At 38.6% G+C, this 72,089-nt stretch overlaps 4 protein-coding genes and 2 non-coding genes across 6 annotated transcripts in view; 4 read left to right on the forward strand and 2 right to left on the reverse strand.

Annotated features, from left to right (window-relative positions):
• The first annotated feature begins 429 nt into the window (after positions 1-429).
• LOC104418564 lies at positions 430-1,950 on the forward strand. Its single transcript, XR_005546461.1, has one exon. It is a non-coding gene; the product is annotated as a mitogen-activated protein kinase kinase kinase 18 (transcript).
• Positions 1,951-8,193: 6,243 nt separating this feature from the next.
• On the forward strand, positions 8,194-9,657 carry LOC104418565 (mitogen-activated protein kinase kinase kinase 18). Its single transcript, XM_010029944.3, has one exon. The coding sequence runs from the start codon at positions 8,303-8,305 to the stop codon at positions 9,428-9,430; it is 1,128 nt and encodes a 375-aa protein (XP_010028246.2). The 5' UTR covers positions 8,194-8,302; the 3' UTR covers positions 9,431-9,657.
• A 27,382-nt stretch (positions 9,658-37,039) lies between these two features.
• TRNAR-UCU lies at positions 37,040-37,112 on the reverse strand. The gene has a single exon. It is a non-coding gene; the product is annotated as a tRNA-Arg (tRNA).
• A 110-nt stretch (positions 37,113-37,222) lies between these two features.
• LOC104420429 (RNA-binding protein Musashi homolog 1) lies at positions 37,223-43,766 on the forward strand. Its single transcript, XM_039302139.1, is given in 14 exon segments — positions 37,223-37,701; positions 37,807-37,896; positions 40,249-40,314; positions 40,397-40,462; positions 40,549-40,634; positions 40,719-40,764; positions 40,971-41,025; positions 41,643-41,719; positions 41,862-42,021; positions 42,122-42,249; positions 42,328-42,432; positions 43,075-43,099; positions 43,102-43,214; positions 43,299-43,766. Coding segments are annotated over 14 exon segments (1,104 nt in total). The 5' UTR covers positions 37,223-37,683; the 3' UTR covers positions 43,368-43,766.
• Positions 43,767-46,387: 2,621 nt separating this feature from the next.
• LOC104418567 (hypothetical protein) lies at positions 46,388-48,915 on the reverse strand. Its single transcript, XM_010029945.3, has 4 exons — positions 48,212-48,915; positions 47,497-47,857; positions 47,245-47,326; positions 46,388-46,862 (listed from the first exon to the last, which is right to left on the reverse strand). The coding sequence occupies exons 1-4, from the start codon at positions 48,705-48,707 to the stop codon at positions 46,662-46,664; spliced, it is 1,140 nt and encodes a 379-aa protein (XP_010028247.2). The 5' UTR covers positions 48,708-48,915; the 3' UTR covers positions 46,388-46,661.
• Positions 48,916-71,268: 22,353 nt separating this feature from the next.
• Positions 71,269-72,089, forward strand: part of LOC104418568 (zeaxanthin epoxidase, chloroplastic) — a 6,219-nt gene continuing 5,398 nt past the window's right edge. Inside the window, exon 1 of the mRNA XM_010029946.3 lies at positions 71,269-72,021. Within this exon, the coding sequence (XP_010028248.2) occupies positions 71,507-72,021 (515 nt within the window). The 5' untranslated portion in view covers positions 71,269-71,506. The remainder of the gene's footprint in view (positions 72,022-72,089) is intronic.

A 72,089-nucleotide genomic window follows, 5' to 3' on the forward strand; every position in this document is an offset into this window, starting at 1 on the left:
TCCTCATAACAAAAAAAGGGTATTATATCCAGGTACTAAAAAATATGTTCGGTGCTTAATATTTACTTGGATTTGTCAAATGAGTTATCTTAAAATATTAATAGAGCTATTATATACTCTTAAGCTTCTTTTCGTGACGCGTGCAATTAAATTCAACGATCCAATTCACGTCCCCACTAGATCTGGTCGTTTACTAATTAACACTTAAAAATGAAGCAATTATGATCAAAAATTCGTTGGAGGCAATTGAATAAATATCTCCCGCGAGAATATCATCCTTGCGCGATTCGCACCAATCACGTGGCACTGAGGTAAGCTAAATTAGGAAACTCGCGCATATATATATATGTATTACTAATTAAATAAAAAAAAAAAAAATCTTCTCCTTTCCTCGTTAGTATATAAAAGCGTGCCCGCCGGTGTCTGCTCTGTTTCATTCTTCCTCGCCAAGCAAAGCAGAAACTTTCGCAGAACAGACAGAGCAAGAAAGCGCGCGCACTCTCTCCATCTCTTTCTCTCTCTAAAAACTTCTCTCAAAACCCTGCAAAATACTCAAGATTCGCGAAACCATGGATTGGGTCCGTGGCGAAGAGATTGGCCACGGCGGCTTCGCCACCATCCACCTCGCCACGCCCGCCGAAACCTGCTCCTCCGGCCGCCCTCCGGTGATGGCCGTCAAGTCCTGCGACGCGGCCCTGTCTTCCTCCCTCAGGCACGAGAGGCGGGTCCTGAGCGAACTCGGCGACTGCCCGCGGATCGTCCGCTGCTTCGGCCACTCGCTCACTTCTGAGCGCAGTGGCGAGGAACTCTACAACGTCCTCCTCGAGTACGCCGCCGGCGGCAGCCTCGCCGACAGCCTGAAGTCCAGAGGGAAGCCCCTCTCGGAGCCGGAGATCAGACGCCACGCGAGGTCGATCCTGGAGGGCCTGGAGTTCGTCCACTCCAAAGGGTTCGTCCACTGCGACGTCAAGCTCCAGAACATCCTCGTATTCCCCGGCAGTGGCGAAGAAGTCAAGATCGCCGATTTCGGCCTATCGAAGAGAGCGGGTGAGCGGTTGTTGAAGGGCGGGAAACAGGGCGGAGTCGAGTGGCGGGGGACGCCCATGTACATGGCACCGGAGTCCGTGAACCGCAACGAATATGAGCCGGCCTCGGACATCTGGGCGCTCGGTTGCGCGGTGGTGGAGATGGCGACGGGGAGGCCGGCGTGGGGGTCGCGGGCCGTGTCGAACGCGTACGCCCTTATGATCAGAATCGGGGTCGGAGACGAAATCCCGGAGATTCCAGAGGGATTGTCGGAGCAGGGGAAGGACTTCTTGATGAAGTGCTTCGCAAAGAACCCGAAGAAGAGGTGGACCGCCTGTATGCTCTTGAATCACCCTTCCTTGCCCTCGACCGCGGCATCAACGACGAGGAGTTTGTAAGAGATTGCGGAGTCGAATTCCCAGATGCCTCTCCGAGGTGCCACTTCGATTTCCAATCCTGGGTTTCGATGCAATGTTCAAGATCGAGTTGGGAATCAGGCTCACCTTCGCCCTCCTCGGAGATGGATTCTGATCCGTCAGTCGTTGGAGAGCTCTCGTCGGATTCTTCATCGGTGATCCATCGGATTGGCCAGTTGGCGAGCCCCGAGAGGCCTAATTGGATAGATTCGGAGGGTTGGGTAACCGTTCGATGATCGGAATTCGTGCCAATTCCGAAAGCAGAGTCAGCTGGGCTTAGAACAGAGCAGAGTTCTTGGATGATTATTTTTGGTTCACTCCGACGGCTCTGGTTCAAGTGATTCGTTTTCTGTTTCTACGACTGTGAATATTGATTCGGTTACTGCAGACAAGAGATGTACAGACAGATTTTTTCGGGATGCAATGAAAAGAAAAATCAGATCTTTTATGCGGCTGGAATTTTAGTTGTGCAAAGTTTGACTGAATGCTCTGCACTTTTTTAGTGGATTGGCGACTCATGTGGAGTGCTGAAAATTGAAGCATATTATAAAGCGACTAATTGAGTTTTAAATATTTTAATTTGACCAACATAATTCTAAACCGTTTAAGGAATTTTTGGTATAGTTCTATATAATAGTTGGCCCAATCTTAAATTTTTTAGCGAAGGTAGATTTAATTGAGTACGTTAAAGAGTTTAGATTTAAGCTTTCTCTTGGTAAGCTTCTTATGAGAATGTACTTAGTATCTATTATGGATCTCATTGTCAATACCGTTTCCCGTGGAAATGGCCATTATAGTTTATCTAAAAGGGGCAACTAGAGCAAAGCGACCTCGAGTTTGCCATGATGGTTGCTACAATACATAGCATACATAGCAACAATGTGGAACTTCGTGTTAAAATAAGATGGTGAAGAAATTAATATGGATTAGAGAAGCATGCTTAGGAGGCGATTGTTAAAGTGGTAGTGAGAAAAGTGTTGGAGAATTCCAACTTGATAAATTCAATGTGATATGGAGCAGCTTGTATATTTTAATCAGTTCATTAGCTTAAGATTTAAATTACAATAATTTCAACTGGATATCGCGGATGGGTTCATATTTGAACTCTCTTTTGGCGATCTCCTTCAACTGAGGACCATGCAATAACATCTCTTACTTTCTACTGCATACATATGTCAAGATTCACTAAAGTTTTATTTATAAAAAAAAAAAATAGGCACATGGAAGTTTCGATTCAACCAGCGCCAACTACACCTTGTTCCCCATACCTACTAGGACAAACTTGATTTGCAAATCAATTTCATGTGGTGCGCCTTGATAGATACAAATATAAGTCTAAGGCTACACATTAAGATGGTCGTGCGCAATCTCATCATTAGTATCTTTCCGAAGGATGGACACTAGCAAAGTCAGAAACAGGACCATCACAGAAGTCCTTATCAAATCTCATTCATCTCACGAATGGATCCGTATAGTCATTTCGTTTTATCTTTCGAGTGCATAATTATTTCTGACGTGGTGAATGAGCTAAATTAGTTAGGAAGAGTCGTACAAGATTCGAAAACCTAAAACGACAATCTTTATCGTTAACATGGGCGCCCCTTCAGGTCAACTACTTTTTTTGAGGAACGAGACATCTTTTCATTCTGTCGCGAACCCCAGATTTTATTTATTTATTTCGAACGGAACTAGTGCCGCGGACTCAAAATCGGTGCTGCTAGTAGGCCAAAATGAAACGAACCGGTCAATTTCCCAAAGAGCACCACCGAACGTGCAGCCGTCGATACGGACATGGCCACCAACCGGATGCGACCAGCTGCAAATGCATTGCATGCAGCCGTGCGATTCGGCGCAGGACGTGCAATCCGGATTCGTCCCTTCTCGATTTCGCGTGACGAGGTGGCGTGAATCTTTTCGCCCGCGGTGCTCTGCTCTGCTTTCCATTGGTCGCGGGAGTTCGACTACTGTCGGGGGTCGCGACCAGAGATCGCGTGGTTTGCGAAGGGTCTGTTTCTTTCGCTTCTCTTCTGATCTTTCTCTGTGTCAGTGGGTTTTGATGACGGGGACGAGGGCGATGATGATGCAGGGGCCCCCCCCTCTGCTCTGGCCGTCGGTGTCGCTTTTGGCCTTTCGGTTCTACGTAAAAATGGTGAAAAAAAGGGAAAGAAAAGGAGATTCTCCATTCGTTGACCCAATTTCTCTGTTCACCAACCGGTGCCTGCCGCCGAAGGATATGCTTTCGTTGTTCCTTTTGAGTTCCTTCGTTCTAATTTAGATTAAATTGGGTGATCTATACTGCTTGTATTGATTCCACTGGTACGGATCAACTCCATCCAGTTGACCCACATGAACACTCGTTTTCGGCTTTTCCTAGGACCGGGAGCCTTGAACATAGGAGGAATTTGTTGACATGCCACGTGGTCATTTTCATTTGGACAAGAAATTGAAATTAAGGGCAGTTCAAGTTTATATATCATGTTCAAACAAAAATTAGATTGAGTTTTTTTAGGTCATCCCATTTCGATGTGAAGGACAACAAAAATACCAAATTTAGTTTTGTATTGGTTTTACCAAATGTTTAGGTCAAGTTGAAACAAACCAAACCAATGAGCTCATTATTTTTATGATATTATCTGTATCCCCTTGCTCTTTAGAATACGGATAATATTTTTCCAGGAAATGGTTCTTTTTCTCTCCAGATTTAATAATAACAGGCCAAAGGGGAGAGCCAATGAATTAAACATCAAATTTTCTTTTTTATTTTCTAAATAAAATATTCAAGTCAAAAGCATGCTAATATGTGAAATTGGTTCGAGTTAGAAACTTTATTGGGTTTATTTTCTTTTTATTTAGTGAAAATGTTTTTACAAATCCAGAAATATTGGGGGTGGTTGCTCGGCTTTCAATTAATTAATTCTATTGAACCGAGCCATGAGGATTCCTCGCTAGCCGACACCAACCATTAGAAAAATGGATTAAGCCATTCTTTTCCCCATGTTATTTAGTTGAATAATTTATCCAACCAATAATTAGAATGTAGTTCAGATGTGACAGATAATAGTGGTGAGAATGGTTTGTCAACAATATAATAATAATGTGTGTGTGAATGCACTAACCAACCCCCCCCCCCCAACTGACCGTGCCTTTTATCCAGAAGATCACATTTAAATATATAAAATAAAGTAATCGATTGGAAAATAAGGAAAATGAAATCGGTCAACAGTTTCATCACGTTTTCATCACGTTTTCATCAATCGCTCGAGCAAGCTGTTCTAATCCTTTTGAGTTTGGCGTCTTTGGCATTTTCCACGAGCATATGCTCTGAATTGTCTTTTTTATTTTCCAAGAAGGGGAAATATTCATGTTTTGACTTGACATATTCATCTCTGTCGGTTGAAATTGACGCTTAGGAAAACGAGAATAATTCCAAGGAATTGGTTGAGCACCTCTCTGTGTCTCTTCTGATTGGTTGAGGAAGGTACATCAGCCATTTATTCCCTCCTAAGATAAAGAAGTTTCATCAAACTCACTGGTCACTCACTATTCCTACTTTTTTGGGACAAGAGCATCGGAATGTTCAGATGCACATGCCCATTCTATATAGAATGTAAATTAAAAAAAAAGGGACAAAAGATGCAAATTAATATATCTTAGTTTGGAGCATCAATTGAAGATCGTAATTCATTTTAAAAAAGAGTTCCGTATTCTACGTGAGTACAATTTCTATCAAACCAAATGTTAAATCTCGTGATGTTTGGTATGATCAATGATGTACTCCCGACGTTGAAACTTCGTGTTGCAGATTTATAGTTGACATGTAGCAAAACCAACTTGACTCATGGCAAAATTTTAACAGGATAAGAGTTTAAGGGGTGAGGCCCGTGCGCACCGGAGTTTTTCACTGGCCGTAATTTTAAGAACCCGGATATGACATCTTGGATCTAACTTTCACGTGCCGAATAAAAGTCTACTTCTTTTACATAACCGCGATTAGGTGAATTTCTATCCGGGACTAATTGACGCGGGCGACTCGGTTAGGTCACAGTGACATTGGATCATGGTCACCGCAAGGGAAAATGAGAAGGGTCAACGAAGAGCAACACATGTCTCGTGCCGGTGGGTGTGAACAGAGCGGACGGTCAACACAAGGAAGAGAAATGTCAATACCAAACGTAGAGGGCCCAACCAGCGGCGGCAATTCTTAGGGATTTAGCAGCCTGGTGTATTTCTTTTCCTGCTGATGTTTATTGATTTGTTGCAAGGGTAAAGCCATTCTAGAACTTTGGAATGATTGGAACCTCTTGAAAGTCAGAACTCGTTACGCTCGGAACCGGCTCGGAACCGGCTCGAAACTGAAATGGCCAGTTCAAGGTCCGTTTCCGGTCGGAGTGGTGTGAGTTTGGCTCTCGTGTACCAAGCATAGAATCACTTTGATTTTACTCCAACTTGCATCCGGTTTGGCTTAAAATAAAACTGAATATTCTGGGCTGCGAGTGTCGCATGTTATTACCCAAAGAGGGTTGTTGGTGCTGGTCAATTTTACCAAGCAAGAGGTCATACATACACTATAATTCCTTGTCAGTTAAATGGCTCAAATCAACCTTCTACTAAAGGGAACATCTTCCAATCCTCTCAATCGCAACTTATTATTCCTTTCGTGATTTTTCTAAATGGTTGCTCATGGGGCACTCTCGAAGTACACTTTATTTGGAATGATTCTATTTTCAAGACACTAATATTAGAAAATTTAACCCAAAATCTTAAACTATTAAAGAGAGGAAGGCTACATGAACATAAATAGGATATAAGATTTATTGTCAAGCAATGTGAGATTATATTCAATAGATTGTACATAAGATGAGAATAATTAGTAGTTAGAACCTTAAAATTTCCTTAATTGTACAAAATTCATTTTTGTTCTTTAAATTAAGATATAAAACTTGCATCCTCGCAAGATCTGCGTCCTTCTTTAGCTGTCGATAGTCATAGAAAACTCACTTCTCCTTAAACTTCCCCTTGGGATAAAGAAATGAAAAAAAGAAATTCAATCTTGCTAATATGCAAAGTGTTAATTAATCCAGGGTACTGAGCCAATAAGTCAGTTAATTGACACCATGAAAAGCACAAGTCAACCCAATAAGTACTCTTGTGAGTTCCACTATCTCACTTCATATGCCACTGATTGCTACTATACAACCCTACCCAACGATAGTCAACAAGTCCATCCCCACCCCCCGTCCCTCAAAATAGCCTCCTAAGTTCCTAAGAGTTATTATACCATTGAAGTTTTACATTTTAGAGTTCAGACAAAATAATTTAAAGACATACTTAGGTCAAAAAAAGCCAGCTTCATCACGTACTAGGTTGCAATATGCATGTTGCGATAGTGATGCGAAGGCGGGCCAGTTAAATTAGACCGTGGGTTTACGCAGGCCTTCAATTTTTTTCATTCTTTTCCTCCCCTTGTCCATCTAACCCTTAGGGGCCCCCCCAGATCTTCTCAAATCACACAAGTATAGTGTCAAGTGGAGGGACAAAATGACAAATCATGTGTATTTATCTGGATTGATATTTTTGTGCGACAAAGTATCATGAAACACGATCGGTTTTTTATTTTATTTTTAGATTTCTTTATTTATATGATAATTTAATTTAATAAATGTGATAGTGCAAAGTGGGATGGGCGGGGTGCGGAGTAAGTCACTGAATTTGAGGCGCACTCGTGCTGCTACGGGTCATGTCCCCAGTAGAGGGTTGCCAACTTGAGAAACGTGATTCTTAGGTCACTTCCATCGATACAAAAGTTGGCAGTCACGTTTCTTGCTCAGTGAATTCTGGTTTTATGTTTCGTGCGTGCAATGAATAGAGCTGATAGTATATCATCCAAGTATTTTCTTAAACTGTAATTGATCCGATCTGGTACATGTTATGAATTTATGTGATAATTGCTTAATCTTGATAAGATTGGGTTCACTAGAAATTGAGATGTTCAATAAAATGCTTTACTTACATAAAACTTGAGGTGCATTACTAAGTAAATCTACTCAAGCACCCAATAAGAATTTATAGTAAAATCCATCCGGTGTATCGATATAAAAGTTATCATTGACAAGTTGATGAGTAATATTAGAGATACTAAGATTAATATACAAAATTGGTAAACTATAGATTGTAAGGAAAATTCCTTACGGATAAAGAAATGAGCCAACTCATATAAATAAACATAGGCAATTTGCCACACCCAAAAAAAAAAACAGTAAAATTCGCCTCGTTAACAAAAAAGAAAATACCATATTCATGCATTGAAAACGTGTTTGTATTCGAATGGTACTTAATATTTTTATGGATTTTGCTAATAAGTAATTTTCCCATATTAATAGAGTTATTATAGGCGGGAGCTCTTTTTCAAGACACGTGCAATTAAATTTGACGATTCAATTCGCTGCTCAACTAAATTTGATCGCTCACTAATTAACATTTAAGATAAAGCAATTATAAGCGAAAAAAAAATCCTTACAGGCAAGTGAATAAATATCTCCCGCGAGAATATAATCCTTTCGCGATGCGCACCAATCACGTGGCACTGAGGTTCGCTAAATTAGGAAACTCGTCTGTATATATATTTATATATAAGTAGTATTAATAATAAAATAAAAAAATAAAAAAATAAAAAAAAGATCCTCTACTTTCCTCGTTAGGATATAAACGCGTGCCTGCCGGTGTCTCCTCTGTTTCATTCCTCCTCCCCAAGCAAAGCAAGAACCCACGCAGAACAGAGACAGACAGAGCAAAAGATCCCGTCCACTCTCTCTCTAAAAACTTCTCTCTAAACCCTGAAAATCCTCAAGATTCGCGAAGCCATGGATTGGGTCCGTGGCAAAGAGATTGGCCACGGCGGCTTCGCCACCATCCACCTCGCCACGCCCGCCGAAACCTGCCCCTCCGGCCTCCCTCCGTTGATGGCCGTCAAGTCCTGCGACGCGGCCCTGTCTTCCTCCCTCAGGCACGAGAGGCGGGTCCTGAGCGAACTCGGCGACTGCCCGCGGATCGTCCGCTGCTTCGGCCACTCGCTCACTTCTGAGCGCAGCGGCGAGGAGCTCTACAACGTCCTCCTCGAGTACGCCGCCGGCGGCAGCCTCGCCGACAGCATGAAGTCGAGGGGGAAGCTCCTCTCGGAGCCCGAGATCAGACGCCACACGAGGTCGATCCTGGAGGGCCTGGAGTTCGTCCACTCCAAAGGGTTCGTCCACTGCGACGTCAAGCTCCAGAACATCCTCGTTTTCCCCAGCGGCGGCGAAGAAGTCAAGATCGCCGATTTCGGCCTCGCGAAGAGAGCGGGCGAGCGGTTGTCGAAGGGCGGGAAACAGGGCGGGGTCGAGTGGCGGGGGACGCCCATGTACATGGCGCCTGAGTCGGTGAAGCGCAACGAGTACGAGCCGCCCGCGGACGTCTGGGCGCTCGGGTGCGCGGTGGTGGAGATGGCGACGGGGAGGCCGCCATGGGGGTCGCGGGCCGAGTCGAACGCGTACGCCCTTATGATCAGAATCGGAGTCGGAGACGAAATCCCGGAGATCCCCGAGGGGTTGTCGGAGCAGGGGAAGGACTTCTTGATGAAGTGCTTCGCAAAGAACCCGAAGAAGAGGTGGACAGCCCGTATGCTCTTGAAGCACCCCTTCCTCGCCGTCGACTGCCTCAACAGCGACGAGGAGGTCGTAAGAGACTGCGGAGTGGTCGAATTCGCGGATTCCTCTCCGAGGTGCCACTTCGATTTCCAAGACTGGGTCTCGACGCAATGTTCAAGAACGAGTTGGGAATCCGGCTCAGTTTCTCCCTCCTCGGAGATGGATTCTGATCCGTTATTCGCTACAGAGCACGCCGCGTTGGAGATCTCGTCGGATTCTTCATGGGCAATGGATCGGATTGGCCAGTTGGCGAGCCACGAGAGGCCCAATTGGGAACATTCCGAGGGTTGGCTGACCGTGAGATGATCGGAATCGTTGAAAGCAGAGTCAAGCTTAGCTAGAACAGAGCACAGACATAGCAGAGAGTCTAGGATGATGTTTTTTTTGGGGGTTCTGATTCAATCGATTCATTTTTTTTCTTTTTTCTTTTCGGCGACTGTGAATATCGATTCGGTCATTACAGAGGAGAGAGATGTAGAGAGAGACAGAGAGAGAGAGATGCTTTCTTTAATGCAATGAAAAAGGAAATAAAATCACATCTTTTTTGCGGCCGCAATTCAGTTGTGCAAGTTGGGCAGAATAATGCTCTGTAACTTTTGTGTTGATTGGCGTCTGGGTCATGTGGGATTTGCTGTTTTGCTTCGGAAACAGTTCATCGATTGCAGTGATGCAGTCGAGACTTTATGAAGGCGACTTCGTTCTTAATTTATCGACAAATCCTTGACAGAAATAATGATGATTTGCCCAATTAAGAATAACTCACTAATGGAATTTTTAATTACGCGTTCATCTATGTTCAAAACCAAAAAGGAAACAAATGAGAGTTGTGCTTCCGCCCTTGCATTATTTATCGTCTTGAAAAGGAAATATCGCCCTTCTATTGACTTAGCAATTCCATTCAGAGAACCCTCGGCATTTCATTTCCATAATGACAAGTCATAGATGAACGTACAATTAGTGCTGGAAAAAGTCAAATTTTGAAACTCTAATATGAAGTGGAGCAGTTAATATATCACAATTGGTAATAACCAGTTATTTAATACTTTTAAGTGAAGGCAAACTTATAGAAGAGTTTGGTTTCGAGGGCTGTGTCTACAGGTAACAACCTATCAAGTTTCCACTATACATTTCACGATCGACGCAGTTTCAAGTGAAAATTGCCATCATGATTGATCTTAAGAGATAGCTACAACAAAGTGGTCTGGAGCTTGCCATGATGATTGTTGCAATGCGTAGCAACAATGTGGACCTTCATGTTAAGATATGTTGGCGTGGAGGAAACAAGGTTTAGAGGAGCATGCCTAGGAGAAGATTGATAATGAGCTCACTAGAAGAGTGTTGGAGGAATGCCATTGAAATCTGGTATAGCATGGAGCAATTATATATTTTAATTGACTCAATAACTTGAGTTTTTGAAGGGAAATGCGATCTCCCCTAGTGAAGCACCGTGTAGTAGCATCTCTTCCCTTATATCACAAAGATAATTGAAGATTCACTGAAGTTTTGTTTATCGGTATAGGTTCAATTGAGAAATAGATGTATGAACTACACCTTATTTCCCTTAACCATTAGAATGAAGTAGATTTGGGAATCAATTCCATACAATACGCATCATTTCAAAGAATGTACACTAACAAACAAAGTCGGAACATGACATTCGTCGAGGTCCTTGTCAATCTCCTTCATCTCACCAATAAAAATCCCTGCTTTTCCTTATATTTTTCGAGTGCATATAATTATCTTTTTTTGACGTCATGAATGAGCTAACCAGTTTTAAAGAGACGTACCGCTGTCAAATACAAAAACCTAAGACGACAATCTCGACTTGGTCTTTTCCGAGTTCTACGTGACGGAGGAAAGGTATCCCCTTTGACGTCTCTCCGTTGAAACGAAAATTTAATCCAGTAACGGTCAATCTTTTTTTTTGTATATTTTTATTTCATTTTATGTTTCAATATGCGTGGGGAAGCAAGAAGAAATGGTGGGATTCGACTTGACATGCGGCACGTAGAAGCCCACGCGATTTTTATAGTCAACGATCTTGAGAAATTTCGGTTGATTTAGGTTTCAGCAATAGTCAAAAGTTATCGCGTTTTCTCAAAACAAAAACTACCTCGACATCACGCGTTAGCGAATCTTTTCAATGACCATTTGCGATACTTGACATTTCGAAACTTCGGTTGATTTAAGTTCCAGCAATAGTCAAAAGTTATCGCGTTTTCTCAAAAACTACCTCGATATCACGCGTTAGCAAGTTTTTTCAATGACCATTTGCGGTACTTGACATTTCGATTTTTCCAGAAACATTTGCAATTCATAGTTTAAAAAGCCCAGGTAATATTTTTACTTTGGTTATCACAGCACTTTTCAGGTGGACTACCTTTCGAGGAATGAGACACTTTTTTATTCGTCGCGAACCCGAGATTTTTTATTTTATTTTATTAAAAAATGATGGGGTGGACTCGAGATCGGTTGTTATAATATATTGGGCAAACGAACGAACCGGTCAATTTCTAAAAGGCAACGAGATTGAGATACCACCGCCGAACGTGCAGCCAGTCGATATAGGGACGGCCACCAGAGCAAGGTCCGAACGTACGGACACCGATTCCTGCTTCGGAGCGGTGGCCCACCCGCCGGAGGAGTTATTGAGTGCAGCTGCGCCATTTTGCCGGCCGTCGCGGGCCGAGATCGGTTGGCTCCGCCGTGGAGGGTGGTGGCGCCCACTTCCGGCCGTCATCGAGCTGGCGTTCGTCGATGTTGCCAAGTGGGTCCCGCGTTCCGCGAGGATCTTTTTCTCCTTCGGATCTTCTTGTCAGCGACGGTCGACGGTGACTTTCGATGATGGAGGGATGTTGATGCATCGCCTGCCCTGTGGCCGTCGGTTTTTTTTTTTTTTTTTTTTTTTTTGGCTAAATGGCAAAAAAGGAAAAAAGGGGCTGCTCGAGGCTGGACCGAGGCGGCGGAGCCACTTCGGTTTGACGGTGACATCGCCAAGTTGCGGGGAAGAAAAAGATTCTCTATTCGTCAATCTCTTGGCGTCCTGAAACTCTGTCCCGACTCGATTGACATCAAAGGAGTGCATGCTTCAGTTGGGTCTTTGAATCGGTGTACATCTTCCTTTGAATTTGTAATACGTGCGATCGAGGCTTTGAACATGTGAAGATATTGCTCATTTGCGCACACCGATGTGACATCTTTATCAACACTCATTGAAATTATTGTATCGGAACAACCCGTGTTGAAAGATCAAAAAACCATCTTGAAATTTGCTTGATTGAACCCAATGATATCATTTGCATAGTCATGAATTGATTGTTTAAGACCACATCATTATTATTCATTTTCCAGATCATTCTTTTGGTTGGCATTACTAGCTTCAACTTGATTGAAATTAGCTATGGAGAGAATCAATTGGAAAATTTCTAGTCGAAGGTTTTGATTGCATGAGTTACAAATTTGACGATTACATTGGTGCGAATTGTGTTTGTTCAAATACCAAATTGAACCATTTACACTGATTGATTACCCTAACCAATGTCGTAGATTGAACGGCTGAAATGTGGAAGTATGAAAAAAGGCTTGTCTATTTTGAGTTCAATACGGTGCGAATGTGGAATACATGTAAAATAATTGTCTCGTATCACTTACCTTGAGAATTTTCTAAGCTTGCATCTCCGATAAAAATCAAGCTTGTGAGCAAAAACAACGGTAATATTTTTTAGTCTTTTTCATATTCTTATATTTTTATAATATTCCTATTACTATCACTCTTAATATTTTTATCAGGTTTTTATCACAAATGCATTGCCAAACAAATGAGAAATATATATAGTGAAAATACATAAGTGGGGCAGAGTCGGGAGACAGGATTGAACCGCCCCGTACCCGCCTAATGACCCGGGATTTTTCTCTTGGAATTACGCTCTCTTTGGGGCGTTGCCTTGAGAAAAGGGATGTATTGCAAATGCCGTATGCCTTGTGCCCATCCCCATCGGCGACTCAACAAGCTTCTTCACAATTTGGGTCATAAAATGGGGCGTATTTCGGTTCATCTTTAGGTTGGAGCTGCACCAACAATGAATCTGGCGAATAATATGTTCAGGGAAATTAGAATTCGTTCGGATGAAGCCTTCGAACATGCTGTAAAATTTCATCTGAGTTCATCCATGCTCACTACGAATCAACTTGGGCTCTTTTAACTCCTGGGCTAAAGTGAACGGCATTTGACTTGTCTGCTTCCTCCATATTATTGGTTTTCATGGGCCTGTAGGCCCTATTGGCGTTTCAAAATTGGAGGCTTCTACATGGGCCTGTAGGCCGTATTGGCGTTTCAAAATTGGAGGCTTCTACTCCGTTGACTAAGCCTATATGTTTGGGTGACCATGCATGCAAGGTGCTGTTCAGTTTACTTGTTTCTTTTGGTAAGGATACTTCCTCGGATTTCTGACATGCGCGTCAATCTTTTAGGATGTCAGGTCCATTGTTGAAAGGAACGACAAATATGCCATCTCGTTTTGTTTCTGAGATGAACCTTGCGTTGTGTTATGCTAGCCTATAGCATGTTACACGTTGTCCATTCTTATTGTCGGTTTTTCCAGGACAAAAAACAATGATGTTGGAAGTACTCCGGTTGTTATTCCTTCGCCATTAACTGCTGATTGCTCTGGTCAAAATGAGTTCTCAGAGAGTTAAAACTACGCCAGCGGGAAAATACTTGCCTGCGACATTGAATGACTTTGGTCCGGAACAGTGTGACAGTCTTGCTGCCATTTCTGATGTAGCAAACTAGTTTTTGATGTTGGTATGCTTACTTAATGATATTCCTGTCCTTTTGAAAAATAACGAGGAAATCGCGGGTTCATTAAGAGGAAAGGAAAACAATTTTTGATGAATTTTTCTTCACTAGTGTTAAGAGTAATTAAATATTAAATCACACATTCATCTATCAACTTAAATTTTTAAAGTAGTTACAATGATCTCACCAAATCTTATTTGGTATCAAAATTAGAAGTTTAGAATTTGAATCTTTCCAGATTTTATTTGCCTTTTCAATTAAATTTTCATACTTAGTACTAGGCAAAAAACCAGGCTCAAGAAGTTGCTGCACGCACCATTAGGTCTCCGACATCGTCACTTGTAAGTGATTTTTCGAAGTCATTTCTTGGCTGTTTCCCATCAAAACCACTAGAAGTCTAGAAGTAGGTTGCCCATTGTTCGACGAGTCCAAAATAGCAACCAATGTTGCCGGAAGGGAACTCACACGCCCTTATGCGCCATTGAGGTTCTCTGTGAGTGAGATCCATGCATTGCGTGCCTTAGCACATGATCCACCGCATTTGCTGAGCAAGTGATGTCATCCTCCATGTTAGCTTATCACTATTACTATTGACCAATGTTGACTAGACTGGTTTGACCTGTTTTCGATTGGTTCTTCATGTTTTCAAGCAAGTTCAACCCATTTTCAACCGGTTTTCGGTGTTTTTAGACTGGTTCAACTTGTCTCTCGTATGTTATCAGAGTAGAAGGTTCCGAGTTTAAATCCTTCCAGTTTCCTATTTGCCTCCTCAATTATATATTTCTACGCTTTAAGCTTAAGTTAAAGTTCAGTCTACGTGTAACAGGGAGTGTTAGAGTAATTAAAAATTAAATCAAACTTTTATTTATCAGTTTAAACTTTTAGAATAATTAGTATTGGTCCCATCAAATCTCACAATTGGTCTATCACTCAACATGTATGAAGTTTTATCTTTTTGTATGTAGTAGTTTCATGCCTAGATCATTGTTAGTTGGTGTGCTTTGTCTTTGGCAAAACTAGATTAGATATTAAAAAAGATCTCCAAGCATGGATTCACGACTTCACCACCCAGGTATGCCATAACCACCTCCTTCATCTTGAAAAGCCGCTGACGCCATCCTGCCTCAACTCCAGCCCATATCGTGTCATGGCCTTCTTTTATTCTTCACTGATCCCTTATCTTTGCCTCACACATCTCTCTACGTTGTTCTTCTCCATTATGCCCTCATTTGTCCCATTTGCCTTGTTGTCATCGTCAAGAGGGTGAGGAGGCAACGAGACAAGCCCATACCTTCATCTATCAGCTTAAGCTTATAAGACAGTTGGGAGTGCTCTCACCAAATCTTCTATGGCATCATAAAAGTCTTGAGATCGAATCTTTCCAAGCCCCATTTGCTTTCTTAATTAAATTTTCATGCTTAGTACTAGGCAAAAGACCATACTTATCACCAATAGGCTCGGGAAGTTGTCACATGCACCACCACGTCATGGGTCCTTTGACCCCGTCGCTTATAAGCGATTTTTTGAATTTATTACTTGGTTGTTTCTCATAAAAACCACTAGAAATAGGTTGCCCATTGTTCGACGAGTCCAAAACAGCAACAAATGTTGTTGAAATAAGGTCCTTTGCAAGTGAGATCCACGCACCATGTGCCTTGCACGTGATTCATCGCGCCCGCCGAGCAAGTGATGTCATCCATCACGTCATCAACTCATTAGCTTATCATTGTGACACATCCATCACGTCATAGATTCGTTAGCTTATCACTGTGACTATTGACCGATGTTGACCAAACTGGTTTTGACTATTTTCAAATCGGTTCGGTTTGTTTCTGACAAGTTCTTGGTGTTTTTACATTGGTTCGACTCATTTCTCACGTGTTACTAGATCATGAGGTCTCGAGTTCAAATTTTTTCAAGCCTTTATTTGCCTCCCCAATTATATATTTTCATACTTAATGTTTATGTTTGAAGTCCATCTTACGCGTAAGGAGGAATGTTAGAGTAATTAAATGTAAAATCACCAATTTATTTTTTAGCTTAAACTTTTAGAATAGTTGCCAGTGGTTCTACCAATTCTCACAATTGGTTTGTCATTCAACATGTATAAAGTTCTCTTTTTATATGTAGTAGTTTCATGCCTGAATCGTTATGAATTAATGTGCTTTGTCATTGGCAAAACTAGATTAGACATTAAAAAAGATCTCCAAGCATGGATTCATGACTTCATTGCCTAGGTTTGCCACAACCACCTCCACCATCTTGAAAAGTTGTTGACACCATCCTGCCTCTGCTCAAGCCCATATTGTGTCACGGCCTTCCGTTGTCCCTCGCCGGTCCCTCTTCTCTACTTCGCACCTCTCTCCACATTGTACTTCTCCATTACACCCTCATTTGTCCTGTTTGCCTTGTTGTCATCTCTGTCAAGAGGGTGAGGTGGCGACGAGGCAAGTCCTCGATTTGGGGCTTCGATCATGCTTGAACCTCACATTTCAACTCGTTTGTGCTCAATCTTTACCCTCGGGTCCACCTCAGCTTGTTAGTGCTGGAGGTCGATTGGGGATGAGGTTGGGGTTGGGCGTGACAAAGCTGGAAGCATCGAGTCTAAGGCAATTCTAGTAGAGAGGTCTACTAAGAAGAGCAAATTTGACGTCTCCATGTGAAGAGTCGACGGAGCGTGATCAAGGTCTCTCACAAATTCTAGAACTGCAGGAATGGAAATGAAGAACAAGAAGTCGAAGAAGAAGACGAGAGTAATAATGGGAAAAGAGTGAGACCATGGCCCAGAATTCTAAAACCTCCTAATTTTATTTTTTTCTCAGATTTTACATATACTATTTGAATCTATTCCACCCCTTAAGTGGGATTTTTTTATCCAGACTATATTAAGTTTTGTCTGGAATTTGCGGTACACCAAAATACTGGATGTGATAATTCTATCTGAAGTTTTATTCGGACCAAATGTAACCTAAAGGTTACTTGGTAGATGAGTTACCATTTGACTTTTGTGATTCTACCATTTAAGAGCAAAGCAACTATTAACCATAGAGATTTCAATTCCATTCATCAATAAATTCATTGCACTTTCGATTAACAAAATACAATTAATGACAGGAACCGTGCATTAATACTCTATATCTGTGACATCTCAAGTCTCATGTCTATTGGAAGAAACAACCATGTCCCCAATTTGATAAGGGTGAGGAGTGGTTACTTGGGTGAGAGGGTTCAACTCTGCTGGTTTCACATGAGTTAAGCTCCAAAAAGGAATACTCAAAGTTTTCTCATAAAATGGTCATTGTTTAGGAGTAAATATTATCAAGAAAAGTGTAAAAAAAGTCATAAACATTTTGTATTTGTACCAATTTAGTCTTAAACACTTTTAGTGCTAATTTAATCATAAACCTTTTGATTTGGTGTCAATTCAATCTTTCCGATTAATTTTGGCCGGATTTTGCTAATTGGACACCGATTGGCTAATGTGGCATGGTTGATGTTGATGTGGACGACTTTTAATAATATTTAATAATTTTTTGAATTTTTTATTTTATTTTTATTTTTTCTTCTCATCTTCCTTCCTCTAGTTGGTCATTAGACCTCGGCGACTGGCTAGAGGCGACGGCCGTTGAGCCTCATGGCCATTGGCGAGGCTTGAGCTCTTGCTAAAGGTCGCGAGGTTGTGCCTATGAGGGCTTGATCCCTCACTAGTGGCTAGGCGAGGCTCGATCTCGCTGGATTTGGTGAGGTTGAGGCCTCACCCATGGTTGATGAGGGCAAGCCTCCCCGGCCAAAGTGCAAGGCCACCCTCATAGCTTGGGTGGCCTCGAGCTAGTCTCGCCAATGGTTGGGCGAGGCTTGACCTGACCCTTGCCAGATCCAACAAGGGCAAGCCTTGTTTTCCAGCGTGAGCAGCCCTTATAGCCTCTGGCAATGGCTCGAGCCTTGTCGAGTGTTGACTTTGGTCTGGTTGCCAAGGTCTGACGACCGGCTAGAGGAAGAGGGAGGAGAAGGAAAAAAAAGAAAATCAAAAGGAAAAATAAATAAAATAAAAAATAGAAATAATAAAATATTATTAAAAGTTATCCATGTTAGGGCTAATCGTGCCATATTAGCTAATCAGTGCCCACTCAGCAAAATCAGATCAAAATTAGCTAGAAAGGACTGACATAGAATCAAATAAAAATATTTATGACCAAATTGACATCAAGTGAAAATGGTTAGGATTAAAATAACACTAATAAAAGGTTAATAATTAAATTGACACAAATACAAAAGGTTTAAGATTTTTTGACACTTTTCCCATATATTATCTTATAGCCTCTTATATCCAATACGGTGATTAAGATGTCGTAAACTCTCCTACTTAAAAGAGAAAATATTAGGTGCAGCTCTGACTCCAGTGTGGCATTGTCAGAGTCCATTCACTAGGCAACACATGTCGCCCGGCAGCCACACTAGAGTCAGAGCTCATTCCTTTTCTTTTTAAAAAGAAGTGCTGCAAAACTGGAGAAACCGGGTTCTCTCTCCTCTTGTAGGGGAGTGGTCTTGTCTTATCCCACTGTTCGGTCAATAAATTGACGGAACTCCCTCTGTAAGGAAATATTTGGTGGAGCCCACACCAAATATTTCCTTCACACAATTTCTCCTCTCTTTCCCACGAAAAATTTGAATGCCATAAGGAAACTCTCTCTCCCTCTCTCCATTGAGAAATTGTTCCAGTGCGGCACCATTGCCACTCTGCTCTTTGCTTTTCCTCCAACGGATGATGGAGGCCGTCGTTTGATGAACCACGCTGCCTTGAATCTCTGGCTTTTGTACTCGGCAGGTGCGGGTGGTGAGTGTGGTCTCGGCTATTTCAAGCTCGGTGGCGAGCTCGTCTAGATCCTCGGTGGAAAGGGTGTACAAAGTGGTGCTGAAGGCACCATTGCTGCTTTGCTCTTTGCTCTTCCTCCGACTGATGACAGAGGCCACTGTCCAACTGATGGATTTATGAGATGGGCTTAAGGCTCGTCCGCCCATGTTGGGCCTAAAAGCCCAACCCACGGGAATAAGGCCCGTGAATGGGGGAAGGTATAAAAGGGAGGAGAGAGAGAGAGAAGACACCTGTTGGAAAAATAGACGTACGTACGCTTTTCTCCCGTGCGCGTTCTCTCTCTCCAAAAGACAAAAAGAACAGTAAGGCAAACGGCACTGTTTTCCCTTCAATTGACATCATCAGATCAAAATTTCTTCCTTGATCTTCAGCATTGGTATCTAATCTGTGGCTAACAAGGTACGCTCGAATCCGTGGTGTGCTTTACGATCGATGATACGTGCTTTCCCGGCTTCGTCTTCCACATTGATTTAGGGGTTCGATTAAGTATCGAATCCGGTTTTTCGGGGATCAGTCATTCCCAACATTGGTATCAGAGCCCTAGTTCACGTTTTTCAAGACCGGTTTGACCGATCCGACCGGTCCGACGACCGACGACCGTTGACCACCGACGACCGTTGACCACCATTGACCGTTGACTTTGACCATTGACCCGAAAAAAAAAAAAGAAAAAAAAAAAAAAAAAGGAATTTGTTTCTTTTTTTTTTGGTCATGCCTATGTGGGTTATAAGTAATCCATTTTTTAATTCTGCATTTGTTGCATGAATTATGGAAAATTATGTATTTTCCCTTTTGTACATTATGGATTATAAGTAATTCATTTTTAGTTCTGCATTTGTTGCAGGAACTATGATACGTTATGTAAGAATACCTGCAATCCCGAGAACGGACGAGAGAATTGCAAGACTTAAAAGGCCGATGACAGAGTTAGCTGATTATCGGTGGCATGACGGTGATTTAGTATCACATGTGGTCAAGGTCAATCAGATGATACAAGAAATCATCTGTAATGGTTATCTTATGCCAGATTTTGAGAAGGTGCCGGCTTTAATGAATACTCTTCCACCTGAATGGTAAGCAGTGTTAGATCGGCTATGGGAGGTCAACGTGGTCCCGGGTTATAGGAGGCTGGTGGAAGCTTTTGTAAGAGAGCACTATAGGATTGAGTTAACCAAAACTTCAACCCTTAAGTTGAGCGCCACATGGCGCAGAGTGAATGCGCCTTGGTGGCGACATGAATGCTCTCCAAAAGTTTTTCCATGGTTGGCAAATGTGCCTTCAGTTTTCTCAGATGTTTTGACTGATAGATTAGAAGGGACATTCCCTATTTATTTCTTTGATTAATTATGTAATGCTTACTACCTGATTGTTGTTGATGTAGCAACCGATATGTTAGTTATATCATGTGAAAGCATTGTTATTTTATTAGATGTTAAGATTTTATTTGCTTTCTGCTATTGCTGGTTGCTGTGGGTAATTAGTGTGGGTAATAATAGAAGTTTTTGTAACTTCATAGAATTTATTTGCATAAGACAATTATATTAATAATAATTTTGAGTTAGGATTTTTGGAGGATGATTGGAAACATAGTGACCTTTTGATTCTGAAGCCTTACTTGAAATTATTCATTAATATGATGGGTCTATGCAAATAGGGATGCATAAATGATAGGCATTAATTATTCGTGCATATAAGTACGATGTGTTCGAGATCGATGTTTTCAAAGCAACTAAGAACGTAATTGCCGATGTAAACGGCAGCAATTGTGAAATATTGAATATGAAGATTTAATATGTGCTGAAAAAGCAAGAAGCACTAGAAGCTCTTGACCATGTTATGGAAGATCTTATAAATGATGTGCGCCACTTTGAGCTAGCTGAGGACCGATTAACAGCATTTGAGTAGAAAATAGATATTTGCAATGCTGGTTCTAGCTCAGAAAGGGCTTTGTGCTCTAAGCGCAAGTGTATTGATTCGTTCAATATGTGGGAATGCAAAGGATCAAGTCCTTATTGCAAGAAATCAAGAGTTAACCAACACAAGAGAGGAAAATGTCCTCAAGTAAAGAAAATGTCAAGGGTGAGATGTTACAACTGTGACAAGAAGGGTCACTATGCTCGCGACTGTCGTGAGCCAAAGTAGCTAAACACCTCTTGCACATTTGAGAACTTTGCTTATGTGTCGAGTTCTGCATCATTGGCTTAATCCAATCCTTTGTGGACTGTAGATTCAGGAACGACAGACCATATAGCGAAGGATAGAGGATCCTTCGTGGAATTCCGACGAGTATCAAATGGAACTAAGTGGATCTATGTGGGAAACAACTCCAGAGCTGAAGTTAAAGGGATTGGCACCTGCCAATTGAACATGCGTGGTGGACGCAACTTGTTCCTACATGATGCTCTATATGCTCCGGAGATTCGTCGAAATTTTGTGTCTGTTTTGGCGTTGGTTAAGCTTGGTTTTAGTATGAACTTCCATAATAGATGTGTAGATTTGTATTTGGATACAAACTACTATGATTTTGGTCACTTTCTGGATGGTTTTATTGTACTAAATGTTGACTGTGATGATGTCAATATGGTATTCCCTTGTTTCACGTCTTCTACTTTATATGATAATGATGTGAATACGGTGGCATGCTAGACTTGGTCATATGGGCCAACAACATATGAAAAGACTAGCCAAAGAGGGCTTGTTGGGCAATATTGAAAAAGTCTATTTGCTCATATGTAAGCATTGCCTAGAAGGGAAAACGACAAGGAAACCATTTGGAAAAGGTAAAAGAGCTGAATTTCCTCTGCATTTAATCCATTCTAACGTCTGTGGTTCAATGAACGTGAGAGGAAGGCATGGGGCTGTTTGTTTCATCACTTTTATAGATGATTCTACTTGATTCGGATATGTCTATTTGATTTCTCATAAATCTGAAGCATAAGTTGTTTCAAAAAGTTTATGAACCTGGTAGAGAATCAATTAGATAAGAAAATAAAAGTATTAAGATCCGATCGAGGTAAAAAATATTTATCTGATGAGTTCAGAAAATTATGTGATGAAAAAGGAATAAAAAGACAGTTGTCTATTCCATATACTCCTCAACGAAATGGTGTTGCGGAGAGAAGAAATAGAACCCTACTGGAAATGGTTAGGTCCATGATGGCGCATGCTAACTTACTTATCACTTTTTTGGAGTGATGCGTTGTTAACTGTTGCCTGCATACTTAACCGGGTGCCTTCTAAATCAGTTAGTTCCACTCCATATGAGTTATGGACAGGTAGAAAACCGGACTTAGGTTTTCTTAAGTCATGGGATTGTGCTGCCTATAATGAATCATCTCACAAATTTGGGAAATATGGTCCCAAATGAAAGAAGAGTATTTTCATGAGATACTCCGAACACTCGAAAGGGTATGTGTTCGTAGGTGAGCAGGAAAGTGGGAGTATAACTGAATTTGAATCACGGGATGTCACATTCTTAGTGGATGAATTTCTTAAGAAGGGCGAAATAAGGGAATATTACTCCCTATTTGAGACCTTGGATCAGGATAATGATGTTAGTGGAGTTCATCCAAGTGAGAGTAATATGAGAAGTGATGAATTGAATTCAACTCATTCTCAATTGCAATCACATGATGAGACGACATCATCATTACCTAATTCAAGTGGGAGCATAATGGGGAATGATGTGCTAGTGTACAATCTCCCATACGGTGAACAAGTCGCCAAAGTATTCCCCGTCGATGTTTTGACATTGAAAGGGAAACTTTTATTGTTGCTCCATAAGATGAGGATGAGCCAAGAAATATTAATGAGGCTCTTAAATGCCCTAGTAAGGAAAAATGGATTTATGCAATGAAAGAGGAGATGGAGTCAATGAAGTCAAACCAAGTCTGGGAACTGGTTGATCTTCCAAAAGGGACGCAAAGCTATTGGGAACAAGTGGGTTCTCAAAATAAAGCAAAAGGCTGATGGCTCGATAGAAAGGCATAAGGCTCGCATTGTGGCGAAGAGGTATAATCAACAGGAATGAATTGATTATTAAGATACATTTTCCCCTGTAGTAAGATTTACCTAGATTCGCATTATTCTGGCAATAATGGTTAGTATGGATCTTGAGTTACATCATATGGATGTAAAGACTGCTTTCCTCAATGGAGAATTAGATGAAGAAATATATATGGAACAACCTGCTGGTTTCATAGTGAAAGGCCAAGAAGAAAAGGTATGTCGACTTTGGGGGTCGATATATGGCCTTAAGCGATCGTCAAGACAATGGTATATACGTTTTCATAATGCCATAATGGCATATGACTTTACAATGATAGACAAATGATCATTGTGTATATATCAAAAGATCCAATGATCAATTTGTGATCATATCATTATATGTTGATGATATACTGATTGCTGGAAGCAATATGGAGTTTGTTAATACTGTGAAGAATTGGTTATCTTCCAACTTTGATATAAAAGACATGGATGATGTTGCATACATTCTTGGAGTTAAGATTTCAAGATTGCGAACCCATAGACACTCTTATTGCAAAATGTGAAGGATTGAGCCATAAACTGTGTCCAAGGACTCCACAAGAGAATGAACAAACGAAACATGTTCCTTATGCTAGTGCTGTTAGAAGCTTGATGTACGCTATGATGTGTACAAGACCTGACATATGTTATGAAGTTGGAATGGTGAGTAGATACCAATCCAATCAAGGTCAAGCACGTTGGAAAGCCGTTAAATGAATACTAAGGTATCTAAAGGGGACTGCTGATTATACGTTGAGTTATTATGGAAAGGATCTGCAACTCAAAGACTATTTCGACATCGATTGGAGAGGAGATTTAAATGAAAGAAAATCTACCTCTAGATTTGTTTTCTTACCGAATAATGGCACCATATGTTGGAGCAGTAAGAAACAAAAGTGTATAGCCTTGTCCACGATGGAAAATGAGTTCGTGGCATTATTAGCAGCAATAAAAGAAGATGTTTGGCTTAAGAGGTTATTGGATCATTTAGGTGTTATTTGAAGTGCTGCAGATTCATTGTTGGTTAACTGTGATAGCCAAGCAGTAAAAGCGTACACCAAAGATCCAAAATATCATGGCAAGACCAAACACATAGATACCAAGTATACTTTTGTCAAGGATATGATTGCACGAAAATATGTGAACTTAGAGTACATACTACGCATAGAATGGTAGCAGATCTTATGACAAAGCCAATACCTAGAGATGTGTTTTGTGGCCATATGAAATCTCTAGGATTGCGTAGAGGATGATGTACTGAGTATTGTAATTTCCCTAAGAGTTCACATTTGATGAATTTGTGTTTTCATCATTAATGCCTACGAATCTTAGTTTGATCTTTATGCATCTTACTGCTCAGTGCATTACTTTAAGTTAGGAAAGTATGTCGGACAGATATAAGATTAGCCCACTCACACGGGTAATCGCCTCATTTCTTGTGTGATAAATAGAGATGAGATTGTTTTTAAGCTTATTATCTAGGTGATAATCGAGAGCTCAAGCTTAAAACACGTATGTCGCCTTAACTGAGTGTTAAGATGAGGACATAATTCTTACGATGTCCGAAAGTAAAATACCCCACATATTTTACTTTATCTATCTAAGATGCCAGATGTGAGTTCTGATGAATTTTGTAAATGAGTAGATACGTGAACTCAAGTTAGACATTGGGTATGTCTGAACTATCATATGTACGGTATTGAAAGGTGTAGACATACGCTCCATGGGAAAGGAGTTAATACCGTAATACGTATTTCATACTACGTATGCATGAGACGACCAATAAGAGTGACAAAAGTTTGATCTTAACTTTTTATGTCGTGTGAGACTCTTGAGGAAAAGAGTTCCTCAATTTTTAGTCCCCTCATGACTCTTACTTATCCTCAAGATTTCTATTTAGTGTTTGCTATCTTAGGATGTTGCCAATGGTCATGAGTTTGATTCGATCTAATGGGGCATTTCTAGAAAAGCAAGCTGAACTGAAATTGAGAGTTTGAAGGAAAGAGGAAGATCGAATTTGGAGAATCACATTGTAGTTTTGTATTCACGGTTAACCAATTATGACTGTCTTTGTGATAATCATAATTGTGAATACAATATATATATATATATATATATATATATATATATATATATATATCATTGTTTAAAAGAGATCAAGAGAGATATAAATGTGATCGATCGATCTAGGGAACTGCATACTAAATCTACTCAGGATGTGATGCCCATTATGAGCTGCTATATATTCCAAACATATGTATAGCAACGAGCTCTCAAAGTATGCTGGTCGCACGGATTATTCACCGGTATGAATGTTGAAGAGAGGAAAAGAGGATTCTATTCGGCCCATTGTGTTAAGTGAGAGTCTATGATGGATTTTTCTCTGATGGGGCTGAGTAGGGCCTGTCCACCCATGTTGGTTTTGGACCACCATGTGCGAGTGGGAGATGATGGATTTATGAGATGGGCTTAAGGCCCGTCCGCCCATGTTGAGCCTAAAAGCTCGGCCCACGGGAATAAGGCCTGTGAATGGGGGAAGGTATAAAAGGGAGGAGAGAGAGAGAGAGAAGACACCTGTTGGAAAAACAGACGTACGTACGCTTTTCTCCCGTGCGCGTTCTCTCTCTCCAAAAGACAAAAAGAACAGTAAGGCAAACGGCACTGTTTTCCCTTCAATTGACATCATCAGATCAGAATTTCTTCCTCGATCTTTAGCATTGGTGTCTAATCTGTGGCTAACAAGGTACACTCGAATCCGTGGTGTGCTTTACGATCGATGATACGTGTTTTCCCGGGTTTCGTCTTCCGCATTGATTTAGGGGTTCGATTAAGTATCGAATCCGGTTTTTCGGGGATCAGTCATTCCCAACACCAACAAACCACGTCACCTTGAATCTCTGGCTTTTGTACTCGGCAAGTGCGGGTGGTGAGCATGGTCTTGGCTATTTCGAGCTCGGTGGCGAGCCCATCTAGATCCTCGGTGGAGAGGGTGTATGAAGTGGTGTTGAACAATCGGCTTTGGCGGCCAGAGGCTTTGCACGTGAAGAAGTTGGATGAAACAGAGGGGTTGATTGGCGGTGACATCGGTGGCGACATGGCAATGACTTGTTGAACAAGGCCTATGAGAGGTGCGGCTTCGGCTAGTCTTCCTCGTAACCAAAAAGCTATTAAGATTTGCCGCTAGGCTGGTCTTGTAAAGCAATTGGAGAAGGCTGTATACGTAGCATTTTTGCTATGATGTTATTCTTTGCTTTGTCTGACTTTGATGTAATATTTTTGGCATAAATTGCGCCATCTTGTTCATGCAGGGTAACTTTTCTTGCCTTAAATCACTAGAGAAAATTCAACTAAGACCAAAAGGTTTTGGCAAGGTATGTTTTAGCTGTGACGTAGATGCTTTTGAAATTTTTTTCTTTCGCATGTTACAAATTCGAACAGATTTCTATTGAGTTGGTTTGATCATTCAATGATGTCACTCCTTAGATGGACTTTTTTTTTTTTTTCTTTTTTGAACAAATGGATAAGGTATATAGCTAGATAAATCAACCATGTCGCTACAGCCGTGACTCCACAAAATGATTTAAAGAAGTTGCATGATCGTCACCAATAATTAGTTCATTGCAGAACATGACTAGTCTCGATGTTGTTCATCGGTGCTCTGTGATCATCATGCTTCATTGATTAAAAAAAAAAAAATTGGGTCCGATGAAACTGGCTGACCTTATCTCCTGCATTGCCTATTAAACAATTCCAATGTTTAGTCACATGAAGTGATCTTTACGGTTTAAGTGACTTATAGTGTCATGTGAGGCTCACATAGATGAAGCACAATATTAATGATTTTTAGATAGTCTTTTGGTAAATGATGTTTTTTTTTCTTTGTTAGAGAAAAACTCATAGATAGGTTGCATACACCTATTTTTACCTGTCTATGTTTTTTTATTGGAGTAAAAAAGTCTAGAGGCAACTAAAGTAAGACTCAGATACACCACATATGTTCTCTTGAATGCTATGTCTAATGCAAGTTATATGGTGATATCATCTTGGTAGGTATAATTTGGATACAAATTTCCACGTACAAATTTATCGAATGACAAAATCATAGGTAATTCTTCGATAATACTATGTGAAACATATTTTACTTTCTTAAATAATGATGAGATTTTATTATGCTTTAAAAACACGATGTTAATTATTTATTGTTATTTTCATTGCAACATAAAGTTTCCCATCTTTCACATGTAATATGTGATATGGAAAAAATATTTTGAATTTGCAGTAGGAATGATGTTTTCAAATGAACTTGAAACATATCATAAATATGTGGCCTATGTAATCGGCAAAGGATTTAGAGTGAGGAATAGTAATATGTTTAGAAATAGTAAATGAGAACTAACCCAATAAACTTTTGTATGTAATTGTGAGGGGCATTCTAATAGCTCATATGATAAAGAAAATAAATATCAAAGGTATGAAGTTAGTGTGGCTATCTTACTCATATCAAATTTAAGGTTGATAATAGTGTCTATGAAGTCATAGAGTACGTTTCTGAGCATAATCATCAATTTATTCCAGAAGATCAAAAGCATTTGATTAGATGTGGAAGATTAATATCTGATACTTGCAAAAGTGTTTTAGTTGATATGACTAAAACTGATATTGGGGGGACTATAGCATATAAGTTTTTAGCAAATGAAGTTGGAGGAAGCCAAAACTTGGGTTTTAACTTACGTGATTGTTAAAATTATTTGCAGACTAAAAGATCTGAGTGTGTAAGTGGGGGAGATTGTCAAAATCTTCTAAATCATTTTCATTGTATGCAAATGCAAAATCCAATGTTTTCCAATGCTATACAAGTTGATCAAGATGGTAGATTGACAAATTTGTTTTGGAGAGATAGCTTGTCCAAATTTGATTACAATTGTTTTGGTGATGTCATAGTATTTGACAGTACATATTGTACCAACAGATATGAAATGATATGTGCATCTTTTGTTGGGGTTAATCAACATTGGAAGAATACTTTATTTGGGTGTGTATTTTTTATGGATGAGACTGTAAAAACATTTATTTGGTTATTTGAGGTATTTTTGAAGTCTATGGGAAATAATGCTCCAAAAAAAATGTTTATTGATCAAGACGCAGCTATGGCAAAAGCCATTAGAATGGTGTTTCCTAATATATAACATCGTTTATGCACTTGGCACATCGGGAAAAATACCAATCAAAACATCCCACATTTTTATAACAAGCCGAGTTTTAAGGATAAATATTTTTTAAGGCTTATGTATAGATGTAAATCGGAAGATGAATTTTAATCCACTTAGAAGGAAATAAAAGAGGAGTGGCATACTGAGAATAACAATTGGCTTTGGAGATTATACAACATTAAACATAAATGAAGTTTAGCTTTTGGTTGTGAAACATTACTTGTGGTATAACATCAAGCCAAAGGAGTGAGAGCACCAATAATGCCTTTCGACGTATGTTGAAGAAGACATTACGTCTTGTAGAATTTGTCCACTACTATGAAGAACAACTAAAGAACATAAGAGATGTTGAAAGTCAAGATGCTTATGCCTCTCATGGGAAATCCAAATTGCATGTTTCGAGTATTGGGATCTTGGACCATACCGCTTCAGTGTATACACACCATTTTAAACAAGTTCAATGTAGAATTTTTGGAAATTCTCCCTAAGCATATTTCAAGTGTTGCATTCGATGGATCGATTTATTTATATACTTTCAATTGTACGGGAAATTGACGTAAAAGTATTGTCAGATTTGACCTTGTAGATTTTTCAGTCTCTTGTGAATGCAAATTATTTGAATGAAAATGATTGTTATGCCGTCATGCCTTAAAAGTGCTGATTGAGGATATGTCGGTTACAAGCATTCCATTTGCTTATATTTTGAGAAGATGGACTAAAGGGGCTAAACAAGGGATTATAAGTGATGAATCTCATCCAATGTTATCGAGTTCATCTAAATGTAATTGATTTTCCACATTAATGTAACGATTTTTTGAACTGATGAGTTTGGGAGCTGAAAATGTAAACACTATGAGAATAATGTCGAAGAACATGGAAAATGCAAAGGTTGAACTATTATCATACCAATTAAATGTGATTATGACTGATGATGCTGATAAAAATCATAATGAGGCTTCTTTGTGCGATGTCTTGGTATTTGATCCCCTTCAAAGAAAATGAAAGGGAATAGCTTATGAAAGGCCTAAAAGTTCAAGCGAGAAGAAGAAAAATCTAAAAAATGAACACCCCCAATGCGAATAAAAAGTCAAGGTGAATGACATATTATTTTAGTGAATATGATTAGGTAAAATTTTTGCATATGTTACATGAAGTCGATTAATATATTTATTACTTTGTAATGTAGAGTTGATTGTCTAGGTAAAACCTAATGAAACTCATTTTCCAAACATTTCTAGTAATTCAAATAAGTTTTTACGTGCTTTTTATCCTAGTGACATTGGTGGTCCAACAATAACTTCAAATTTTCATAAGTATGTATATCGCTCTTAATCCTCCATTTTTATTTACATGTAACTAATTTGGTCAATTTTTACATAGATACAATAACCACCATACATTATGCCATTGGAGATTCTGAGTGGATTTTACTCATTCCCTAATCAGATACTTAATAATTTAGTGTATTAATTTAGTTATGATAGATTGTGTATTTTTACAACTATAAAAAATTCATCATTTACAGAAGTTACAATCATTACGATAATCTAGTTACATTATACTAATTGAGTCATTTATTATATATAGATGCAATCACTATACGTCTTGTTGCTGAGGATTATGAATTGATTTTCACTATTTACTAATCGGGTGCTTAATATGAAATCATATTTAATTTTAATGTTATTTCATCTTTTTGTTATTATTGTAATATTGTCAATGGTTTCTTTTGAATAGATGTTGGAGTACCATAATATATCTCATGGAATTATTTTGAGTCAGATACAACTTGCCTTGCGTTTTGTCTCATAAGATTACTTGAGACATATTTATTTTAGCAATTTATTTAGTAAAATGTAAATAAATTGGTTATTCGTTTGTACAAGAGTCATCAAACTCTTTTCGACATCTTGGGGTGAATGAATTGAACAATTCTAAAAAAACACATATCAATTCGTCGAAATAGTCATTTCGTGCAGAAAACCAAAGAAGTAGACACTGTATAATTACTTGAACACTTACCAACTCTACAAGAGCTTCTTTTTGTGTGCTTGGGTGCGAGGTATTTCTTGAATCTGCTAGGTTTAATGTCTTTTACCCCCAAGTAGTATTATATGAGAATCCCACTAGTTGTCTCACATTTTTCAAGCGTTGTGGAAATATGGCAACATCACAGTTAATTGTTTTTTCTGTGTTTACTAATTGTTCACTAGTTCGGGTGGTAACAAGGGCGGGAGAACTTGAAGAGGTTACACTAGACAATTGTATATGCACATCTTCAAGTCCAAATGGCAGCAATGCAGTAATAGTAGGCCTTCATGTTGCAACAGCAAATGATGAAGATTAGCCCAAAGATGCAACAACCATTTCAATGATAGAACTTGATGCTAGAGAATTAGTTCAACAATTTTTTCATAGTCTCATCCTGTTGAGATTAGAGCAGACTCTAGCCTCACTGTTGCCACTTGTTTCATTTGCATTGCATCGATAAGTGGAGGTCATGGCCTTTATGTAGAAGTCCCATAGTTCAGGTGAATTAATTTGGTCATGTATCTTTCATTCAAGTAAGTTTAAACAAGTCACCAATTATTTCATTTCTTAGTCTATTGTGACATTGCAAAACTCTGCTCAATATACTATAAGAGAGCTTTTGCCTTCAAAATACAACACCTGTAAACATATCCAAACAGAAGTGAGAAGCATGATATACTATATTTCTCTCTTATGTAATGCCTCTTCGTTGAAAGAAATGGCTTTAAAATATATAAAGCTTCAAGTTTTCTAATTTGATTAGGTGTTTCTTTTCTTCTTCTTTTTTTCTTTTGTATTGAGATGCATTATCTATGCTGGTTGATTTGTGACAACCCGTGCTTCAATTATTCATCATTGTAACATGCCCTAAGTAGCCGCGCAACAAAACCGGTTCCATAATGTTAAAGATGTCAAGCAGAGGACCCAAAAAATTCCAAAAACGGCGAGATTATCCTTATAAAGGGCTATAGCAACTCCCAAGTTTCTCAAAACCACCACCTTAAGGTGGGCAGCTATTAGATATGTTGCTATCAGATTAGCTTTATTTTCATAAAGAAAGCATTGTTCCTTTGGGTAGGCGTAAATTGCAATTAGGAAGAAGCACATCTCTTTATTTGCCTGACTTATTCACGATGAACTAACATCAACAAATATAACAGTAGATACCACATTTAATCCACCAAGCCATTTTAAGGTACAAATGAGGTCAAAATATAGTTCCCACAATCAGGTTATGTGACTGCATAATCAACTGCTTGATAATCCAACTTAAAAGAATGAAATGACTGCAATCTTCAAATACTCAGCCTGCAATGTGGCTCTAGATTCGATATCTATAAAGCATATAAAGTTCCTCCAAATCCACATCAAGCATCTTATTCTAACTATTCGAAGAGGGAGGAGACGATGGCATCCACGCAGCCCTCCATGCCAATCAGCTTCTCGTTAAAACTAACCTTTAGTGGTTTCCCTGTGACTGCAAAAAGAGGATACAACACGAGAGTGGAAACTGAATGCTTAAAAAACCGCAATAGTGCATTTCTTTTTTTCATTAAGGACTATACCTCTAATTCCTTGGACATATCCTTCACATTGTTTGCAATCTCTCGTCTTATTTGGCTGGAGAAGCTAGTGAGCCATCATAAGTTGCTCCTCAAAACTGGGGTTGGTTCAGGCAAGCAAACAAAAGATCGTAGAGCACCGGTGAATAGCATCAAGACTAGTCATGTTCTACAATGGACTGATTATTGGTGACTATCATTCAACTTCTTTAAATTAGTTTGTGGAGTCATGGCTGTAGTGACATGGTTGATTTATCTAGCTATATACCCTATCCGTTTGTTCAAAAAAAAAAAAACATCCATCTAAGGAGTGACATCGTTGAATGATCAAACCAGCTTAGTAGAAATCTATTCAAGTTACTAACATGCGAAAGAGAAAATTTTCAAAAGCATCTTCGTCACAGCTAAAACATACATTGCCAAAACCTTTTGGTCTAAGTCAAATTAAGTTTCTCTAGTGATTTAGGGCAAGAAAAGTTATCCTGCATGAATAGGATGGCGCAATTTATGCCAAAAATATTACATTAAAGTCAGACAAAGCAGAGAATAACATTACATCTACCTTACCTTGTTATGATCCAAGCCATTCACTAGATTTTGATTATCCGAGGTGATATGATCAAGAGTACTACATCCAAGACAAAGACAACACAAAACAAAGTTATTAGGGAAACTTGAAGTTAATGAACTCCATTTATTCTACTCAAAGAAAAGTATACACATCAACATACTAAACTAGGCATAAATTCCATATTCTGTCTTCATTGTCAAATTCTGCTAGACAATTAAATATCAACTCATTAGGAATTGCTAGATTAAGGAAAATGGTCACTCTCTCCATTGTCCTTCCTCAAAGTCACGTTTGAAAAATTGTGCAGTTTCCATGTTCACTCCCATGGTTGCAAATATGATGGCAAAATTGTCCTCTTCATCATCTTACATAAATTTGTAGCACATCTTCAGATATGATATTGAAAGAGAATGCTAGGAATATTAGAGCAAGATGAAAACTTAGAGCATTTGGATTCTCGTAGAAATGCAACAAATACAATAACATCAAAAATCTTCACAAAGAGTGCATTTAGCAATTGAGAAGTCTAGCAGATAATAGTGGAGCTAGTCAGTCAGAGGATAAATAACATTTTAGGTGAATTCTGAACCTTCACTTCAAAACTGTAGGAAAATTCTGTGAAACTAATGGTACATCATTAAATTATTGAGGCAATAAAACTCGTAGAGCAGGGTTTTATAACATCGGTATACAACAAAAATGCTATGTATACCTTGGTAGTATCATCAACCTTCTCCAATTGCTTTATAAGACCAGCCTGATGGCAAATCTCAGCAACTTTTTTTGTTACGAGGAAGACCAGTAGTAGAGAAAAGTGGGATCTTCTGTCCACGAGCTATGGAATTCATCACACCAATGGTGGAAATTCTTGTTTGTATCATCTCTTATGAGTAGGTTCTTTCACTGGGATTTATAGAACTTCCTATGAAAGATAAAGCTCATCCATTCTATAAGACACCACAAGAAAGTTCTTGGGATTGCCACAGCTACCATGGAATATATATGGCTTCATCGCCATCAAAATTACTGCTACAGTGACACAACTCACCAGAAATATCTAGTTAGCTTTTGGTAGAATTAATAACAAGAAAAGTACAAGCTTGACATAGTCACAAATCGAGTTTACTTAATAATAGTTGTACACAATATAAAAGCCCCCATCTAAATGTCATTAAAGCACGATACAAGTTGTTGTGCTCTCCCCCCCCCTTTTCCAAGCGCAGTCATCTTCATTCTTCAAAATGAACAAAATTAGAGGGCCACCAAAAAACTACATAAAAACTTCCTAGCTCAATCAATTGGGCTACAAAACAGGCGTGCGTTCATATGTCGAAAGGCAAATAAAATTACCTAAGCTAGCAAAATTACAATTTCAACTACCTACTTTCTCTGGATAAGTAGTGCTAATAAAATAACAAATAATAAACAAACAAAAAGTAGCGAGGCTTTTAGCTTCTCCAGCAAATGCTTAATGTCTTTCATGTCATCTTCAAGTTTTGTGGGAGAAGCCTTCATGATAGAAGGCACATCATTTGTAAGGTGACACTAGACAAAGAATTCACATTTTTTATCCTCACAATTGTAGTAGAGCTTGTCTTTGTTGCTTGTAGATTCCGCAATTCTCATGGAAGCACGCTTGCCACAATCACACCTTTTATTTTGAAAGGTGAGTCTACTCGAAGTACCCTTACCCTTATTCACATTGGATGACGACATGATATACCTGCAGTATAACCATTTTATTTCTTATTTGATTGTTAATATGAAATCATTCATATTGCGCTTCATCTATGTGAGCCTCACACAACACTACAAGTCACTTAAACTGCAAAGATCACTTCACGTGATTGAAAATAGGAATAGCTTAATAGACAATGTAGGAGATAAGGTTAGCCAGAAAAGGTGTAGTTTCATCATACCCATTTTTTTTTTTTTTTATTTTTTTTTTTTTAATCAATCAAGCAAGGTAATGATATTCTTCTTCCTCTTTATACTTAACTAACATCAACCTTTTAGAATTCACGATAAAAAGATTAACGCATTATCCAAATCTTAGTAGGAAAAAGTAGGACCACACACGCACAAGGAGAGAGCGAAGTGTACCCAAGTAACATACCTAAAATTTGTGAGGAAAGCAGCCCAGTTAGCTACTCTACCCAGAATGACTTAAACAATGCGTTCGATAATTCATTTCACATATCTTTTGTGTAGAAATCAATGTAGCGTATTGACAAGCAAATTTCACATAGATTTACGGTGAAAAATTATTTGAGACTATTGAATTCTTGTATGCCAGATTAAGCAAATGGAGATGGGCAGCAAACCACCAAATTGACCTCAAACTCAATTTTTGAATGCAAAAAATCGCAGCTAAAAAATTTGATGCAAGTTGAAATAGAATTAAACTTAGCAATATTCTTGTTGCAGGCAATGGCCAAAGGAAGCCTAGGAAGATGTAGACAATGGAGGAGATAAAGGTGCAATTTCATCAGATTTTTTTTTTTTTTTTTAATCAATGAAGCATGATGATGATATTCTTCTTCCTCTTAGAGCTGGGTTTTATAACATCGGTATACAGCAAAAATGCTACGTATACCTTGGTAGTACCGTTGACCTTCCCTAATCACGCAGTGGAACAAGACAAGACAGCTTCCTACATGAGGAGAGAGAACCCTAGTTTTGCGGTGCTTCTTTTCAAAAAGAAAAGAAACATGCAGGAGGAGAGAGAACCCCAATTTTGCAGTGCTTCTTTTTGAAAAGAAAAGAAACGAACTCTACTTCTAGTGTGGCTGCCGGGCGACACGTGTCGCCCGATGAATGGACTCTGACGATGCCACGCTGAAATCAAAGCTACACCTAATATTTTCTTCTACTTAAAAGCAGTGACATTCTCGTTGATGTAGTTGATGTAATCTTGTATCGCCCGACGATACTCCCTCCATCCATGCGTAGTTTGAATCATTTTAGATCCACTCCACCATCCTAAGAGGCCCATCGGGAGTTCCACATTGTCAAAGCCCCATCGGCTTAGTGATCATTCCCCCTCTTGTAAGATCAAGTGGGACTTAGTCTATCCACCAATCACAACGTCATACATACGATTATGCTTGTTAGCTTCTCACGTCCTATTTTACCCAACTTCCCATACTTTACTACCGCAACGTGATCCATACGATTGAACTCAAAACAAAAAAAAAATGAAAAATGAAAAAACAGTTCAAGAGCTGAGAGAAAAAGGTTAGGGGGAAAAAGATTAGATCAATGAAAAAAGGAGGCACGCCGGGTGGGACTCGAACCCACAATCGTCTGATTAATAACATGAAAAGTACAAGCTAGACATAGTCACAAATCAAGTTTACTTAATAATAGTTGTACACAATATAAAAGCCCCATCTAAATGTCATTAAAGCACGATATAAGTTGTTGTGCTCTCCCCCCCTTCCAGGCGCAGTCTTCTTCATTCTTCAAAATGAACAAAATTAGAGAGCTACCAAAAAACTACATAAAAACTTCCTAGCCCAATTAATTGGGCTACAAAATAGGCATGCGTTCATATGTCTAAAGACAAATAAAATTACCTAAGCTAGCAAAATTACAATTTCAACTACCTACTTTCTCTGGATAAGTAGTGCTAATAAAATAACAAATAATAAACAAACAAAAAGTAGCGAGGCTTTTAGCTTCTCCAGCAAATGCTTAATGTCTTTCATGTCATCTTCAAGTTTTGTGGGCGAAGCCTTCATGATAGAAGGCACATCATTTGTAGGGTGACACTAGGCAAATAATTCACATTTTTTATCCTCACAATTGTAGTAGAGCTTGTCTTTGTTGCTTGTAGATTCCGCAATTCTCACGATAGCACGCTTGCCACAATCACACCTTTTATTTGATGCAAGTTGAAATAAAATTAAACTTAGCAATATTCTTGTTGCAGGTAATGGCCAGAGGAAGCCCAAGAAGATGTAGACAATGGAGGAGATAAAGGTGCAATTTCATCAGATTTTTTTTTTTAATCAATGAAGCATGATAATGATATTCTTCTTCCTCTTAGAGCTAGGTTTTATAACATCGGTATACAGCAAAAATGCTATGTATACCTTGGTAGTACCATTGACCTTCCCTAATCGCGCAATGGAACAAGACAAGATGGCTTCCTATAGGGGGAGAGAGAACCCTAGTTTTGCGGCTCTTCTTTTCAAAAAGAAAAGAACGGTGCAGGAGGAGAGAGAACCCCAATTTTGCAGCGCTTCTTTTTGAAAAGAAAAGAAACGAGCTCTACTTCTAGTGTCCGCCAGGCGACACGTGTTGCCCAATGAATGGACTCTAACGATACCACGCTGAAATTAGAGTTGCACCTAATATTTTCTCCTACTTAAAAGCAACAACATTCTCGTCGATGTAGTTGATGTAATCTTGTATCGCCCGACAATACTCCCTCCATCCATGCGTAGTTCAAATCATTTATGATCCACTCCACCATCCTAAAGGCCCATCGGGAGTTCCACCTTGCCAAAGCCCCATCGCCTCAGTGATCATTCCCCCTCTTGTCAGATTGGGTGGGGACTGAGTCTATCCACCAATCACAACATCATACGTACGATTACGCTCGTTAGCTTCTCAAGTCCTATTTTACCGGTTCCCATACTTTACTGCCACGACGTCATCCACACGATTGTCCTCGTTAGAATATGTTTGCCTTTTTTCTAACTGTTTGAACTCTAGTCAATTCATCGTATGACAATGAAAACAAAATCAAGAAAGTTAGAGACGTCAAACTCAAAACAAAAAAAAACAGTTCAAAAGCCGGGGGGAAAAAGGTTAGATCAATGGAAAAAAGGAGGCACGCCTGGTGGGACTCGAACCCACAATCGTCTGATTAGAAGTCAGACGCCTTATCCATTAGGCCACAGGCGCCGCTCTATGCCGGTTTAGCCCTCACTTTCTATATATAAAAAATTTCAATACTAAATTCCGCTCCGCCTAATTTTCAGAACTTCTTCATTGGTGGGTGGGGGCGAGAGGGAAGCGAACGCAACCGTGCCTGAGTCGCGAGGGAGCGAGCGGAGAGCGAAAGGAAAGGGCGAGCGAGCGCGCGCGCGCGCGAGAACGAGCGAGCGAACGAACGAGAGAAGCGAGTTCCTAGGGTTTGTGATTTGAGAGAGAAATCGAACGAACCAGAGCCTAGAGGTCGGTGGTGAGCATAAACCCCGAACGTAACTGATCGATTTCTCTTCCTCCTCCTTTCTTTGCGAAGGCGAAAATGGTGAGTTTGATTTGGAATTCGATGATGACGCATGTGTGTGAGCAAGAGGTGGGTCTCTCTGTGTGCAGGCGCGGTCGAGTGTGAGAGGAGGAGGAGGAGTTGTAGGGAGTGTGTGGTGAGGCCCCGCGCGCGCGAGCGAGAGAGAAGAGTGTTTCAGGGGTTTCGTTGCCCTCTTCCCCCGCCGCCGGCGCTCCTTCTTTTTCCCCTCCGGTGCTCCTCCTCATGGATCGCAAGCTCGTGGTGCGCGTCGTCTCGTTTCGTCGGTTTTTTTCGGTTCGATTTTGTTTCTGGGGGGTTGCGGAATCTTGATCGTGTTGTTCGGTCTGAATTTTCGGGAATTTTCAGGTTCTGGGTATCCCGTGGGAGGTCGATTCCGATGGCTTGCGGGAGTACATGAGCAGGTTCGGCGAACTGGAGGATTGTATCGTCATGAAGGTGTGTGTTTATTATCTTGTCGTCCTGTTTACGTGTTTGACCGAATGGGTATCGGAGCGTTGAGGATTCTTTGATGGGTAGGCTCCGCGGCTTCCAAAATTTTTCCATCTTTTTTACGATTCCGGGTGATTGAGTTTGGTGCTTTTCTCCCATTTTGCGAATGCTTGAGATTTTGGTATCAGAAATGTTGGTTTGTCTTCTCTTAAACAGGAAGTTTATGACTTGACGCTAGCAGATAAGGAAAAAGTTTATCTTTAGAATGATGTCGCTCGAATTTGGGGCATGATTCTTTTGCTCCATGGGGGAGACCTCGTGGACTTGCGTAGAGTTTGTTTCGGTTGAGTTTGGATGTGTGTTCCGCCAGATCAAGTTGCATGAAACACCCCCCTGACTATTGAAGATTGTGCTTTGAATGGTTGAGTAGCGAACCGTATGGAGAAGAAGAGATAACGATATTGACTCCGTATTACAAGAAACACCTCCTTCTTCCTTTAGATAGTCATGCGTTTGGCTGTTTTTCCAAACTCAACCTGATTCTGTGTGTTGGTTCTGCTTGTTTGCAACCAGGCTCCCTGTTCCCTCTGTATCAACCTCTCCAATTGTCATCCTATTTTTCTCCTTTGTCAGTGCCAAACTTTCTCTAACATCAGAAGCTTCAGTCCGTTCTGCTGAATAGTGTTAATTTCATTGAGAATCCATCAACAATAATTCTATTTACATCTTTAGTTAACATCACGATGCCTGATTCTTAGTCAATTTCCCCATTGCTCCATCAGGAACGTCTCCTCTTCCTGGTTTGCTGCACGGTTAATCTTGTCCTTCTTCTTTGGTTAGCTTTCTCTATAACCATTTTCGTGTCAGTTTTCCTCTGGCTACCATATTCAGGGAAGTTCTCTGCCATCTCTGCATGACTTTTGGTGGATTGTTAAACACTGCTGGCAACAGGATTGCTACTGCCGACTTCATACCAGCCTTTCCTTTGCCTGTTTTTTTTTTTTTTTTAATCTTTGAAGTTTCTATGCGACCAGCTGTAAAAGTTATCACATGTTTCCATTTGAATTTATACCCAAGACTTTCAAGCTAGATACACATTCCAACCACACAATAGGTTCATGCATTCCCCTGATTCTTCTCAATCGGAGAAAGCACTGCCAGATCTTTATTTCGTAAACAAACAATTGTTGGTTGCCACTGCATTTGCACACAAATTTCACAGAAAATGTTTTGGTTTAGTAGCTCTTGCTCAAAAAGATTTTAAAAGAGGTTTTGCAGGGTTATATGATGTTTGCTCTAGGTATGGGGTCTTATGGAGCCGCTGTATTTCATTTGATTACTCTGGATAAAAGTTAGTATATATTTCTTATGGGAGGTTTAAAAGAGCATGTACAAAACTGCTCTGCTCTATTATTAGATATGCTTCTCTTTGTGGTTTTCCCCACCTTGCTTGTTTTTGGTCAGATAGTAAAAGAAAAAAGTGGCTGGATAGTCTAAGTTTCAAATTGCAGTCCATGTCCTTACCGTCTACTACATGAGAAATAGACGGCCTTCTATCTTTACCTTTCTCCGCCCTTTCTTTAAGCAAGTAATAGAAGATTGAATGTTTGTTGTGCATTCATTTCTGTTGCTGTGTCTTTATCTTCCAAACAGATTGGGATCTCTCTCTCTCTCTCTAAATTCCCTTATTTCACCCCCCCAAAAAAAAAAAAAAAAAAAACAAAAACCACCACTGCCGCCCAAAAACACACATATGCTTGACTGGTAGACAAGGTCTAGCTGAAACAATCTTTATCAATCAGCTCCCCAACCTTCGGCTTTTTACCACAACTTCCTCCTTAAAAGATGTAGCACATGATCTCTGTTGGTTGTGATCCAAGCATCTCCCCACACTCGATCCAAGCATCTACCCCTATAAATCTGTCAAAGGAACCCATCTTTATTTATTTTTTGTCCTCTACAATGCTGCCATGCTGCAGCTGGATGCCTCTGACTCCTGGTAGCACTTGGCCCTTTTCCAGCATCTAAATGAACAGGCGTTAGGATATGAGGATTCTGTATGATTTTCCTAGCTAATTATGCTAGAGGAGTACAAAGTGAGCTTGACTTTTGAATTCATGTACCCCCTTTGGCTTTGGTTAGGGTGATTACTGAAGTTGATACTTGTAGGAGGACGTTTTTCTGAGAAGGAAGTAGGGGCATTTATTTAATAGGATTATTTGGTAGAAGTTAGCTCTATGATTATTGTAAATGATTTCAATTTCATTATTTCATTATGTTTGAATGTTTGACGATATTAGTATCCTGTTTATTGGTTCAATTCTGACTACATATGACATTCTTCTCTTCCATCTTTAGGAGCGCGCAACTGGTCGATCTCGCGGTTTTGGATACGTGACTTTTGCATTGGCAGAAGATGCTAAGGTTACTTCTTCTTGTCACCTGCCTCATTAAAATAAATGGAGATTCCTGGTTACTTCGGACTGAATATTTGTTCTTCCTGCAGAGTGCATTATCCAGCGAGCATATTCTTGGCAATAGAACATTGGAAGTGAAAGTGGCTACGCCAAAGGTTATTATTATGCAAATAAGAAACAGGTCCTTATATAATATGGATATAGATACTATCAATTTTTTTACCTTTCTCCTCTTTGACAGGAGGAGATGAGAGCCCCTCCAAAGAAAGTTACTAGAATATTTGTTGCTAGGATCCCACCGTCTGTCACTGAGTCAACCTTCCGGAGGTAATTAATCAAGTTGACAAGATACAGATTGTTTACTGTTGAATTATAGCGAGTCCTGATGAGCATGATCCTTGGTTTTGGCAGTCACTTTGAGAAATATGGCGAGATATCGGACTTATATATGCCAAAGGTGATCTCTCTCTCTCAAGGAGAAAAAGGGTGCATGGATTGTATTCCAATCATTTAGTTTTGAGGAAGCGACGGACTTGGTCTATATACAAAAGCTGCTGCAAAAATTGAATACTGCGCATGTGTCTACCTTTGCATTGTCTGTGCTAAGTATGTGTGAGTTCATTTGAGGTGTATACTTCCTATTCTGACGTGTGCTATGTACAGGACTATGCTTCAAAAACACACCGTGGAATTGGTTTTATTACTTATGAAAGTGCAGGTTAGTCCTTTTTATGAAGAATCTTTTATTTTTCGTTGACTGGTTCTCTCCACTTCTTTTGGATATAGAGAAATGGTGCCTTAAATGGAAAATGCATGGCATGACAGATAAAGAGCTACTGCATTCTTCTGGAGATGACTTAAGTAATCTGCATCTTGCATCCATGAGAATATTTGCGGAGGCTGATGTTAGGAGGAAGCTTATATTTTCAGTAAATGCAGTTTTAGAGAATGTCAAATGGCATAGATTGTTGTAGGTCCTTTATTTTTCTTTTGGTTCAACTTGTGGCTAAGCAGCTTGCGAGCAATTCAACTGAAGATATCTGGCTATGTTGTGATATCAAATTGTTGATTTATACAATCTAATAGAGAGAGTTTGATCTTCTTGATAGTTAGCTTAAAATGTGATGTGGGATGATATGATCAAACATCTGTATCAGTAGTTTACCTGATATTTACTGGTGGTTTTATGGAAATAAATATTTGTCCTTTGATCGTCATTGGTGCTTCATTGCTGACAATTACTAAGTGCTAAATTATTCAATCACCCTCTCTCTCTCTCTCTCTCTCTCATATATTGGATTAGACACCATTGATCTCTCTTATTCCTGATGTTAGACTCAGTGGACACTTTAATGGTTGAATCTCATGAGCTTGGAGGGTCCACAGTTGTTGTTGATCGTGCAACCCCAAAGGTATATAAAATCGCATCTGATATCTGCTGCTGTATGGAAGTCTTTTTCTTAGCAGATTTCAGATGAAATGATATGAAAGTCGTATTATCTGCATAACAAATGTAATCATTCCAGCTACATCTCACATTCATTATCTTCTCAGGAAGAGGAGTTTCGACCGGTAGGCAGAATGGCACAGGCACCGATGGGCAGAATGGCACAGGGTGGATATGGTGCATATAATGCTTATATATCAGCTGCCACTAGATATGCGGCTGCTGGTGCTCCAACCTTATATGATCATCCAGGCTCAAGTTATGAAAGTAAACACCCTGGAGTACATCTTCCTCTGAAATCTGCATGACCGACTACTTTATGCATCCATTCACTTCCTTACTGTCTACTGGTGTTTTTATGGAATAGGAGGCGAATATGCTCGAGGAATGGGGAAAAAAATATTTGTCGGCAGGCTTCCTCAGGAGGCGAGTGCAGAAGATCTTCGGCGGTATTTTGGTAGATTTGGGGCAATACTGGATGTCTATGTTCCCAAGGTACTAGATGTGAATTTAAAGTGCAAATGATGACAACTGTTGAGACCATATTGCCCTAAGAATGCTTACCTCATGCAGGACCCTAGGAGATCAGGACATAGAGGTTTTGGCTTTGTAACTTTTGCGGAAGATGGAGTAGCTGATCGTGTTTCTCGCAGAACACATGAGATTTGTGGACATCAGGTACCACAGTAAACCACTCATAAGTTTCCTTTTATCAAATGATGATTTTCCTAGAATTTCTCACTTTATTGCTTGTGTCTATGGGTATGGGGTCAAGAGCATATATTCTTTACAAATGTTATAGTAGATTGCATGATTTGTTTTTAAACAAATTAACACATAATTCTACACTTAGTATGGCCAAATTCTGTTCATGGTTAACTCCATTCAGAGTGAATGTTCAATCAAGTGACTAGGTTACATGCCTCGTGTGAGCTTTGTTATTGGAAATGAGTGCACCAACCAGGATAAGCACGTAACTCTTTGACAGTAATTAGATCACATCTCTCCATGTCGGCACTTTCCAGGTTCAGCAAACTTTGGACCTATTGAATAAAGCATGTGGTACTTGTGATGCCATCGTAATCTAGTATATGGTAAAATTTAAGCTGACATAGTCTTTGCAAAGTCGTCGGAGACTGGATTTGTAAGTCCTAGATGCTTCTGAAAGTCAATGCTAAGGTTTTAGTTAATAGCTCAGGGAGCACTTATAGGGTTTTAGTTGCTTATTAGAAGGGATACTAGATTAGTGTAGATGCTATTCGCAGTGCATTTTCCTGCCTTTTTCATGTTCAGTGCTCTCTTCATCTACTTGTTTTTCAGGTAGCAATAGATTCAGCAACCCCGTTGATGATCCTGCTGCTGGAGGAAGTTTAATGATGGGTGCTGCCGAACCCTTTGGAGGCTATGGTGGTCCAATACGTTCCTACGGCAGGATGTATGGAAGCCTGGATTTTGATGATGTAAGTAGAGCAGCTCTTTTGCACGACTTGTTTTCCGAAGTGAGTATGACTCCACTAATTGGTATGTGATGCTCTTTTCTGTAGATGCAATGGGGTTATGCATATGGTGGTGTGAGACCATCAAGAACTGATAGCAGGTATAGGCCATACTAGGGACGTGGTGAGTTTCACATTTCCTGATTAACAATGTCGACGATGCTGACCATATGAAGTCGTGATGCTCCGTTGAGGCATGGGTTAATGGACAGTTCAAGATGATGCCTAGGCACATTGGTGGGCAGTATTAACGATCTTTTCCTCCTTATTGGAATATTATTTTGTTCTTTAATGTGTATTAGAAATAGGAAATTGTCCAGGTTACTATGGAGCCTTCATGGTTATGTTGATCAAAATCTATATATGGTCCCCAGTTTCTTTTAGATTAACTTTGGACTGGCTTCTGATGTGGGAAGACCATGTTAGGTCCGAAACAGGGGTAGAAGTGGAACTTGGTGGGCCTCTTTCTTAGATTCCATCATCTTGCTCAAGCAAAAAGCTCTCATTACTGCATCATGCCGAAGTTGCTTTTTTGATGTTTTAAGTTCAATTCTTGTTAAGCTCGACATCAGAGGATTTGTCTACGCTTCAGTGAGTATAATTGACCTGGAGAAGAGGCATCGTGCTGCCAGTGATTTAGTTAATCTAAGATTCTGGTGTTGATTCCAAATGCTTGGTTTTAGAACGGTGAATGTCACTAGTGACGCCCGTATCTTTAGCTGAAAAGTATGGCCATCTACTTTTCAAACAGTGTTATCGGTTCTTGTCGGATTGATCCGGGGATGGAATTTGCCGGCGTGGTTTTCTCTTTCCTTGTTGGAATGTCGATAACACGCCCGCTTCCTTCCTTCTCTTTCTCACTCTCTCTCACAGCCTTCTTCATCTTAAACCCCGCTGAATCCAAATAAAAACAACAAAATCTAACGTCCCCAATAATACAAAACCCGCAATGCATCGACACCTGGCTCATGATTGCCCATTGCGGTTAAGGCTGTAAGCTGGACGTGCTCGAAGAAGCACGAGGTGCCATGGTCGTGAGCTCGGAGAGTGGCCATGGTGCCGAGCTTGACGAAACCCTCATTTTTATGTTGGCTGATGTGAGTCTAGGACAAGTATAGTTTAATATCGGGAAAAGTGTTAGAAAAGTTTTAAACTTATTGTATTTATGTCAATTTAGTTCTTAATCTTTTGATTTGGTGTCAATTCAGTTCTAAAACTTTTAATGGTGTTTAAACTATAGTTAATTTTGTCTTAAATCTTTTGACTTGGTGTTAATTTAGTTCTTTCAGTTAATTTTGGCCGGATTTTGTTGACATGGACACTGGTTGGCTTAGGTGGTGCCATCGGCATTGACATTAATAATTTATAATGATTTTTAGATTTATTTATTTATTATTATTATTTTAGCCCGGCCACTGACCGTGGCCCAAGTAGGCTAGCTTCACGTGGCCAAGGCGAGCGCAGAGGCTTGGCCTCATCGGATTTGGCTTGGATGATGTTGGACCTTGCCTAATCCAATGAAGTTGGCCCTTGCCTAGGCCAAGGCAACCTTGTTGAGCGTCGCTCAAGTGAAGGTGATGGCTGGCGAGGGGAGCCATTGCCGAGGTTGCTCTCACCTAGGTGAGGGTTAGCATCATCCTAGCCTAGGCGAGGGGCCTTCGCCGGGGCTCGGCTTCACCTTGGCCAAGCGAGGCCAACTTGCCTAGGCCATGGTCGGTGGCTAGCCATCTCCTATCGGTTAGCCATCATTTAAGGAAGAAGAATGGAAGGAAAGAGAAAAAAAAAAGAAAGAAAAAAAGAAAAAATATCAGATAATAAAAATATTATTACAAATTGTTCACGTCGACTTGGCGGTATTATGTAAGTTAGTGGGCATTTGCGTCAATAAAATCCGGCTAAAATTAATCGGAATGATTTAATTAGCACCAAATCAAAATATTTATGATTAAATTGATACTATCTCAAAAGATTTAAAACTAAATTGATACCATTAAAATGTTTATAACTGAATTGACATAAAATTAAATTTATGACTGAATTGATACTATTAAAAGGTTTATGATTGAATTGGTATTATTAAAATGTTTATGATTGAATTGACATTAAATCAAAATGTTTAGATTAGATTGACATTATTAAAAGGTTTATGACTAAATTAGTATAAATACAATATGTTTAAGACCAGACACTTTTCCTCTGTAATATCCAACTCAGCAAAGAAACAGGTTGTCCATGTTGGTAAAGAACAATCAGCAATAAAAAAAATAGTATAATGAAAGGACCGACAACCGAACATTCCAAAAAGAGGATTGCTTTTGAATCGGAAAGAGAAAGTAGAGGGACCATTTTAATTTTCGGACAAAAGTACAGAGATTGTTGGTAACATCAAGCCTGTTTTAAAAAAACAGATAATCGCTATAATCTAGCAAATTAACAAAAAAATTCGAGCTTCTCCGTCGAGACAAGTGTAAATCACCCCAAAATCAAAGCAAAGGCTCCCAAAATGTCGATCTTACTTATTCTCTAGCAATATATTATCCAAATCATTTCCTATTTTGCATGTTCTTTATTGAATCGCGTTGCCTCCTTTTTCCTCGATTCTCACATCAGCTTTTGCCTTCCGACGGAGAAACCTCATTGGATAAAGATCGTCAACAATGTCGTGTAACTCGTAATCCAGGATTCTCGATCTCATAAGACCATAATTGTAAACAATTGCAAGTTCCAACTCCGTTTTCTAAACAAAGATACAATGAAGTGGTGGTCCAGACTTTCTTTCCATAGCCCGGCCGGCATTGTTTATGCGAACGTTCCCTCAGTCCAGTTGTTCGACCTATTTGATCATCACTTATTGAGTTAGGTTTCGATTAAAATTAACTTTGGAATCGTCAAGACGGAAACTTCAAGATCCATACAGCGCCTAATTGAACTTCTTTCAGCAAATTAAAATCAACTGCGAATGACACGACCCGAATCACAAGCTCTTGTTTTCTATCCATTCCAAACATCAAGTCGACTTTGCTCATATTAGAGTCGAATGGAATTGCTAGGTTCGAAATGTGAATGCACGACTTAAAAACTTGGGCAATCACTTCAGTGAACTATCATGCGATACATCAATGTCACCAAACATCATAGAAAGCAGAATAGTAACATTATGCCGAGTGATGATATTTCGATGCTCGTTGCTTTACATGTATCAAACAGTATTACATCATATATCATACAACATATAAGAGAAAAAAATCTGCGAACACATATAGCTAGCCAGTCTTGGTGAAAGGAACAACCTAAAGCTTTGGGAAAGACAGAAATTGAACAGAAGAAGAAGAAACAGACCTGGTCGGGGATGTGCAAGTTTAATAAGATAGGACTTGAGCAAGGTATCATCTTGAGTTGATTCGGTTGAAGCTACAGTTCGTGGCAGCGCAAGCAATTCCTGAAGGAATTCACCCGGAAAGGCCTGCGAAAGATTATGTTCTTCTGGGAAGCCTTGGAATCTTGATGGCGCTGTGAGACCGAGCTTCTCATTTCTTGAGCCCTAACCTCAGCCGTCCTCAGTTTGTTATAGATCCTGTCCATCCCTGTGGATCGCTTCTTTTCCAGTTTCATCTGAACCAAAATTACATATCCGCAAAGTAAATAAAATTGATATCTGTGACTAATATTGTGAAAATTCGAATATCAGACTGCATCATACTTGAGGAGTTTGAGTATAGGCTTATAGTAACTTAGCGCATTGTCAGAGCCAAAGTGAACAAAGCTGATTCAAACTTGAAATTTAAAGACTAGACAATGCACGCCACTATTTCATTTCTGAAATTAACTTCCTGTCTGCCGTGTACAATTTTTGCTTAAACGAGGTCCTCAGATATGTAGAAAATATTCTCCTTTGTTGGCAAAGATTTGAAGAAATACTCATTTGATTTCCCTTAACATCATTAAGTGGATATCAGAAGAGCCATCAGTTGAGTTAATAAAGTGAAGAACCGACCTCTAGTTTCTTTATTGCTGCTTCTGCTTTTGCCTTCTGTAGATTTTCCCAGGCTGTGATCTTTGCTTCATCCCTCTGCAACCTGCCAAAGAGAAGATTCATATGCATTTCAGCTTATGCAACATCTCTGTCCATATGACAGATTCTACTTCCAGGTGCCTTCATCGGAGTTCAGATCAACCCATAGCATCATTTGCTTGAATGGTGCAAACAAGTCATGATACCTAACACTGGCATTAATTAGAATAGTACCAGGACATGTTCTTCGTGGCCATGTTCTTCGTGGCCTCCACCATGTCCCAAGATGACCCTTGAGCTTCCCCTTCACCAAATCTATTCGATTCCTCGACACCTCGCCCGCCCTTTCTAGAGAATCTCACAGCGTGCTTCCTGGACCAATTGATTATGGTTGCCCGCTTGTCTATTCCCACGTCCCGCACTTCCAACTGCTCGGATTGCAATCTCTGGGATGGAGGGGGTTGGCAATTAGAAGGCCTGGTTTTGGGAGACGAGCAGGGGCTACTATTCGGGCTCATCTGAGTTGCCATGTCCCTTCGCGAGACAGCGCGAGAAACCCCATTTTCGTTATCCTCGGCACAATCGAATTTCTCATCTGCAGATCGTTAAACCATCAAGCTGACATTATGCGAATTTCAAGCTGAAGCAGAGGTTCATTTAATTCAAGGTTTAATTCCAGCAAAACCAAGAAGTGAATTCTCAGTTTCCATCAAAACAACAGAGAGAGAGAGAGAGAGAGCAGCACGCCACCAAGCTTATCTTCAACAAGCTCAACCGAAAACCACATGAACCATCTTAAGAGAGCCTCTCAAGCAGAACACCTCAACATACCCAGAAATCAATTCTAAAACTTAAGCACAGGCCCTGTTCACACACATCTATAATGCACCATCAACCACACCAGCAGCAAAAGGAGAAAGAAAACAAGAAGTCAAAATTTGGAACTCACCCACCATCTCCGGCCACTCAAGGCCACTAGCAGACCGACTCACATTGCCATCGCTACCACCCTTCTCGGCCGGCACGCCGACGCAGCCCATCACCCCTTCGTCGGCCACCATCACGCCCGTCGAGAACGGCGACCCCACTGCGAAGCTCCGCCCGTTCCACCCGTCGACGCACGGGGAGTAGGAGGGGTAGTACCCGGGCAGGCCCAGCGGCCCGCTCTTCGACTTGGGCCGCCGCTGGGGGCCGTGGCCGTTGGGGTGGGCGGCGAGGTGCGAGTTCTTGACGGAGACGGGGCTGCAAATCCACCGCTCGGCGTCCTCCCATTTGGAAGGCAAGGTCCGGTTGCTGTTGAAGGGCGAGAAGGAAGGCGACGAGGCGGGGTTAACGTGGGCTCTGCTCGCGGCGGCGGCGGCGGCGGCGCCGGACGGGACGCGCTCCGAGGTCCAGCCCTTCGGAGTGCCCAGGTCGTGGTAGGGAAGTGAGTTTCTGCTCTTCATCGACGGCGACGGCGACGGCGACGGCGACGGCGACGGCGACGGTGGTGGAGACCGCGTGGGGGACGAGGATATGGAGGTCCGATCGAGGTTCGAGATTCTGACGGGAATTACATTATTACGTAGAACGAGAGGGCAAAAAAAAGAGAAAAAAAAAGGAGAAATTAAATCCGAAAAAAAGGAAAAAAATAATGCAGAAATCTTCCTGCTTGAAGTCAAGTTTCGTAGGTTTGGCGCCAGAAGACAGCCGTGAATGAAGAAGAAGGAGGGGGACAGGTGTACGGTCATAGACATCTGGTTATTTTGTCGTTGTGGGGCCTACAACGTTTTGACAAACATCATATATAACAAAACACAATCAAAATGGCACATTGAGAGTTTCTTAACATAAAAATTAGGAGTATGCAAAAGAATTGGGACTCACCCGAACCGCCCAAATTGGATCGGAATTGTTCAGAACCGGTGGTTCTTGAAAGAATCGGTCCGGTTCCCAATTCCAATTTATGGGAACCGGTGGGTAGCGAGTTGGATCTACTCAGATCAGACCGATTATATTATAATAATAAATTTGTTTTTAATATTAAAATAAATTTCGAAATTACTAATTAGCAAATCTAAATTTTAGGGCTCCATTTCCTCTCATGATTTTCATGTTTTAATAAGAATTTAGTAAAATGTGTAAGATGCTTTTCAACAACTCAACAAATGTCTCATTCAAAGAATATTTTCGAGACTCACATATGACACTATGTTCAAGAATATGTGGAGTACCAGTAGAATTGTTTCTACAAAAAAAATTCAGTAAAGCAAATGTTGTAAGAGATTGAACATTATTAAAGGATAAAAGAAAAGATGATCTATATATGACAATCATCCAAAATCTTGAACTTAAGGAATATTTTAGGTTTCAACTAAAATGATTCAAAAATAGGAAAAAAACCAATTTCTCTTTTTTGGTAGTGTTTTCCAATAAAATAAAGAAAAATGGTACCCTTAATTAAGCTGGTTCGATTTAAAGAAAATATTACTCGATATGAAAAATACTCACGACGAGATTTGGAAAATAATATTATTATTGGTGAGACTGGTTCCATGGATCAACTCGAGAACTGGATCGGACCGGCGGTCGGATTCTCGGAACAACGGAGGGTTCTCGGTTCCAATTTCTTAGAACCAGTCCTTAGCGAACGGTTCTTGATTCTAGATTGGGAACTGCCCACCCGGACCATGCACACCTCTAATAAAAATACATAACATCCAACTATATGATTTTTAGAGGTGCACGCTCACTTCGGTTCAACTTTGGGGACGGACTTTGGGTATAATGTAAATATTGAAAGCCAAAATTCTTTAGGAAAATATAAATTGCGTTTGATAAAATCTTTTTTGCGAAACAACTTTGAGTTCAAGTAGTGTTTGATAAAAAAAAAAAAAAATTACAATGAGTTTTGGCTACAATTTTTTATATATTTTTTTCATTAAAGAAACTCAAAACCCTTTGCCGGAGCTGGCAAAGGGCTTAGGCCTCAAGTCAGCTAGATTTGGCATCGGTGATCGTCAGCTAAGATTGCGATTGCATGACCTAGGTGACCACCACCAAGGTCTTGCAACCTCGGGCAACTGTTGCTTAGGTCCTTGGGCAAGGGTCACCTGGGCCCCTCATCGGCCAGTCACTAGGTCGTTGCTGGCCAAATCTGGCCTTGTTGTTTCCTCACCCGCCCTTTGCCAAACTAATGAATTTGGCAAAGAAGATGAACAGTTGCAGAAGGGGCAAAATAAAAAAAATTAAAGAATTAGTGAGGATAATTTTTGAAAGAAAAAAATATTTTAATCCTAATTTCAGTATTCCGTAAATGCAATTTTCAAATGCTAGGCACGATTAGTTTTGGGTTTTCAGCATTTCCAATGTCAATACTTGGTGAAAAACTACTTTAAAATACTTGACAAACACTTTGGCATTTTCTCAAGGGGCTTTTGTTTGCTAATTGATATACCATCTCTAAATGCATGTAAGAGAAAAGCTTTTGTTCGCTAACTAATATAGGAAAAACTTTGAATGATGTTATTGAGTCAAAATTTTAAAAAGGCTTAAGTATAAATTAGTGGTTTTGCGGGAGAGAAAAAGCTCTAATGTTGCCTACCAACCAAAGTGGCAAAAAAAAAAAAAAAAACAATGGCACAAATGCTCCAAGATGATCACATTTGCAACAGCTTTCATGTTGTGCATAAACATATATTTCTTACGGTTCATTGATGGTTCCTTATCTTGAAAGTTCCCTAACGTCCCAACCGAATTCGATAGTCCTAAGAAGTTAACACATGTTAGATTTTAGTTAGGAAAACTAATATAAAAATAAAAATAAAAATACCTCACCTCTAAATGATCAATAACATACCTTTATTATAGAAGATACTAAGCACAAACTCGAATTTAATCTTTAGAGACCATTTTGCACTTTATCATCAATTATCAGTGTGTTCCCATTTATTAAAATGCCATTTTCTTTCCAAAATGTACCTACCCAAAACACTTGAAACCAACTTAAAACCTAACCATCCAAACCCTAAACAAGATGCCAAAATGGGGAGTAACTTGATATTTTCGACATGAGATATTACTTAGAGATATGTGAATGATATTTGCAAAAAGATAATCTAATGTAATGGTCATTGGATATAAACTAATGCGCGTTTTTTGGTGATTTCCCTTCTTTTTTTTTAACAGAAACCCGCATTTAGAATTTGGGAACGATCTTTCCAACTTAGTCTCTTTATACTATGTAAATCCACTAACTGCGAACGCTTCAATCCCAACTTCGGATGCTGAATTCGAATCCTCCTTATGTACTCAACTCTAGCCGTTGGAGTAAACAAAGACCAGCACGGGTCTATTCGACACTAACCAAAAAACGTGCATTTATATTTCTTCTTACTCACGGTATTTTTTATTTTTATTTTTTTGGGTCGGTCTTCTTTCTCATGGTACAACCGTAGTTTTTTCTTTTAATCTTTTAATCTAACTCTTCCTTGCCCTATTTTTGGGAAGTGACAATTCGAGGTGCGTACTCAGATTTGCTCCGATCGGGACCGTTGCTTCCATCCTCCTTCCATAAGGGAACAAGAAACGTCACATGCGAAACGGCATTTCGCTGTCTTTGGCAATAATGGTGCTCCTGCAAAGAGACAAAAAGTACACAATGCAAGATAAATGGATGCTAACAATCCACGCATGTCGAGATTCGCTCTCTAGAAAAAAAAGGGTGTTTGGCGAGTCGCTCGGGACTGAAAAATTCAATTGATGGATATTCAAAACATCGGCTTAGAAAAATGTAACTCCTAACAAGAAAAAAGAATTATAGTATATGTGCTCAAGCATACGAGCATAGAATTATTAAATATTAAATTACACATTCATTTAACTAATTAAACTTTTAGAATAATTAAACTTACTAATATTTGGTTAGGGCGGTATGTTATGCTAACCCAAGCATGTGACGAGTCTTTAACTAGAGTTGATTGACTTGTTGTTGCTTGAACTTGTTTGATAATGTTCTGATTGTTCGCATGTTGTCGATTTATTTTATGATGATGCTTATGCCCGTGAGCCAAAGTATGTTCTGAACTACGAAAATTGATCTTGTTGGTCTTGGATGTGCGTTGAAATGTAATGGATTAGGCCTTACTTGGTTTCGGTTCGATATTGAGGCGTATTGATTCTGAGTCATGTTCGGTTCTAGGTTGGTGTTCATTCGTAATGGCTTAAGTCATGAGCCTTGAGTAGTAAGTAGAACTTACTAATATTTGGTTAGAACGTTGTGTTACGCTATTCCGAGCGTGTGACAAGTCCTTGACTGAAGTTAATTGGCTTGTTGTTACTTGAGGTTGGGTTGTGTTTGCTTGGATTGGTTTAGACTTTGTTCATTGATTGAGTTCGGTTCTTGTTTGTTGAGCTTGGCTCATACTTTGGCTTGAATTGCTTTGAAAGAAGTTCGATTTGTGTACTTGTTTGATATGCTTCGGTCATGCTTTGACTCAAATCGATTTGAAAAACGTTTTTGTGAAAATTTGCTATTTCCTTACAAAACTATTTCAAACCGCTTTCACAAGTGCATATTTTAGGTCACGCCTCGGGCTCTGAAAAGGGGTTTTGTCAGCCTTGGACAAACGTGGGATCATGACGGATCGGTCCTTCTTAGTCTTGGTGCAATGTTGAGGCATATCGTTCCCGAGCCAACTTTGGTACTAGGTCGGTGAACAACTAAAATCTCATATGGGAGGCTCATTTGCCTTCCTAATTAATGTCCATTCTTAGTACTAATTAAAAGAAAAAAGACCAAATTAAGCATGAGCAAGAGTGCTAGAAAAATTAAATATTACTCGTCTTGTTCGTAAATTCTTTCATTTATCTCTTTTTGAAGTTATTTTCTTTCATTTAGAGGACCGAGTTGGTAGAACAGTTTTGTTTACCTCAGCTGATATTTCAAGTTTTGTTCCTACTCAATGTTATTTCGTAACGTTAGGATAATTACTAAAAAAGTTCTAAACCCATTATATAGATGCCAATTTAGTTTAAACCTTTTTAATTTGGTCAATTTAGTACCAAACATTTTGACAATTTGTCATATAATATGTATGGTCAATTTTGTCTAAAACAACTCATGTGAATGCTAGCCATCCTACGCAATATGATTGGCACCGACAAAGACATTTTTTATTTTTTATTTCTGAATATTTTCCTTTTTTTTTTTAAAATAGAAACTTTTAAAAAATTAAAGAATTATCCACATTAACGCTGGATGTGCCACGTGGAATGACTAGCATTCACGTTAGCGATTTTCTATCAAAACATAACCGAAATGACAAATTAGCCAAATTGAAATATTTAAAACTATATTGGTATGTAATAATAGGTTTATAATTTTTTTTTTTTGATAATTTTTCCCTCAACATAAGCTCATTAGAGAGTAACTTTCAGTGTGGTTACTTAGTGGTCTAGACATAAATAGGTAGGCCATTACTCACATTAGGACAAGTTGAGTCGATGGATGGGTTTTGCATGACCTCTATCGTGATACATGGTGATGGCGATAAGACTGGTACGATTGCTCTCAATGACATCAAAGTCAAGATTGAGCCGTTCAACTTTAGACATATCTCTTATCTCACATAACTCATGTTTGGATTGGTATGCTTAAGTCTTGGGTTGCCTCAAACAAACACGGGATGTTTAAAATAGATGGGCCATTACTCAACAAGTTGAGCCGATAGATAGGTTTTGCATGACCTCTAACCAGTGATACATGGTGACAGCGGAAGGAGTAGTATGATTGGTCTCGATCTTTAGAGTCGAGATCGAGCTGTTCAACGTTAGACATGTTTCTGATCTCACAAAACACGTGTCTCGATCGGTACGCTTAAGTATTGTGCTGCCTCAACCTAACACGAGGTGTTTTGAATTCGTGCTTTGCCCTAGGCTGGGTAGGGCTGTATTCACAAAGGAAAGAACGTTAGGTGCTTATTACCGACATAAATTGGATCAATGATTGGCTCACTCGATCGTTGGAGCAGCTGATGATTGACACTCTTCTTATCTGAGATTGGTTAACAATTTCTTGGAATCTAACTGTATGCACATTAGATTTTTGATACCGTCTATTATTTCCCTCAACATAATCCAAATTAGTTAATCATAACCTGCCTAATTTAGCCACAAACAAGTTTTGTACAGATCAGCCGGTATAGATGGGTGATAAAATAATGGTGTGGACGTAGATCCACCGGATTGGCATATATGAAAATCTGGCTAATTCCATAAAAAAACATCAATTTTAGGTCGATGGATTAATCTGGCCAAAATTTTTTTTCCTCATGAAATAGTCAAGGGACAAATTCGGCCCGAACTTTTTTTTCTCTTGTAAAAAAGCATCAACTTTAGATTAAGTGACAATTTTGGCCCCAATTTTTTTTTTGTCTCATAAAAAATCACAAACTTTCACTCCTATCCAAAATCTAACCCCTACCATTAACTTTCTATTTGAAGTTAACCTTATTTCAGGAGAAAATGTTCTAGCCGTGAGGTTGGTGGATCTCATCTATGATTTCTCTTGACGGGCAGTGATCTACAGCTTCTTATTATGACAAAACAATAAAGTCTAGCTAGAGAAATTCAATCTGGAGGTTTTTTTTACTTGCTAGTGAAGTATAGGAGATGACGTAGTTTCACTATTATTCTTCAAGCTATGGCCCGAACAAGAAAACAATGGATGGTGTTAGCTAGCAAGTGCACATAGATTTATTGGTAAGGACAATCAATGAATCTAAGTTAAGGGGGCCAGATTTAGGATTTAAGTGAAAGTTTGTGATTTTTGAACAAAAAAAAAAAATTGGGCCAGAATTGTCACTTGACCTAAAGTTGGCGTTTTTTTACGTGACAAAAAAAAAAGTTTGGGCCAGATTTGTCACTAGACCTAAAGTTGATGCTTTTTTATGAGACAAAAAAAAGTTTGGGCTAGATTTGTCCATTAACCTAAAGTTGGTGTCTTTTTTTTTTTTTTTGGAATTAACCTTATGAAAATCATTGTTTTGACTCCTAAATGGTGAATAATGAGCTGGGTCTCGAACGAAAGAGATGAGCAAATTAATAGGTGAGGTAGATTGACTTGATTCTAAGAATGCGTTTGTTTCATGGAAAATTCAAGATTTTAACAAATATTTTTTGTAAAATGATTGCTTATATCACTTAAAAAACTAGTCAATGAAAAATGTGTTCATTATCAATAATAATTTATGTTTAAATATCTTCATGGATGATAAAAATATTTTTCATTTATTTTGTAAATAATATAAGTGATCTAAATTTTCCTTAAAATAAATGCATCCTTACCTTCATTTTGATGTCATCTAGTGTGGATGAATGTGAAACAAAAAGGTTCGGTAGGATGATACGATGGGAAATGGGTTTGAATGTAATCGAAAATTTGTCAACTATAGTTTCATATTTTCTCATTTTCACATTAGACGCACATGTTTTGGCGCAATTTTTGTTAATCATTTTCATTTTTGTTTCTATAAAACCTCCTGCCGAATAACTCTGACCCAGTAGGTCCAATTACATTATTACAAATGTGGGGCTGTTTCCTCTCCAAAAGGGAATTTTAAATGAGAACTCGTGTTGGACCGATTGTGCAATGCACATGGGGGAAGTCCATATATGACTTAATTTATGTGTGAATTCGCAAGTCAAGGTTCCATCTTCAAATATTTTCTTATCATAATTTATATTATCTATTTCCTTTCAACAGAGTTGAATATAGTATTTTGAAACAACAACCTTTTGGGAGGCAAAGTCTTGTATGGTTCGAACCCTAAAAAGAATAAGATATCCAGGGAACCATTATTTCAATAAAAAAATATGGAAGGTATGAAACAACTTTCATTAGCCCTGGCATAATTCGATTTATCTATTGATCGATTCACTCTAGAGCATTATAGTATCCAAGACTTTATTTAATTTGCAAAACTTGAATTGTGTGCTTGACGTTCTTTTGTTGCACAAGACACGCCAATTATCGGTGCGATATTGGTAATATTTGCTGTCATTTTCCAAAAAATAATTTTAGTTGACGACAGAGACTTTTTAATCTAAATTACTGATTTTGCTTAACGTGGAAAGTTCCATCTTCGTTTTGGGCTCTTGCTCGTGCAAATCACGAATGATGATAGTAAGAGATGAATTTATCTTAGCTACCAATAAAGAAAGTGTACAGTTTTTTTCTTATAAATAAATGGAATTTTAAGGGTATGATATGATGATTCAATAAAAGAAAAAAAAAACGTAATTATTTCCAAGAGTTGGTTAAATGAGGCATATGAAATGATTGCTAAAATACAATTAAATCACTCAATCTCATATTACATTACATGTTTTTGATTCAATTAATCTTCAAAATCCTCTTAGAATCAAACATTCAAATCAACCACTCGTATGCATATTGCATAAGATTTGGCTATTTTCATTAAGTACATAGTTTATATCCAATTCTTATTTCCTCTTTAACATGTCCTCACTTATTATCTGTTGATTTGGGTTTCCAAGTAAATTGGTATTTATTCTTTATCCACCGGTAAAATTACTTAGCAAAGAAGTTGCACCAATTTCATTCTAATTTTATATCACTTCTTTCAATCATTCTAATTTTATATCACTTCTTTCAATCAGTCTTGTTTTATGTCAGCATCTTAAACCGATTCTACGCCGTAAATATATTCAATTATCTTATTTAAAATTGATGGTGCATTTATTTAATTGAAAAATTTCATAACACATGAAAAATATTTTCTGTCATCATTTTCAAGGAATATGGTTAATTTTTATTTGTTTGTTGGTTTAGGAAAAATGAATTCTTGCTTGTTGTTGCTTTTAGTCCATGGAAAACTTTTTTAATAGGTTGATTTGTTTTTCATCATCAAAAAACTGAAAAATCGGAAAGTTTTTCACCAAAAACAAATTTTCTTTAAACAAACAAACTCCTAATTGTCAATTGCTTTGAAGTTAAATAAACTCTATTGGACAAAAGTCCAAAATTCAATTGCTCTTTGGTCTTGTAATCATATATTTAGTCTCTTTTCGTTTCGGCATGCTTATAGTGTTCTTTGGAACATGAATCATCTTTCCAGTTGAATGATTTTTCTTTATAATTAAAATAAGTAATAAGTTATACTTTTAAGTATTAATCTTATATTGGAAAAGAACATGAACATCTTTCCAATTGAATGATTTTTCTTTATAATTAGAATAAGTAATAAGTTATACTTTTAAGTATTAATCTTATATTGGAAGATTAAAAAGAAAGAATTTCCCCTTTTCTCATTGTATTATGGCATTTGGAGATTGGTTGAAATTTGCGCTTGACATTAAAATTTCCTAGCTTTCACTTTCCCATATCATAAATGATGGGCCGGGCCATTTAAGATGAAAGGCCTAGCCCATCCAATTATTTGGGGACTGGACCGCTTTCCTTCGGGGGCGCTGGGCAAAATTCGCGTGTGGCATATGCCTAGTTGGCCTACTATGTCTAGCTTATCCAATAACTACATAAAATATAGTTAAAATGGCTTTGTTTGCTAAGGATTTTGTTTTCCCCTTTTGATAACTTATGGGTACGACCATAAAGCCCTAATGAAATAGTTAAGTGTAAGCCTTTAACCTATATAAGATGCGGTCATGTGACAAATATGGGTCATGTGTCCTTCACATGGAGGCCATGCGGATCTGGACTGCACGTGATATAGCGTTTGAGAGCATGACAAGCCCGATGGCCCATGATAGATTCAGTAATTGTTGGTGGGCTGGCATGGGATGCGAGAGCAATTCAAAAAGTACGGTGAGATCCTAGAGGCTATCATTATCCTGAACAAGGACATATGCAGATTCAAGGACTGTGGAGCTCACTGATTTAATTGGTCCTCGTTGTGAGTGGTTAAAAGTGGTGACCATGGTGGTGGTGCAAGATGTGGCTAGTCTCTCTTGGAATTCATTGAAAGCCTCAAATTAAGCGCAATATAAAAAGTCGAGATACTCGATTGAATAAAATACATCTGACTTCAACTTCGAGATGGAAGAATAGAAAACCCAAATATTTCATTGCAAAAGTACATATGCTCGCAGAGTCACCCGGTCTAGTTTTAGGTAAATGCAGTATTGTTCGCTCCATTTGTAATGTGAATTTTTTCTACAACAAGGTCCATCCAAACTTAACGATTCTTCCAATCCCAATTTGTTCACTTGTTGTACTTAGTTCCTACCCAATATATTGATGTTCATATGTTATCTAAGTTTGTTCCTTCTATTGGGTCCATCCAAGCACTAAAATGATCCCAAGTGTGACGTCCAAAATTTTCTATATTTAGTAATAATATTTAGGATATAAAGATAAGTGTTATTTAGTTTGGAGCCATGAAAGTTGTTAATTTTATGAGGTGCAAAAGGGTGAAGAATAAATTTCTATTACCGTAATCGTCAAAATTTAATGTGTTAAGCTTAGTGATAGCTATTGACAATATTCAAGTTTCAAATTTACCAAATCAAAATTTTTCTAGCATCCATTACTTTTCACCACTATCTCTAGTGAGTTCAAAATATTTTTTTGATATTTAGGGTCTATTCGTTTTGTGGAAAATTGGTCATTTCCAGAAAATGTTTTCTTAGAAGTCATTTTCGAGAAAAATGACAATATTTTCCGATATTCGACTGAAACCTGAAAAAGTCTCGGAAAATATTTCCTAGTGTTTGATAAGTAAATTTTAGACTTCACCATCTAGGCATGCATCGCTTTACTAACCCATAATTCCATCAAATTTGAGCTCGCCTTTAAGGTCGAACAAACTTGCTTAACATTTTTGTTCCTTTAATGTTGCCAAACAGTCATCCCTTCTCAGAAAATGTTTGCATGGATTTTGAACTTCTTTTGAAAATCTACAATCTTGAACAAAAGAAAAAAGAAGCAAAGCATGTACAACCCTTGCTAGAATATTCTAGTTGAGTGGCCTATTCCCCCCCGGTGGTTATTTTGTGTTATAATGGACAAAAGAAAAAAGAAGCAAAGCATGTACAGCCCTTCGCTTGAGCAATGCATAGCTACATGGTAGAGTAAATAAAGAAAAGGTTAGGGGACAGTGCAGGGGTTTTTTTAAGTTGAAATGCAAACTCCACACTAAGATCACTAGTCATAGAAATACCAATACAAAATAACCTTACATCAATTTTTTTTTTTTGTTGGTAAAAACCTTACATCAAATTTCATCTCTTGAAATACTAACAAAAACAACATAGAAAGAAAGAACACGAGTTTTTTTGCGATAAAGTTGAATACAATATATCATTGATGATGATCTCATTTGCTTAGAAATTTATCAATCCACACTTTTTGAAGATTCACACTCTTCACCATGAATGCTTTTCCAATTTTTTCATTCTCAATTAGGTGGTCAAAAACTGATCCAAGGGTAATTTCATCATATATGTCCACTTTCATCACCTTATTATAGAGTTGAGAGTAATAGACTTGAGAATAATTGACGTTGCTTTGACCCAATGACTTAAGTATCGATGCAATCTCTCCAAGTTGTGTTGAAAGTGCAACATACTCATCATCATCGTCGAAACATCTTTGCCTTTTGTGAGACCTCATCAACTTATCAAAGTCATCGCCTAAGTCGACAGGTGAGGAGTCAACTTCCATTGCACGATGTCTTCAAACTGCTTAGCAAAGCTTCCGGTGGCCATATCTCTCCCAACCACCATAGCCATCTCATTATACATATCAATCATCTTATTCAGATACTTTTCATGAGAATGATGGACCTGTTAATGCATAATATTCATTCAGTTATGGTTCCACAGCTAGATATGAAGAGAGCTCTATAGACTATGCTTAGGGACAAGTGTAACGGCTAAAATATGGTACATAAAATACTCTCATTCCTTTAAGTGCAAACACAAGAATAGCAAAGGGAGAGTAACAAAATCTGGTAAAAGGGCATAAGAGACAAAACAAATGTCATGATCATTTATGTCTAGTTTCTTTGCTCATAAACTATTACAAGACAAATCTTCAAATAATAACAAGACATTTTGTTGAGTACTACCTCTTGACTCCTGCAAAGAAGATAATCTTGCACCAAATTTTTCGTTATGTAAAGATAATAAACGAATCACAAACCCGTGGCAACAATTGAAGCATTTTTTTAGATGTTGATAAAATCAAAAATTGACACAAGTTCCAGATATGTTCTTCTAGCTTTCTCAAGTGATTTACAGTGTTTTCAAATTACTTGAAATAACTAAAATACAAAATTACTATTATGGAAGTCAAAAGTAGATCATGCATTACAATTGATAACAAATAAATAAACAACGACAACAAGATATCCTATGGCTTCAGTGACACGGGGTTCACTTTAAAGTCAACAATCTGCTTTTGGCACATGTACATATTCAAATAGATGTAGGGAACAGATAAATCCATCCATCTTGAAAATAGAACAATCGATTATCTTTATACAATTAAGCTAAGAATTAGGTCTAAATTTCCATAAGCCCGGCATATTAAACAATTCTCTTTCAAATAGAGAAATGCTTTATGCAGTAGTCTCCACATACAATTTTGTAGTCTAGTATGTTAGCAGACACATTAACGTTTACATTTTTTTTTTTGGCTAAAAGGGTTAGGAAATTCTCTCTTTATAATTAATTATATGAAATCACCCCGCACTATAAATGCATGTGTCCAAACAAATACATGTAGCATAATTCTGGTTCATTTAACAAAAGCTACATATCACAAAGTACCATGTAATATAGACTATAAATAGACATATAAGTTGCTAGTATGAAAGCCTATATTAAATTGTGCATTGCACTTGTGACGAAAACAGAAATAGCAACAACACAACAACTTGCGGCTTCAACAAAATAGGGGTAGCTAACAAGTCAACAATCTACTTTTTTTCACCTTTTTTCATATCTATTACTATACTTTCTATGGCAATCATGCATCCATATATCAAAGATATTCACTAAATTTACATATTCATGAGTTTTTTTACGCATGTTTTCTGTTGACATGAACACCTACCATAAAAGCCTACTCATATCACATTGTTTTCAGCAACAAGCATGAGGAGGTCCATAACTAAACTAATAAGTAAAGAAGATGCATAGACTGCTTATGTGAAACATTGGCTAAAAGAATGTCTTGAGTAAGTGATGAGAAAAATTACCGACACATATTGATCAAATTCCTTTTTCCTAGCTATGACCATCTTTAACTTGTCATCCTAATTGAATCCACTCTTGCCACACACCATTTGAATTATTTTCCAATTGAAGAGGGTTTGAATGTGTTCAAAGGCTTGTTTCCTTTAATAGCAAGAATTTCAAGTAAAACGCATTCCATAGGTTTTGACCATCTAATTGCTTGACCTTCTCTTCATTTGCCATACTTTTACCTATCATGATAATTGTGTGACAACTTTAACTAGCAGAATAAGAAAAAATGTGATGAAGAGGGACACAAAGTATATATTTAAAGATGATTATCATTATAGAAATGGAAACCACATGTTCAAAATAAAGCACTTAGAAGAAACAAAAGGAAAGCTGTTGGTTTCTTCTAATACTCATAACTAATCCACATTGTATGTGCAATCCTATCCCTTTTTGATGCCCATATCATATTTTCCTCTTTTTCCTCTCTTTGAGAAAGTTGAATTCATGGATTTTCTCTTTGAGATTTCATTTGTCTATTCATCTCTTCCATGATAGAGCCATTGGGATTAGCTCCCATAATAAAATTGTGAATGATACAAGAAACTAAGACAACATCGACTTGTGTTCCAAATGACCACAAAGGTTATAAATCCAATACTCAACTACGCTTCTTTAGAACTCCAAGTGCTCTTTCAATAGTAGTTCTTAAAGATAAATGGCGTAGATTGAATAGTTTATTCATTTTCAGGTGGGCAATCACTGAACTCCTTCAAATGGTATCTAACACCATGATAGGGAAAGATGCCATTTTAGATTCCATTACCAACATCAGCAAGATAATATTTTCCCACAACATATAAATACGTTTATTACTAAATTACTAATCTCAATTCAAACAATGTGTATAAATTCCATTCTCTTACCTTTAAGAATGTTCAATCCATTCAGCTTTGAAAGTGCATTTGACAAAATATGTGAATGTTGGGCAGTGCCCTCCCAATCAAGTAATACATAAGAAGATCTCAAGTCTAGTGTAATAGCAGCTAATACATTTTGTGTTGTTCCAGCCTTTCGACCAAGAAATCTTCCTTGCATTTCAAGAGGAACTAATGTATGTACAGGAGTTTCATCTATTGCTCCAACACAATCCTATAATAAAAATATATTTACCAATCAAATACTAATGAAACTTCTCAAGAAATTTATAAAGACTTATTTCTTTCAAATGTCATACCTTAAAATATGGATAAAACCTTTGATTGTTACCTATTTGAGGAGGAGTAGAATTGCTTGGTTCTTTCATCACATGTTTGTATAATATTAAAATCGCTTGCAAGACGATTTTGAAATATCTATGCACGGTGTCTATTGATCTATGAAGTCTTCCCCTAATGACTCTAAACTTCACATTATGTCTAATGATATGACAAAATACCATAATTTGCTCCCTAATAGAAACATTTACTATAGAACGCAACAAGTTACATGCATCGTGTACCTTACAGAGCTCTAGAAAACATTCAGCATCATCCGTGTTTTATCTATACAATGAATATCACCACTATATAACACATGATTCATATATAACTCTTTTTATAATCTTGATTCACACGAGGCTCTCTCGGTATGTGGTTCTCCAAATGATCATAATCACCCATGACTATTGTGATAACAATCATAATACTGCAGCCGCACCCATTACCACTGCTTGAGTTTTGTTATCATCCATCTATATTGGAATACACTGATTATGAAACACAAGATGTATGTGAAAACAAGAAGGGCAATGCTAGAAGAGCCAGAAACTCGTGGGATAACAGAAGTTGCTTTTCAATACATTGGGTATGCAAATGCTTGTGCATCCATTAAGTCATATTTTAGGTCATTGATAATCATAAGAAACTTCTTTGCTCAATTCCATTTCTATACACGAGCATACCTTGTTTAAAATAAAGATTAAGAGAAATAGACAAGCATTATAATAGAGAGAAACTCCAAGATCAGTTGTGGACAAGAAGAATGCAACATTTCACATCCATCACTAGTGGTCTCTCATACAAGCCACTGAATTTCCTTGGCTATTAGCATTTAACAAGCTCACTTGAATCCACATCATGCTTCCAATTCCACCAAAGTTAATTACTTCCATTAATAAATAGTACAAAAAATAGTACAAAATTCTGCTGAACATAAGCTCAACAATGATCACTTATAGTCACTTAATTGAGAAACCTTATACTCGAAAATAGCTTCTGAAACTCAAGTAATCAAGTAAACAAAGATGTCGGGTGCATTGCTCGATATGGACTTGTCAATCATCACTAAACCTGAAAGGAGGAAAGGAGGAAGGAAGTATTGGCATAGTATGTATTGAGATCGATTTACTGATATAAGAGCTAATTATAGTGATTACCTTAGAAATCGTGTCTTCGTGGGACAAAATAGAGGCTTCAACCCCTAAGAAGTTGTGTCTCTACCAATGGGTGTTGTGAGGAGGGGTGAAGAGGTGGCGGCAATGGAGATCGAGTACCACCAGATGAGGGGGGTAAGGAGGCAGCATTGGTGGAGATCGAGTACCACCAGATGAGGGGGTAAGGAGGCAGAGTGGTGGAGATCGAGTACCATCGGACAAGGGGGGCGCTCAATTGTTGCTGGTCGTCGGCATTGAAGGAGGAGGACGACGAGATGAAAAGCCCTAGGCTTCGTGAAAAAGAGGGCGGAAAATGACAACTTTGGAGTAAGGAAAGAAGGGAAGAAAAATGTTCATACAAGAGGCAAAGCAAGGACACAAGGGTGGAAAATGATTTTTTTTTTTTTTAAAAAGAGAAAATTATTTTTCATAGTTTTAGAAAGAGATTTTCCATTAATTGGAAATTTTTTTCTTTAACCACTTATTTTTCACCCCCTAAAAATAAAATAAAAAAATTGGAAATTTTTTTCTTGAAAGTTATTTTTCACAAAATGAATGGACCCTTTGAATGAATGCTGATTTCATTGTTTACATACCAATTTACTAGAATTTAATAACTTACAACAATATTAACTTTGGAAGCCATGCAAGTGAGTCATTTGTCTCTCTTTGATTTATACCATCTCTCTTCATTTTTGCACCAAGTTTGTTAAGTCACATGTCCTTAGATTGTGACATTGAACTTAGTTTAGTAATGACTTCATGCATTACATAATCTATTTTAACCTTAGCCAATTAATGTCTTGATGATTCACTCAATTTACTTGGCTAAGAATTCTTTTCCCCAAATTTCTCTCCTGTGGCTACTCATATTAGGCCACTTGTATTCTTAGGATTAAAGCAACATTCCCATCATTGCACTTAAGGCTTTTAAACTAAATTCATGATTATTTTAACATTAGTTATTTGATCAAGATAACCAAAAGTGGCCATGTGTGATATTTTAATCACATCTTCTCCAATTTGTGCCATGTGTATTTTAACTTAAGTTGGATTTTCTAAATTCATCCCTCTTGCCCGTTTCATTAAATGGAGCCATAATTATGACACTTGTAACTTTTTAGTTGAACACCTCTTTAGTTCACAATACTCTTGATGACTTGACTATTTACTTGGCCAAATGAGATGAATCCCTCCTAAATATCTTTTCATTTAGGCTATGAGAGTGTGCTACAGGCCCAAGCTATTCACCTAGGAACCACATGAAAATATTCTATTAGAACATTTACCATCTCTACTATTAGATTCAATGATTTCACCCCATGAGCATTAAATTCTCTAACCATGGTGAAACCATCTCCTTTTTCATTCTTTGATATGGCTGTGTATAAAATCAGAAAGGGAGAGAATTTCCAAGACAATGCCCCACTTCAATACTTCACCAATCACTCTTTGCTTCCCTTTCAACTTTTGCTTTCAATTCCAAGAGTAAAAGCAAAAGGTCCCACGTTTATATTATTTTAAAAGCCTCGAGTTCATTTCTAGGTTTAGACGAGGTAAACTCATTAATTTTCTCTACTCTTCAAAAATGGTTTTGTTGATTTCTAGACAAAAATCATTGATTTTTGTTTTGTTTTACAGTGAATAAAAACTAAAGCTTTGGTTTTACATAAGCTTTTATCAAGGTAAGTGAAAACTTTAGGTGCTAAGTTATGTTGTTTTAATGAGTACTTGACTTGGTTGTTTGTTTGGTGTTTACTTTAAATGAGTTTTATGATCACATGTGAGTAAGTTTGCTAATAGCATGTTGGGTTCTTCACTCGTATGAATTTTGATGATGGGATGTTGAGTTGTGTATTGATGATTTTAAATGATATATTAAGAAATATGAGTAAGTTCTTTAATGATTAGTGGTATTTTGGTGAAAAGTGTGTAGAAAGGGCTAGAAATGAGAGAGTTGCTGTCTGTAAGGGGAAAATTCGGTTCTGGCTTGTAGTTACCAAATTCGGGGAGAGTTACCAAAATTTGCCGAATTATGATAGTTATTTAATTTGAAGAGTTACCAATTTCAATGGATTACCGAATCTGGAAGTTCTCAAATTTAAGGTTATCGATTTTCAATTTTTTTTTCTTTGCATGCTTTATGTTCTTTGGATATCTTAGTCATTCATGTATCATTAAGCATTATTATTTAATAAATGCATATTTGTTATATTTGAGGAAAGTATGCATAAAAAGGTTGATATTGCACATGTTCATTCGATGATGGTCATGTGAAATGATGCAATGCATAAAGAGTTGATGTTGAACATGTTCAATTGGTGATGGTTAAGTAAAATGATGTGATGTATTGAAGTTAATGTTGAATATGCCCATGTGCATTAATGTTGCATAATAACATTGAATATTGAAAAAGAAAGGTACTGTCATCCCCATGAACGTGGCGAAGTTGCCCCATGTGTTGGGGATGTCTCAAAGAGTGTTTGGGATGACTCAGGAGTTGGGGAAAATTACCAAAAATGTCATAAACTTTTTTTTATAGCTAATTCAGTCCTAAACTTTTTACAATTGTGCCAATTCAATTCATCCAATCATTTATAATTAGAAAAGTCCTACATGGAATCTTAGTCAACACGGCGTTGCCCTGACATGGCCACCGAAGACCTAAAACGATGTTGTTTTGAGTCGTTTAGCTTTAAAAATTTTAAAAATAAACTTCAAATTTTCCAAATGGCATCGCTTGGCTTGGCTGCAATATCCAAAATTATTTCTTTCCCGCATCGTCTTTGGTCCGAACGAACCCTACTTTGATTTCATTCAAAATTCTCGTAGATTTTTTGTAGATTTGATCATGTCTTGCCATTCTCATCAAGTGAAGTCCTTCATCTATGAGTGGCCTCAGTTGATCGAGTGTCTTTTCGCTCGACGCCTTCGTCCATCAGACTTGCTCGTCCAAATCGTGAAGACTTAGTTCGGCTATAATCCAGTTGTGACCCAATTCGTTCGTCACAATTTGCAATATACACTAGCAAGTCTTGTGGTCCCAGTTCAATTGTGTTGTTGGCAAGAGTTGAGTGAACAAGACAAGTCTACATGGTAGTCCTAAACTATGCAAAGAACGGTCAAAAAGTTTTTTTTGGTGTTCCCAAACCGAGTTTATCATTCTTGTTTTATTTTATATAGTCCGTTTGCCTTGTTTCTTTACTCAATTTGGAGAAGGCTCGATTAACCAACGTGACTCATGGATGAACAACTTCGCTTGACGAGAATGGTAAAACAAGATCGAAACTATGGAAAATTTAGGAGCATTATCGATGATTCTGGGAAAGAAACAATTTGGGAAGACGATTTGAGAAAGCAACGATTAACCAAAAACTGCGATTTTGGCTTCTGATATCGCTAGGGTTCATGAAGATGATTGGGAAAGAAACAATTTTGGATTCTGCAGCCAAGCCAAGTGATGTCGTTTAGAAAATCTAAAGTTGATTTTTTATTTTTTAAAGCAAAACGACTCAAAATGACGTTGTTTTTAGTCTCCGGTGGCCATATCCATGCTAGTGACTAGGATTCCACTTAGGACTTTTCTGATTATAAATGGTTGGATGAACTGAATTGGCACATTGCAAAATGTTTAAAACTCAATTGGTCAAAGAAAAGGTTTATGACTGCATTGCGAAATTTATAATAGGTTTGTGACTTTTTTGGTAGTTTCCCCTGTGAGTTAAGATGCCCCACATTTAAGATTATGTAGGAGTATGGCGGGACGCCCCATGGACAGATGTTGCAGGATGCCTCAAGTGTTAGGAGGTTTCAAAAGTATTTAGAATGTGAATTGAGAAAGATGATTCATGCTCATGAATACACATATATGTATGTTGATAAGATATGGAATGATATTGATACGTCAAGAAATTATATGCCATATGTGTCTATTGAGTATACAATACAATGCATTCGTGTGAGGCGCTTGCAAAGAAGATAAGGTGTGTGCTCATGCATTGACTATGTTGCTCTAAATGTTCGTAATGATTATGTCAGGGTGGATGCGAATGTGAACTCCTTTAGATTTAGAGATTTTACTTGCCGGGCTTAGGCTCATCCCTATTTTCCCCCCTAATTTGTAGGATGGTTCTCCTAGACATGGTGATGGAGGGGATGAGTTGATGTTGGATGCCATTAATTCTTTTGTTGGATGGTGGTTTGGTTAACATGAGTGCAGTGGTGTTTGGTGATTTGACCTTTTCCAAGACTATATATTTTGTTGTGATAATTACTATTGTTATTGTATAAAGAAGAGTTCGTATATTATTGACCTCATGCGATTTTCTTGTAAGGGATGTTGAGTACTTATATTTTGTTTTTGCATGTGTAATATATTCTTTTGTTGGATGGTGGTTTGATTAGAAATGAAACGTGTTGCGCATAAAAATTTGGGGTGTCACACTAAGTCCCTGCCTATTCACCAAAATCCAAATGTTCTTTCTAGGAGTGAGCATGGTTTTAGGGTAAAATTGAGAATTTGAGAACCTAGTCTAGCTCTATGTTATAAATATGCAAGGTAGGTTCCAAATTCTAGGTTATCTTTGCGTGATCTTACAACATTCCATGACGTCCAATGATGAGTGTGTAATATGAAATTACTAGTCCGACCTTTCAATGATATCCATGACTAAGATTTTTACTTTGTTAATATTTTCTAATCTTTGTGTGTCTAAATATGAGTTGTGATTAGTGCTTTATAACAAATGATGGTCATTAGAGGTGATGGTTTGCTACAATCGTTCAATTGTGGTGTGGGTGGAATCTAGGTGGACTTGGAACTAACCCCGTAACCTGTGATATGGTAGATTCCATGTTTTTCGGTATGTGAGGTAGGTTTTAAATTCCAAAAATTAAGGAATCTATTTTGATGAATAGATTTTAGGTCGAACTTGAAACCGCTCATCTATTGTTTTTCAAATTGCAGCATTGTTTTTTATTTGCATATTGAAGAAGTTATTCATTAAAACAAACATCTTAATATGATATGTATATGAGCTATACAAAGGATATCTTGTTTGGTATTCACACAAAAATGTTTTGTCATCTTTAATATGAAGCGGGACTTTTTCCAATCTGGGGACAAAGCCAAAGAAGTGAGATTTTCCCTTAACATGGTGGAAAAATGATACAGTTAGAAATAAGTTATGGAGCGAATGAGAAGACCCCATAGAAAGGACGTTTACCATTACATAACTAATACTGCTTAATTGCTGCGATTTCCATAAGAAGAAATAGTTTTTTTTTAAAATTTAAATAAAGATATATTTTTTCCAACTAGATAGATGTGTTTATAACATTTTTTCGCTGAACTATATCTATGCTGTTAGAAAAACATAAATACTAGCCATAATAAGGCCCATTCTTACGTTGTGATATTACAAAATAGTGACTTTGAATATAATTACCATTTGGATTCATTGTGTCTGATCATCCTTATTTCTTATATAACAAATGTCACATTCTCACAATTAAGTAGTCCTATCCAAAGACAAATCAAACTCTTTGATTTTGTTTGTTTGACGAACTATCGCCTAAATTGGCCAAACAATACATACAGGAGAGCCGATAAGGAGTCTTGGATTGGGGTTGGGGGGTGATTTAGATTCAAGAGATCCACATAGTTGTTGGGGTTCTTATTATGGTTAGGTGAACTTGCTGTGAAGTGAAAGTATATACTTCAGGGAGTAGGTCAACAATTTATTTGTAGTGTACCTTATTCATCGGAAGTAACATGGACCTCTTTTCTAGTAAATTATTAACTTCTCGTAAAGGAAAGCAATACTTCTTCAGTGATAAAGTGAAGTTATTTCGGTGACTTCATATATATTGTGGTATATCACGTTCATGTAGAGTAAAGTAAAAAATATTTGTCAGTAGTAAACTTTTGTCGTTTAGGGTAGATCTTGTCTCTTTTAGTACGTTATTTCTATTAAAAGGTCATAGGGTTGAATGTTATTAGTTCATAATAAACCTTATTTGTTCTATGCTACACTTTTCATTCCAATTAATATCGCTAAAATAATCCTTTTATTTGAACTTCAATTTCGTTAAGCCGGTGGCATTAAATTTTCATTGCCCCCTTATAATTAATGTCCTTTGACTGAAATTTGAGCTAATTTTCTGGCAAAACCCTAACGACATCTAGAAAACCTATCATTATTTACCTTATTAGCAATTTTGCTGGATCGATGGCTATATTCCGACTAAAGTAACATTAATTACAAAAATACGAAAGTTTAGCGCATCGAATGATTGGAACTAAAAGTTTTTGTGACTCAATTCTAAAGCCCAATAAAATTTCAGTGCCGGCAAGTGAAATCATTCCCTTTTTAACTTTCCATCCTCTATATTTGACGGAATGAAAAAGAATGATTTGATTAATTCATCCGCCAATTGCTCGTACAAAAAGGAGAAAAAGATAAGCATCCACGGTCCAGATCTCGATGTCCGGGCTTCTAACCAATCCCCAATCGAGGCGTGGCAAAAAATAAACAAAAAGTAAGCCAATCTTGTCCGATGTCCAAAAGAAAATTATATATTTTTCTTCTGTCGGCCAGCCAAAAGAAAACCTTCGGGGCTGGGTCTTCGTCCTGCCGGACCACTGAAGCCTTTGAGACTATGGCGTTGCCACGTACGCCTGAAGAAGGAGATGGGACGTCCTGATGGGTGACACGTGTGGTAGCATTATTTTTTCTGCCACCTGAAATTAAAATGAAAAGGCAGGGAGGTGATGATGGTGTCGATGCACAAAGGTCAAAATTTTATTTATTTATCTATCTCGGCACCGTCCCTGGATCCTCCCCGCGCTAAGCACTAAAGATGATAGTGCTTCTCCCTTTGACCAAGTTCTGCTGGCCACTTCCTTTTTTAATCCAAATCCACAGCGAGCAACAGCTTCTTCTCCTGCAATAAAAAGATAAATGATCAAGCTTTTTGGTGGACTGGTGTTTACCAGAAGGGTGCTTCAGACACATATAATTAAGATACTGTGTTTTCTTTGAAGATCTTTTCTTCATCGTGTTGGTTGAGTGTCGAGTCAATCCGAGGGTGGTACAGACCCACACTTTTCTTCTTCTTTTTCCTGGTGGGAGATTAACCAATCGATTCACATTGGATAGTTCTGGAGTTGACCACCAGAGGGAAGACGCAATCATCATCAATCACTTGCAAGCGAAAAAAATCAAGTTCTTAAGCTGCCAAAAGAAAACTAAATGATATCTCCAACCCCTTCGTCCCCACCACACTATTTTCCATTCTGTCGTGTGCTGCGGTTTTGAACTGAGGGATAATTGGATCATTTTGACGAGACATCAGCCACTACCACACAAGCAAGCAGCCCCGTCAACATCTGTTCCATAGATTTTTGTTTCCCCTCTCTCTCTCTTAGTGGCTGTTAAGAGAAATGAGCGGGCAGTGGGGCTAACGCGAATTTGCCACACGGCGTTTTAGTAACTTCATGATTTAGCTTCGATTGGCTATATATCTTCCACTACCACCAAGGAAAAAGAAAGAGTCCGAACTTTTTGCTTCTTGCCTTCAGGAAGAAGGTTCAACCGCTAGCAGAGTAGTTTTGCACGGTCAATGGCTTCAGCTCTGTTTCTCAACTTTATCCACCCTTCATCCTCAGTTTCCTCCAAGACCCACTTCTCAATTCCTGTCAGCAAGGATCTTCCACTAGATTTCTCTCCTTGTCACCACTCGAGAAGTAGTAAAATCAGTTCCCAGAGGAGGAGATGTACCCATCATGCGAGAGCCACTGCGGCTGAATCCCCCGTGGTTCAATCGAATAGCTCAGATGCCGAAGCGAGCCGAGTGGCGCCGAGCAAGAAGCTCCGGGTGCTTGTTGCCGGAGGCGGAATCGGAGGGCTGGTTTTCGCGCTGGCAGCAAAGAAGAAGGGGTTTGAGGTGGTGGTGTTTGAGAAGGACTTGAGTGCAATTAGAGGGGAGGGACAGTACAGGGGTCCAATTCAGGTACAGAGCAATGCGTTGGCTGCTTTGGAGGCTATTGACATGGAGGTTGCTGAGGAGGTGATGAAGACTGGTTGTATAACTGGGGACAGGATTAATGGCCTTGTTGATGGGGTCTCTGGTACTTGGTGAGTTCGCTTTATCTGTTGAGTCACTTACCCTTTTTGATGTTTCAATTAAGACTGATTTGGTAACT

Source organism: Eucalyptus grandis, chromosome 9 (genome assembly GCF_016545825.1).
Source record: "Eucalyptus grandis isolate ANBG69807.140 chromosome 9, ASM1654582v1, whole genome shotgun sequence".
In the NCBI taxonomy this organism is placed as follows: domain Eukaryota; kingdom Viridiplantae; phylum Streptophyta; class Magnoliopsida; order Myrtales; family Myrtaceae; genus Eucalyptus; species Eucalyptus grandis.

Excerpts from the sequence above, each read along its gene's own strand:
- LOC104418567 (XM_010029945.3), bottom strand. The coding sequence starts at position 48,707 with ATGAAGAGCAGAAACTCACTTCCCTACCACGACCTGGGCACTCCGAAG. Across the intron at positions 47,858-48,211 it reads TGAGTGGCCGGAGATGGTGG|ATGAGAAATTCGATTGTGCC; the intron begins GTGAGTTCCAAA and ends AACGATCTGCAG. Across the intron at positions 46,863-47,244 it reads CAGCAATAAAGAAACTAGAG|ATGAAACTGGAAAAGAAGCG; the intron begins GTCGGTTCTTCA and ends ATTTTGGTTCAG.
- LOC104418565 (XM_010029944.3), top strand. The coding sequence starts at position 8,303 with ATGGATTGGGTCCGTGGCAAAGAGATTGGCCACGGCGGCTTCGCCACC.